The sequence below is a fragment of the Myotis yumanensis genome, unplaced genomic scaffold (assembly GCF_028538775.1).
Source record: "Myotis yumanensis isolate MYYU_CA2020_CCGP unplaced genomic scaffold, mMyoYum1.0.hap1 SCAF_3, whole genome shotgun sequence".
Classification (NCBI taxonomy): Eukaryota; Metazoa; Chordata; class Mammalia; order Chiroptera; family Vespertilionidae; genus Myotis; species Myotis yumanensis.
In genome coordinates, this window is record NW_027223754.1 from 126608814 (window position 1) to 126680902 (window position 72089).

The window sequence follows — 72089 nt, forward strand, 5'->3', positions numbered from 1 at the left end:
TCTGGGACCACTGGCTCCTAACCATTCATCTGCCTGCCTGCCTGATCGCCCCTAACTGCCTCTGCCTGCTGGTCTGATGCCCCTAACTGCGCCCGCCCCCCTGCCAGCCTGATCGTCCCTAACCGCCTCTGCCTCAGCCCCTGCCACTGTGACTTTGTCCAGAAGGACGTCCAGAAGGTGTCCGGTCTAATTAGCATATTACCTTTTTATTAGTACAGATTTAGTTTTCTAATTGTTTCATGTTCGCCTATTATTCCATTTTGACCAGACATAGAAACCCTGATTTATTTTTAAGATAATTTATGCTTGTATGTGAAAAATCTATTGGAGAGGACAAAAGTAAAAATTGGACGCCTAGATGAAACTTATTATTATGGTCATAGATGATGGTGGCCTAGACACAAGTGGTGTGATAAATGATGGCAAAAGGTGGAATAAGATGAGAAATAATTGAGAAATGTATTGATAAGGTCAGGTTCTAAAATAATTTTAAAAAGACTTTTTATAGACTGATTTTGATGATCCAAATAATTATGAATCCAGCTACAGTGTATGATCCAGCCTATGTGTGTCTCTTGCTTACAAAGATTCATGGATGAGATGCCCAGATGCAGGGCCCACATTCCCTTGGAAGAGATCTGGTAGTTGATGTGAAACTTGGAAGAATGGAGTGAGCAGTTCACAGAGGATGTGGAGGAAGCCATTGCATTTCAGGGCATAATGGCTGGATGTTTGGGTCTTTCCCTATAATGGAAATTTCCATGGAGCCTGCAGTGACTGGATGGGAAGAGGAAGTTATACGTGTCTAGGTCCAGTGGGCCATTTGCTTTTCACATCTGATAAGTCAACAGCCACTCAGGCACAAAGTCCCTGCTAATGCCCATTAAGCAGAAAGCTGGGCATCATCAGACTTCAGCAGGATCCAGGGGACATTTTCTTATTTGCTTTTCCCTATTTTCCTTCACACTATTGGTCAAGATTCAGATACCTTAGTTAACTGGATGCAGAGCTACTTGGGAAAAGAGAAGAGCCATAGCATAAGAAATACCCATATGAAAATATCCTTTCCCTACAAGGTAGAGAAATTTCTGTTGCTTAATACAAGCCTTTTACTCTATCTACAAGAAGACCTTGGATTTGGCCCTATTTTAAGAAAGAGACTGGGTGTGTTCATATATATGTGTGTGTGTGCACACACATGTGTACATACTGGTATGTGCATGTGTGTTAGATTGATGAAGATAAAAAAAGTTAAATGCCAAAATCTGTCCAGCAATTACCAACATATAACTGAAACCTTTGTGGAGACATCTCACAGGAAGTCCAGTCCACACAAATTTGAATGGCTCTGTCAGATCTGTTCTAAGTGAGCAGAGAAAGGAAAATGTGGAGGTGTGGTATCTTTTTCGGGGGAAGAAGTCACACCCAAGGGAGAAAGAGGCAGATGGCTTTGTGACTTTTTCAAGGATTTCCATCCTCAGCTCAAGTTGACAAGGTTAGAAAGGCAATCAACATATTTTTGTTACCCTTGTTTGTGAATGCTGGTGCTCACTATGTTTTATAAAAACACATCTCTCTTACAAGTACAGTTGTGTTAGCAAACAGCTTTTCAGTGGCAGAAATCTGGGAAAATGGCATGAAGTTCTTTCCAAAGAGAATTCTATAGAAAAAGGGACTGAGATAAACAACCCATTAAAATATAAAATCTTGCCCAGCTGGCGTGGCTCAGTGGTTGAGCGTTGACCTATGAACCAGGAGGTCATGTTTCAATTCCCAGTTAGAGCACATGCCCAGGTTGTGGGCTCAATCCCCAGTGTGGGGCATGCAGGAGGCAGTCGATCAATGATTCTCTCTCATCTATGATGTTTCTATCTCTCTCTTCCTTTCCCCCTCTGAAATTAATAAAAAATATAAATATAAAAATAATTAAAATATAAAGTCTTTCAGGGAAGGGACAATGTCTTATGTGGTCAATTAATCCCCAATACCCATGCCTATACACAGTAGGTGTTCAGAAAATATTTATTAAATAAAGGCCAGAAGTTTGGGGAATAACAACATTCCATGGACAAATGAGTTTGAAGATGCTATATACAGCATCCCCTTCTATAGATTTGCAACACATATTGAACTATTAGAGACTCTTAGAAAACCTATTTATTTATTTATTTTATTTAAAAATATATTTGTTATTGAATTCAGAGAGAGAAAGGGAGAGGGAGAGAGAAATAGAAACATCAATGCTGAGAGGGAATCATTGATCAACTGCCTCCTACAAGCCTCCCACTGGGGATTGAGCCCCTAACTCAGCATGTGCCCTTACCTGGAATTGAATCATGTTCTTCCGATTCATGGGTGGAAGCTCAACCATTGAGCCAAACAGGCCAGGCAAGACCTGTTTATTTTTTTAGTAGCTTAGCTTTTTACCAGTATATTTGACCATGGAAGTCTTTTCTGTAAAGGAATACCTATTAGCATCCTGCAGAAATGCTGCCATAACACAACATATCTTTGAGGCAGCAAAGCTGATCACAGAATGAGAATTTGGAAAGGTGAGAGTAACATCACATTGCTCTCTTATTAAATGGAATCTGCACCATAGAAACATTTTGTGTTTTCTAGCTAAACTGGTTAGTGTATAAGCTGGACCTGGAAGGTCAAATAAAAAGCAATTTTTATTTTGCTTCTGCCCCTTCAAATCTGATATTTTGACTATTCAACCCCAACCCTCAGGTTCCACTAACCAATAGAACTCTGGGAAGTTTGCTATTGGATTTTCTGAGTACCAACAGTATTAAATTTAAAAAAGGTAGTAAACAGTTTAGTACAATAGAAAATCTCATTCATGTAACCTTTATCCTTTTTCATCTTTATCACTTGGGTCCGAAACCCAGGAGCACGAGGTAGATAAGGTTGGTTTCCTCCCTATGTCTTTCCCTGTTCCTACCTGATTTCTGTCCTTTCCAGAGATAAGGGAAGGCTGGCAAGCAAGGGAATGGTGGGAAAGTGAAATAAACTTGACTGCTGTTGCTATTATAACCTGTCATTGCGATCCTCTCAGTGTAGTGGACATCCCAACTGACTCTTCTCTCATGGGCATCTTGGTGAGATTTTTTTTTTAAAGATACCTCTCTTTGTCTACTTTACAGGACATTTCTCAGTAAATGTTTCATGACTGCAGGTATGTCTTCTCAGACTAGCCACTTACGACTTCTTCATTCTCTTGGTTTCTAGTGGTCGATCCCCACTAATAGGGTCCTGTTTCCTTCCTAGGCAGTCTCTCCTAAGAGAACCCACTGCGTCTTTCTTGTGCAGGGTCCTATTTGTCCCTCCATATTCTGAGGGGCTGTTTAGTCCCCATAAAGCTCAGTCGCAGGCATCAGAAAAAGGTAGTCCAGGTGTCAGGCCCTATGTTTGAAGTATGAGTCAGACATCAGTTCCTTTGTCCTTTAAAGTCCAGAAGACATACATCAAGTTCTCCTATTGGTTCCATCGACTTGTCTCTTTTGCTTTGTGTTAAGGAAGAAGCACATTTATCTGGGTGGAAGGTGAGGGTGAGGACACTTACTAAATTGGTAACACCTTCCAAAGAGGTCGTCAGTGCCAGCTTCTTCAGTCACCTTGATAGGTTGGAGGTTGCCAATGTGATCACATGGGTAGAAACACTTCCAGAACCTCTTAGCAGGTCCCTTTATAGGTAAGCTTTAGAATGTGGGAAAGTTGGCAGCAGGTATATTGGGCCTCTTCAGAAACACTCAGACAACAGGAAATGCCCCATTTAACTCCCCATTGCACATGATCTAATATACTCAATCCACACAAATGCCTTTTATGAGAAATAGAGTAACAGGAACCAAAGCTGAAATAAGAACTAGCCAAGGATATAACCAGTAAGACTGAATCATGGTTTGGTCCTACAATATAAGACCTACAATATAAAGAAGAAAATTAAAAAAGAAAAGTATTGGTTTTATGCACCAATTATTAGCTTCATATGGTCAACTTTACAGCCATTGGAATGTGGACAGAGACTGAATTTCATTTGTAAAAGTCCCTCTTTGCTCTGTTGCCCAGTTCATAGCCAGCAGACAACAAATTAATCTCCCCTGTAAATATGTAACTATGCTTAGGCTTTGGTTGTATTTGACCTTTACAACAATACCCTTGTTTACCCAGCAATCTGTTGTCAGCCTTGGTTCCTAATGAGCCCAAAGACATTAAGGCCACCAGCAGTGAGGCTGGACTTGAATCCCAGTTTTAAAAAGAAAAGCAATTCATATTGAATGTCAATACTCTGACTCATATTCAGGGATTGTCTGTTCAAGTTAAAACTCACCCAACTTTCTGAACTTCTTAAACTTTTCCACAATACTCTAGGACTCTCTCTCAATTGCGATTGTGAGTTAGAGTCATCTGGGAAGTATTTAAAATGTCCAAAGCTCAGACGGCAGCTCTCTCTAATTAAGTGAGACTCTCTGTGATGGAACCTAGGTATCAATGCTTTTTAAACTCTCAGATATTCCATTGTACAGCTAAGGTTGAGTGTCACTGCCAACATCTGTGCCTTCTATCTGTAGCTTCTATCTATTCATAGCAGAACATATACAGTAATTAAAACGCTTATGAAACTCCATCCCATCTTCAGGTAGAAGACACATGAGAAGTGCATTGCCTACCAGTGGTCAGCAAACTGCAGGTCGCAAGCCACACATGGCTCTTTGGCCCCTTGAGTGTGGCTCTTCCACAAAATACCGACTTCTGCGCATGGGCCATGAAGTTTCAATCGCACTGTAGGTGCACGCCAGCATGTGGTATTTTGTGGAAGAGCCACACTCAAGGGGCCAAAGAGCCGCATGTGGCTCAAGGACTGTGGTTTGCTGACCACTGGGCTAAACTATGATATGTTTGGCTTTGCTTGCTCAGTAACTTTTTAAAAGTTGATTAGGCTTCATCACTAAAAAATCAAGAGTTTTAATGGCACATTCTAATTGTTTACTTTCTATTGAAAACTCAGCTATTCAGGCCACAGTGTCCACTCTGTGACAGGCTGGTACTGGGCAGCAGCAGACTGCTTTAGAGGGGCCTCTAGGTCCCAATGTCCACAAGCCTTGCCTACAGGCAGAGTTCCGGAGGCCTGCTATTGCCCAACCTTGGAGAAGTCTTTCAAACCTTAGCCCCTTCCGTGCGCACCAAAGAGGCGACTTTGACCTGAATGGTTTAAACAATCCCTTAACCCCTGGATTGTTTAAAAGGTTATTCGGTTTCTTTCTTTCATTCTCTGTCAACTCATTCTCTTTCCCGCCGCCCCCCCCCCCCCCTCCGAGAGTTTGTTCTGTTCTTTTGCTTTAAAAAGCAAACAAAGTGTGACTACATATCTATTCTCCAAAGACCACAGCTCCTCAAGGCTGAGAGCCAGATGCCTGATTTGTTTTCCATCTAGAGCTGTACATACAAAGTCGTGAGACGCAAGGCCATTCTGCTTCTGACCTTACTAGGGCTGCATGCACAGCTAGTCAACAGTGGAGCTGAAAATAGAACCCAGGACTTTCAAATCATTGTTCTGCTTGCTGGGCTGTGCTTCCTCCCATAAGGACTTGGTTAAACAATGTCCTGTTTTGCAAAAGCAGAAATCATAATATACGTATGAGAAACTGGACACAGGAGAAACACAGGCCCCACCCTGGGGAGAGACGGCACTGAGGCATTAAAAGGCTGTGGATTTGTTTCTGGCACTGCATCTTATAGTTGGAGGCACTGAAAAAAATGTGTGCTGAATCATCCACTTCATAATGTGCAGCATTTTGAACAAGGAGTTCCCACCGAACGCCAAGAATGTTTTTGCTTGACAATCCACAGAATGGAAATTTAGAACATTAAAAAGGTTATCATGAAAATGACACAACCTGTATATAAAGATTGCCAGAGACCTGGAATCTGGGTGTGACTTTTCAGCATAGGGAAGTGTGTTGTGGGGAGGATCAGAGGTTGGTTAATGCTGCGATTTTTAGCTCAGGGTACATGTGTGGCCAACAGAAAGGGCAGAAAGCAGGCCTGAACAATAGGGGGCTGGGAGTGACTGACACTTTTCCAAACTCCTGGAAGAGGTCAGAGCTCTCTTCTGTGCCACCATGTGACAGAGGGTTGACTTGTCCTGTAGGGACCATCACACTCAGTGGTTTTCTGTGAGCTCCCTGCGGGCGGGACCTGTGTGGTTCTCATTGTTATTGCCCCGTGCCTAGCACACAGCCATCCCAGGAGGTGGCAGGCAGAGCCTAGAACCAGACTGTCTGAGTTTGAGTCTGGGCTCTGCAATCCCCCAGCTGTTGAACAAGTGACTTTGCCTCTCCGTGTCTCAATTTTCTCATTTGTAATACAGAGATATTAATAATAATTCTTACTTCAAACTGTCATGAAAATTAGAGTTATGACTTGTGAAATTCTTAAAGTGGTACTTGGTAATAATAGCCATTCTTTAAGTGTTCGTTATTGGAGGCCATCATACATAATTTCAGAGTGGATAACCAGACTAGCTAACAATAAAGGACAGTTAGAATATGCCAGGTGACTCGGGAAGCATTTTGTATGCATTACCCCATTTAACTCTCAAAGTAGATGCATGAGATATCTACTCAAATTGCTCCATATTATAGGTGGGGCACCATGGCACAGGAGGCTTGAGAAACTCAACTCCCCACAGCGAGTCTGATACCACATTTTTCACCACTATTCTGTCAATGAAAGATATATTTCTTCAGAAGAATACGGAGATAAAAACTGCTTCATGATGTTTTTATGAGGCTCAAATATTATCATTTATTGACACTTTGAAAGTAGTAAGAAATATGTGAGATGAAGGTGATGACTAATAAACACATGAGAAATCCTATTCTTGCTGGCCTTATTTAGCATATCACAAGGTGTTCAAAATAATAATTAGCCTTGGGAACCTAAGAACAAGTAAAACTAGTCATGCTGACACACCCGAATGCAATTTGATACACAACTGTCAGCCACTACAGATAACAGCCATTGAATAAGTCGACAAATGAACAGGTTGAGAACTGGAGCACCATGATCTTTTGCTTGTTTCTTTACTGAAATATACTTAGTTATGATATATTCAATTTATTTACATGCTTTATCTCTGAACAGTTCCCCAGTCATCAATATGAGGAGGAATAAAGAGGTGTATTTTTTTTCTTCTCAGAAATTATTTGGAGTATTCTGGAAAGCAAATCAAACTCGAGGTGAGGAGATGAAGTTTCTAGCTCTGGTGTTTTTATCAAGTAATTCACCCTACAACTTGAAGCTAGTCTCCAGCCTTCCTGGGCCTCAGATTTCTCTTTTTAAATCAAAATAAATAGCTTCTGCACAGCAAAAGAAACAATCAACAACATGAAAAGGGAGCCCACTGTATGGGAGAACATATTTGCCAATGATAAATCTGATAAAGGGTTATTATCCAAAATATATAAGGAATGCATACAACTTAACAAAAGGAAGACAAAAAATCCAGTTAAAAATGGGCAAAGGACCTAATAGACACTTCTCCAAGGTGGACATACAGAAGGCCAAGAGACATATAAAAAAATAGTCAAAGTCACCAATAATCAGAGAGATGCAAATTAAAATGACAATAAGGTCATTTGAGTCTGTGCTCCACACCTGTCAGAATGACTACCATCAACAAATCAACAAAAGACAAGTGCTGGTGAGGATGTGATGGAAAGGGAACTCTAGTACACTGCTGGTGGGAATGCAGACTGGTGCAGCCATTATGAAAAACAGTATGGAGTTTCCTCAAAAAAATTAAATATAGAATTTCCATATGACCCGGTGATCCCACTTCTAGTAATATATCTTAAGAAACTCAATCAGAAAGGATATATGCACCCCTATGTTTATAGCAGTGTAATTTATAATAGTTAAGATCCAAAAACAGCCCAGGTGCCCACAGGGATTGGGCCTAAACCGGCAGTCAGACATCCCCCAAGGGGTCCCTGATTGGAGAGGGTGCAGGCTGGGCTGAGGGAACCCCCCTCCCATGCAAAAATTTCATTCACCAGGCCTCTAGTCTATATATATAAAAAGCCAGTGACTGGAACACCATAACGATCAGAGTGTCTGGTTGCTATGATGCCCACTGTAGCCAGCGAACCAGCCTGATCAGGGGTGGGGCCTGCAGGCCAACTTTCCGTGGCCCCTCCCCCCAGGCAGCCATGCCCCTGATCAGCCCCTCTACACCAACCTCCTGCAGACCCTCCCCCTGGCCGGCCCCACCTCCAATGGGACCCCACCACCCCAATCACCCCACAGCCCCTCCCCCTGACTGGCCCCACCCCTGATCACCCCCCCTACCTCAATAGGGGGTGGGGCCAGCTGGCCAACCTCCTGAAACCTCTCCCCCCACCTGGCCCCTCCCCAGATCAGCCCCCCCCACCCCGATCAGGGACAGGGCTGGCCAGCCAACCACCTGTGGCTCCTCCCCATGGCCAGCCCTGCCCCTGATGGGCCCCCACCACTCTGATAAGCCTGCAGCCCTTCCCCCCAGCCAGCTCCACTCCCAATTGCACCCCCCCACTCCGATCAGGGGCAGGGCCAGCTGGCCAACCTCCTAGGGCCCCTCCCCCCAGCTGGTCCCACCCCCGATCAGCCCCCCTTACACACCAATTAAGGCGGGGCCAGCTGGCCAACCACCCACAGCCACTCCCCTGGGTCACTGGCCACTTATCGACCCCCAACCCATTTAGGGGTAGGGCCAGCCGGCCCACTGCCCACAGCCCCTCCCCACCACCGGCTCCACTGCCAATCAGCCCTCACCACCCTGATCGACCCACAGCCTCTTCCCCCAACCAGCCCTGCCCCCAATTGTTGGGGTCCAGCCCCAGCAGGTCCAGGGGTCCCCAAAGGTGTGGACGGAGTTGGCGATGAAGGAATGACACAGAGACAGTCTTCAGTTGATCAGCAGCCTAGCCAGGATCTCTAGCCAGGATCTCCAGTGAAGTTCTGGTCAGGATCTCCAGTGAAGTTCTGGCTCTAGGTTCTCTTGCCAAGTTCTGTAGCCAGGTTCTGTGTCCATGTTCTCTCGCTAGGTTCTCCAGCCAGGTTCCAGCCCGGATCTCCAGACAGGTTCTGTCGCCAGGTTCTAGTCAGGTTCTCTTGCCATGTTTTCTTGCTAGGTTCTGTCTCTAGGTTCTGTTTTCTGTTGTCTTGTTACATCAGTATTTATACCAGTTGATTTTAATCCTATCAATTTCTATTCCAAAGGTTAGGGCGTTTCTTATCTCCATTCCAGGGAGTAAAGATTATGTAGCTTAAGCGTGATTGTTAGTAGTTAAAGTGATTAACTACCCTCCTGGCACTTAGTTAAGGGGTTTTATTCCCTCCCTAACTTCAGGGGAAAATCCCTACCTGGGGAAACCATCTTTCTCAGAGAGGTGACCTTGGTTAAAACACATAGCACCAAGAAGGTGAGCAAACATATTAAGAACAGTATGCCATATACGCCAGGTCCCTTGAAACATACGCTGTGCAGATGTTTCTTCCCTGCAGCAACTGTGTCAAGCAGCAAGGATGGACCGGCTCCAGCACCCAATCAGCCCCCCCCCCCCCCCACCAGGGGCAAGGCCAGCAGCTACTGCCCGTGGCTCCTCCATCTGGCTGGCCCCACCCCTGATCGGTCCCCTCTACATCAATTAGGGGTAGGGCTAGCCAGCCAACCTCCCACAGCCTCTCCTCTGGCCGCTGACCCCCAATGGGCCCCTCCCACCCCATTTGGGGGTGGGGCCAACTCCAATTGCCTACAGCCCCTTCCCCTGGCTGGCCAGTCCAACCCTGATCGGGCCCCAATCAGGAACGGTCCAGATGGCCAACCTCCTGCCATCTCCTCCTCCCAACAGGCCTGGCCCTGATCTGCCCTGATTGGGGCCAGGCCAATCAGACCCCACCTGTGCACACATTTGTGCGCTGGGCCTCTAGTTGATTATAAAATTTCTAACAGCTTTAAAAATCTTTGATTTCCATTCTTGGAGTTTTTACTAATAGAACATATATTTTCTCATCCCTACCACTATACATATATTTCAACATTTTTTGGAACTAGATTATTTCACAATTAAAACACACATTAACTTTAATCTTCTCCTTTTCTTCCTCTTCTTCCTCCTTCTTGCCTGAAATATTGTCATTAAATGTATAGTGTATTTTAGATTTAAGGCAAAAATCAACACCCAAACATAACCAATATAACATCTCCACCACACCAACATCTAAAGCTACCCCCAAAGACTTGGTTGATGTGTGAATGGACCCATGTACTGAAAATTAGGGAACAAGCACTTCAAGTGTCATTATTGCTTAATTCTTTAGAGTTCAGGCCATCTTCCATGGAATGAATTATATTTCCTCTGTATGATCCCTGGGTTTCCCCTGCCAATGGTAACAGTATCCTATCAGAGACAAAATACTTTTAAAATGAAAATATCTCAATACATTTGACTCTGCGATCACCTGCTTGTACTGTGACTAATCCAGGTGAAGCCACATCATTCTTTGCAGTCACCTCAGGATGCCAAGGGTCCTTCCTTATTCTAGGCACATCCAAATAGTAGAACAGCTGTTCATGGTTTCAGGAAAGGATAGGGCAAAGGTTAGCCCATGGGTAGAGTTTCCTGTTTGTAATGTCTGAAACCAAGGGAGGTGCCAACAGTTTTGAAAGTTTTATTGAAGGGGAGATAATTCTTAGTGGGATAAAGTTACAATAAAAGTAAAATTCCTTCCCCAGTCGATGTCCTGGTACTTCAAATGTGCATAAGACTAATTTCCTTGCTCATAGTACAATAGTGGCCCCCCTTTTCCTGCCAGATAAAACTCCAAAAACCTTAGCACTGTCTGAAGTCTACCCAGGATTATTTGCAGTTCTGTGAATTCACCTTACTCCTTTGTGCTTGGACAGCTTTCCCACATCTTCACCTGGACCACTCAGCTATTCAGATTGAGCTCAGGAGTCATCTCTCCTAGGCAGCCATTGTAGCTTATCAGTTAAGATGAGAGTCTCTTCTTTGTCGTATCAAAGCATTCCATGCTCTTCTCAATCTAAGGGATTCTCAAACACACCTGCACCATGGAGTCACCTGAAAAGCTATCAAAACACACCAATACTCAGGCCCTTCATAGGGTTATTTATTCCATTGATTTGGGTTGGTGTCAGGCTTCTCTAATTGTACCAAGGTGATTCTAATGTGCAGCCAATAACTTTGTATTTAAAAATTTATGTTTATCTTCCCCCAAATTAAGTTCCTTGAGGACTGGAATTACTTTATATTGATATGCATATCCTCTAAGATTTAAAAAATGCCAAGTACTAGGAGGCACTCAATAAGTAGTTTATGAATAATGCATTGATGAATAAGTGACTAACATATACACACCCAACCTTCCATCCACCTGTGTTTGGAAGCTCGCCCATGTTTATGCAGTTGTTTAGGGTAAATAATTGTGAAAAATAGAAGAATCCATGTGGATCCCAGGTGTTTGCAAACAAAGAATGCAGCCTAGGAGAAGTGTCTGAGAAAAAAAAATAAGGCCTGAAAGAAAATCTGAGACATTTTGAATTAATTATGAACAGATCCTGAACAATCAGAACCATGAATTTGATCTGGGCAGGTACTTTGGGGGAGAAATTCTGGGAGGGCTGGAGATCAGGAGAAGGAAACAACCAATTCAAAATGCAAGAGACTGGAAAGAGATTAACTTCTTCTTATGCAGAATAGAAATACCAGGTTGGTGGAGTCTGTCCAGAAGAGACTTCACTTTCCCTTAAGACCCAGGCTCCAGGGCCTCAAAGCAAAAGTGTCCTACTATCCAGAGGAGAAATCAACAGAATAGGAGTCAAGCTTGAGCATCGCTGTACTCTGTTCTATGAATTTGCGTTTTGTGGGTCACTCATATGCTAAGTGCTTTATCTATGTTATCCCACTTAATATCGATATAGGATTAGGCTTAAAAGCAGGCTTTATTATTTCCAGTTTTACAAATGAGGACACTGAGGTTTAGAGGAGTTGAGTACGAGTCCCAAATCAGCTGTGCTATAAATTGTAAATGCCACCTTCTAGATGGCCAGGGAGCATTACGGACTTGATGATCCCTATAGAAGAGAGAGACTGGAGAAAATGGAGAAATGGGGTGGAATTCCAGAGCCTCAATTCAAGAAGAGGGCTTTACCCTCAAGGATTGCCAGTGGACTAGGAGACAGAAGGTGAAGGCACCTTTTGTTGATGGTTGCCTCAAGTGTTTTCTTTTTTTAAAAGCTCCACTTGTCTGGACCCAGGACCACTACATGTGGCCTTGAACAGGGAGAACATGATGCTCCCACTTCTGAACTCCTAATGAACTCATTTCGTGGAGGCACATGCACTTTCTCAGAGGAGGAGAGAGAGACAAGAACACTCAGAGTTCAGTGAGTCTACAAGAGGGAGGAATGTTTGGGTATAAAGTTTGAACTGTCATTTTTTTTGTAAAAAATGAGTTATTTATTACTTTCATAATTTAGAAGTTGATTATACTCTGTATAACATGTAATCAAATTTTAGTCTGGAAACATTTGGTTTGCCATGTGAAAGGGAATTCCCACTCCCTGAATCTACCTCTTGGCCATTGACAGTCTGTGTCTGGGCAAGCTTCTCCTCTCTTATCTTAAACTTTTAGGTTCCCACACAAGGTCTGATCTTAACTCTTAGCCTAATGAATCAGTTTAATCTGTGTACGTTATGGTGTGATGCAAGTGCCTCAGATTTTGGTTCACAAAAATCAACTTCCCTACTGTGATGACTGGCTCATCCGGAGTAGTTCCTGCAATTTCAGCCTTCGTGTCAAGCATTGGAGCTACCGGCCTTCCCCTAGCCCTGCACACGATTCCTGGCGGTGGACTCTATAACCCCCGGGCTATAAGAGAAGCTTGCTTGTCAACATGCCAGGGGGAGGTTTGAGGTGGAAGATTTCTTTGGCTTATTGTAAAATAAACCCGGGTTTCAAATTTCATTGAATTTGGGTTCAAATCCCGACTGCCATTCTCAAACACTTCCGGGGCCCAGAAAAGCTAAACAAAAGTTGGTTTCTTTCCTGGTCTCCCTTTGTTGGGAAACAGTGCACCCTTCTTTCCAGCGGACCGTTTCTGAGATCCAGTCACAGGCACATTCCATCCAACACAGCGCTGCAGAAAGCACCCAGTTACGGATCTCACTCTCCACTGCCTTTGGTATGTTTTCAAGAAGCCAGGATTTCACAAGCAGCTCAGGAGCAGTCTGTCCTTCAGGACGATTTATGGCCTCATCTTCCTCCAGAAAGTGCATATTCTGTTACCCCTGGCTTCCTGACTTGGGAAAACACATACCCTTTTTCTCTCAGTCTGTCTCCTGATAACACGTTCAGAAGAGCATTTTCTAAACAATAAAAGAGAAGGTGGCTGCCACTGGCATTTATAACTGACCTTATTTCAGGGTTTGATTGGGCAACTCTTACCTCACTTTCCAGAAGATGCAGAGTGAGTAGTGAGCTCTCTGGAGGCAGTCCACACGCAGGGCAGTGCCTGACCGTGGGCATGTTTCCTCAGCCTCTCTGGGCTTGGGCTTGTTCCTCTCTGTGAAATGCAGATGGTGCCCCATGGAACTTAAGGTCCATTCCTCCTCTCAAATATCTGAGTCTACTTCTTCCTGGTTTATAAGAAAATACATTGACTTCCCCAAAGAGAACAATATACTAAATGGCAAATGTTTAACAGGAGAACTGGTCTTTCTTTACTCTGTCTCTTTCGTATCAAGGTTATAAAGTTACTATAACAATTCTTTTTTATCACCCACCAAATCCCATAAAACATCTCTCACTATATAAATGCACACGCCCTCCCCACCCACCTACCCCTGGCTGGTGTGGCTCAGTGGTTGAACATTGACTTTTAAACCAGGAGGTCAAGATTTGATTCCCAGTCAGGGCATATGCCAGAGTTGAGGGCTTGATCCCCAGTAGGGGGCGTATAAGAGGCAGCCCATTAATGATTCTCTCTCACCATTGATGTTTCTATCTCTCTCTCCCTCTCCCTTCTTTTGTGAAATCAATAAAAATATATTTAAAAATATAAAATAAAAACAAATAAATGCGTAGGGCCTGTTTTCCTGTAGCAATTACTCATTCTGCCCCTGGCATTCAGTTTAGCTGTTTCAAACACTGGCTACATGTGCCATGAGGGTGGGGGAGAGGGAAAGGGATATTTATTAGTTGTAATAAATGACACATAGTAGATTCTCCTTGTGCTTGTGCCTGTCTCTATTGTCAGTATTAAGCTAAAGTATTTTACACAGTGATCTCGCTTCTTTTACACTCATGACGACCTTTCAGAGCATGTCTTATACTCCATCACACTGAGAACATGGAGGCTCAGAGATGTTAATGAATTTCCCACAGTCGCCCAGGTCTCTGGCTACAAAACCTGTGTTCATTTTATTTAGTCAGCATGGCCCCTGCCAGAAATCCTAAATGTGTCTATAGTGGGTAAAGACAACATTGTCCTGGGATGTGGAAAAACCCTGAGAAGACCGGCACCACCAAGGCAAGCATGCCAAAATAGTGTGTTCCATATTTTTAAAGGTTCAAGGAGGGACCCCGTGAACTTGAAAACAAATACTGCAGTAGTTGGCATCCTTATGACAAGAAGGTTTTAAATCCCTTTTCCCAGTAGAAACACAGGAGACACACATTATTGAGCTGTAATAATAATGAATACTATTGATTGAACTGGCTCAGTGCTGAATACTTGAGAAGCATTTTCTTCTTTTTCTTTCTTTTTACATTTTATTTTCCCCATCACCATTTATTCCCTCTATGCCCCCTTTCACCTCCACCTACCCCCCTTTCCACACTGTTGTCCATATTCATAAGTTCCCTCTATTTTTTTCTTTTTTGCTTAAACCCTCCACCATCACCCCACCAGAGCTGTCTGTCTGCTCTCTATCTATAAGTCTGTCTCTATTTGCTTGGTAGTTCAGTTTGTTCAGAAGCATTTTCTCGCTTACCTAGACAATGCTCCTTCTATATAACAGCTTACCACTCTCCTGTGCAGAAGTGAGCATTGAGACTTATAAAGAGGTGTTACTTATCCAAATGGCGTGGCTTGGGAGCATTGGAATCCAGGTATACCTGTACCTAAAGCGAAGTGTTCCTGTTGACTGCTGGACAATGCGAGAGAATAGGACTCAGGGAGTCCTGTTGTCTCTCTCCACTGGGTCTGCACTTCCATGTGGTCACGTGAAGAACTTGTGCGAATCGCTATTGTGAATACAAAATGTCCACAATGGGCATTAACAAGCACAGGGAAGATCAGCACTGTACGTTTTCAGTGAACTTACATTTGTTAAAAATAGAAGTTAAAGTGGACGAAGGCAAAGGGGAAGATTCCTGTCCCAGATGAGGTCATTTGCACAAAAGAACAATCTGAGTAATTTAATTATTTAGAGGGAACAGAACTGATTAGATATCAGAAATAGAACTAGGGACCCTCTCCAGAAGCTGCCTCCCAGGCAGCATTTCCCTGAAAAGGTACTTATTGTTTAGTTTAATAGTTTTAAAAATAATAAGGAATAACGAGATCTGCCAAGCTAGATTGATTAGAAGATAAATGATTCCCAGCAACGGAATGTTTTCAGTTGATTGTAGCATGAAGAAGCCAAATCTAGCAGGCCATAATTACGGAAAAGTATGTAAATAGTGCCCTTGTATTCCACAGTGCCAACATTTAATCAGTCCTAGCCTATTCCAGTGTGCTTGCCATGGGATGCTAGACTTTCATACCATGGCTCTCACTCCTTAGCTGAGAGCTGGTATGACAGCAGATCTTTTCCTGAGTTTAAAATATATAGTGACCTAATATACGTCGATTAGAAAGACAGGGTCGGAGGTGAGAAATGAATCAGGGTTGGTAAAGAACCTGGCCATGTGTAGTACAGCCATGTGGAATGAAGGACAGCCACCAATGTACTCCTTGGAGTTCTGTAGAATGGACCGGCTGTGAAGCATCTGTCAGTCCCTTTCTCATCTCACCTCCAGCACTCACATAACTTCCTCAAAATGGCAGAAGCAAGAGGTTCTGTGTTTGTACCCAGTTTAGAAGCATCATCATCTCCAACTTCCAACTCTGGCTTAATGTAGATAGGCATTTTAGAAGGTGATGGAAAAACAAATTCATTCTTTTTTCATATATGTATTGAGTACCTACAAATATGCCAGGCATTGTGGAACATGGGGTATAGATAGAGGAGCAAGACCAAGCCACTAAAAAACAAACAGCAATGCAAAATGGTTCATGCTAAGTGCAGAAAGAGGCAGAGGCCCAAAGCGTAAACATATGAAACAAGCACTGACAGCAGAGGACTGATGCTCTCCAAGAGTTACAGACCAGATACACCCAGAGAAACAAAAACATCCTTAAAAGTGGGATGTGTCAGATACATGGCTTTGCTCAGATGAATCTAGATCTAATGATGGCTTAAACATAAAAAATTTAGACCTCTTGAATAAATGAATTACTGAAAGGAAGGAAGGAAGGAAGGAAGGAAGGAAGGAAGGAAGGAAGGAAGGGATCCACTACCTAATCTCACAACAAAAGCACCTTGAGTGGGATTTGAAGAGACATTAGTTCAAAGACATTTTATGTTTTCTACTCACTTCTCATTCCAAGACCTATACAGCATTGTTTATAGGAGTCCATTTAGTAGAAGTTAAGATCTACCAATCCTTATACACTTAAGAATAAAACAAGGCTCAGAGACAAGGTAGCCTAAGGGTAAAATAGCAAAATTCAAGTGTTGCTTCCCTAATTTTTGTCATGATTCTGAACTTGGCTGCTCCTGTACAAAAGGTATGAGATTCTCAGAGAAAAGAATAAATTAATGTTAAATTATAATAATAACAGAATCACTGGTTGGTTTCTATGAAGGACACAAATAAAGAGGACATAAAGAAATATCCCTGTACTTTTCTGAAAGGCCACAAGAATTGAGAGCAAGCTCCCTATTTGCATATGCAGAGCAGGGTATAAAGATATTGATCTCTGTGCAAAGGGAATTTCCTGCCTGCCTCCTATAGAGCATGTTCTGCAAGCCTGATATTCTTAGAACATACTGTACCTTGGAGTTTCCCTAAATTTGAAAAAAGAGTATCATTTCAACCTTCCTTGTTCTAAATAATATAGTCTAACTTTCCTAAAAAGATGGATTTATCTATGTGTTAAGAATTTGATATCTCTGCTTCCTTTAGATCCTCTCCATTTTTTCCTCCCAATCTACATTTTCAAGTGATTAATATCATCACTTTAGAAAAAGTCTATCTTTCCCTCCTAACCATCCACACAAATCAATAGCCTCACACATGGTATGTTCAACAGTGGTTCTCAACCTTCCTAATGCTGCGACCCTTTAATATAGTTCTTCATGTTCTGGTGACCCCCAATTTCATTGTTACAAATTGAACATAATTAAAGCACAGTGATTAATCACAAAACAATATGTAATTATATATGTGTTTTCCGATGGTCTTAGGCGACCCCTGTGAAAGGGTCATTCGACCCTCAAAGGGGTCACTACCCACAGGTTGAGAACCGCTGGTTTATAACATTATTGGCACAAATCTGCTCCATTATTAGAAGTTTGGACCACCTTTATGGCTAAAATTAATAGTCCTTAAAGCATTTCTGAGGTGGAGTTAATATGTTGTCAATTCTTTATCAGAGGGACAAGTCAAGTGGTGGAGTCCATGTCCTATCCCCTTCTTAAACTTGGAAAGTCTTTGTGACCGTCTTGACCAATAGAATGCTGGACATGAGACCCTGGGTGACTTCCAAGATTAGGTTGAAAAAGTCCATTGTAGCCTCTGCCTGTGTCTCCTGGGACATCCCTCTGGGAACTTTTGCTCCCGTGTAAGAGATTCACCTACCCTGTGTCCACCACATGGAATGACCATGGGAGATACCGAATTGAGAGAATGGTGCCTGAGTAACCCCAGCTCTCCCAACCCCCAGCTGTTTGAGTCCTCCCAGTACAGACATCAGCTGTGAGTGATGAGTCTCTGTGATAGTCAGTCCCAGCCACTGTCTGACTACAACCTCATATGAATGATCCTGAGTGAAAACTGCCTGCTCAAGTCCTGTCAATCCCCAGATTTGTGAGCAAAACAAGTGCTATTATTATTTTAAGCCACTGATTGAGCTGTTTTCCATGTGGTAATAGATAATAGAAATAGGTTCTGAAAACTGGCAGGTGGGTGCTGCTATAACAAACCTAAAACATGGGGCATTGACTCTGGGAGAGGGTGGTAGGGAAAAGTTGGGAGGGGTTTGAAGAAACTGTTAGTAGGAGCCTGATGGCCCTTGAGGAACCTATTAGAAGAGATAAAAGGAAGTGACATTGTTATGGAAGACTAGAGAAAAATGATTCCTATCAGCGGCAGAAAGTTTAGCAAAACTGTCACCTGTAGTGACATAGAAAATACAAAAGATACCTAATGACCTGGTGGATTTGGCTAAGAAGAATTCCAGGCAGAATGTTGAAAATGTCAAATGGCTTCTTTTAGTCACATATAAGTATGTAGAGAAACGAGTTAAAAAAGGAACTGGTTAATTTTCAAGCAAATTTTAACAAAATATATGAAAGATCCAGCACTTGATACATTTAAATATAAAATTATTTCTCATTCTCCGTCTCTTTGTACAGCAGAGGAGTCTCATAGTTAGAAGGGATGTCAGGCCAAAAATCAAGACCAAAATTCAGAGCCTTTGTTTAACACCTTAGGAAGATTTAGGGCAGAGGTCCTCAAACTACGGCCCGCGGGCCACATGCAAATACAAATATTGCATTTGTTCCCGTTTTGTTTTTTTACTTCAAAATAAGATATGTGCAGTGTGCATAGGAATTTGTTCATAGTTTTTTTTTTAACTATAGTCTGGCCTCCAACAGTCTGAGGGACAGTGAACTGGCCCCCTGTTTAAAAAGTTTGAGGACCCCTGATTTAGGGTAATGACTTATACATCCTTTGAAACAAGATTCCTCTGAGAATCTAAGGGCATCAGGTCAACTCAGCTAGAAAATGGGACTTCTGATAATCTTAAGATATGGTGCTATGGCCGCTTTCCAAGAATCCCATGGTAGAGAAAGGGTTATATCAAAGAGATTTGCAGATGGGGTTTTTGTCTAATGGCGTATATGCCAATAAGAACAACAAGATGCCCACAGAGTTGTGTGTTCTTTTGGGGGAGAGGAGTTATTGAGATATAATTGATACATAACATTATATTGGCATAATGATTCAATATTTGTGTATATTGTGAAATGATTACCACATTAAGTCTTGCTATCACCACACATAGTTACATTTTTTAACACAAAAAATACAATAAAAAGATCTTGTTTATTAATATTTTGACAGAGTGGACTAAAAGGGACAGAAATGATGTGAAATACAAAGAGGTCTTTTGGACTCCAGAATTTCCATGAGCAGGAAGCAGGATGATAAAGCTACTCAGCTTCAAATCCAGGGCACGTTTGATATAAAAGGAAAGAAGATTTAATAGGAGAAACCAAGAGCCTGGAGGGGAGACCCAAGAGCATCAGGGGACTTTTTCTAGATAGCAGGACTGAGACCTAAAAAGGAAACTGGAAATCTTTGCTTGGCTGGATTTCAGAATCCTATGAACTGACTGATATGTGTGCTCATTTTCCTTTATATTCAGCCACAATATCTATAGTGGTATTTGATGAATAGCACAGAATTGCATATTGGATATTTAGGTTTTATTTAGTCCACAGGTGTTCAGATTGAGAAGAAGGGTACACAAAATGCTTCATTTGTACCTGGATCTGAATTGATAAGATTCTGAGCCTTGAACCTAAAGTCTGATAAAGACATTGGAGAGTCCTGAAAGGGGTGAATGTATGGATGTTCTTTGCATGTGGGAGAATGTAAATAATTTGTGGCCAATAGGTACACTTTGGAATTTTAAAACACGTTCACATTTTTTAAAATTTATTTTTATTGATTTCAGAGAGGCAGGGAGAGGGAGAGAGAGATAAAAACATCAATGAGAGAGAATCATTGATTGACTGTCTCCTGCACACCCCACACTGGGGATTGAGCCCACAACCTAGACATGTGCCCTTAACTAGAATCGAACCTCGGACCCTTCAGCCCACAGGCTGACAATCCACTGAGCCAAACTGGCTAGGGCTATTCACATTTTTTGACACTCCTCCCATCAAGAGATAGAATCTAATTTATGTCCCTTTGAATATAAACTTGTCATATTAACTTGTTTCTAAAAAATAGAATGTGTGGAAATGAAGCTACATTAATTCCAAACCCAGGTCTTTTTTAAAAATATATATTTTATTGATTTTTTTTCAGAGAGGAAAGGAGATGGATAGAGAGTTAGAAACATCAATGAGAGAGAAACATTGATCAGCTGCCTCCTGCACACCCTCTACTGGGGATGTGCCCACAACCAAGGTACATGCCCTTGACCAGAATCGAACCTGGGACTCTTCAGTCTGCAGGCTGATGCTCTATCCACTGAACCAAACCAGTTAGGGCAAGCCCAGGTCTTAAAAAATAATACAGTTTCATCCTGGCTCTTTCTTAGAATACTCATCCTTGCAACCCCTCAACCTTGCCAAAAGAAAGTCCAGGCCAAATATAGAGTTCCACATGGAAATGAATCAATCCTCTGCCCCCAGAGAGCTCCTAGTCAACATCCAACTTCAACTTGTCAGTCACAAGAATCAGCCATATTGCTCCAGTCCTCTGTCAAACTGATGCCACGTATCTTTCCAGATAACCCATCCCAACTGCAGATTTGTTTGCAAAATAAACAACTATTGTTCCTTTAAGCCAGGGGTCCTCAAACTATGGCCCGCGGGCCACATACAAATACAAATATTGTATTTGTTCCCATTTTGTTTTTTTACTTCAAAATAAGATATGTGCAGTGTGCATAGGAATTTGTTCATAGTCTTTTTTAAAACTATAGTCCAGCCCTCCAACGGTCTGAGGGACAGTGAACTGGCCCCCTGTTTAAAAAGTTTGAGGACCCCTGCTTTAAGCCATTAAATTTAGGATGATTTGATATATACCAATTGTAGTAATAGAGTGATAGAAACAATTTCTCTTTGTATATGTAAAACATTAATCTCACTATTAATTTATAAAAATTAATGGCAGTGAATGAACATATATAGGTAACATATATACAGGGTGGGGTAAAAGTAAGTTTACAGTTGTTTGTATGAAAAGTAATACCATAATTAATCAAGAATAATACAAGAATAATACAATAATAGTACAAGAGTACATGCATACTCTGTAAACCTACTTTTGCCCACCCTGTATATATATATATATATATATATATATATATATATATACTAATAAAAGAGAAACATGCAAATTGGTGTCACTCCACTATGCCCACCAGCCAGTCAGGATGAGTATGCAAATTAACCCAACAAAGATGGTGGCACGGAGCAAAAACTGAAGACTGAAGATGACTGAAGAGGCTTACCTTCACCCCTGCAGCCAGAGCGGAGAAGCCTCCAGGCTTGGCTTCTCCACTGCGGCTGGAGCGAAGGCCTGGGTCCCCTGTGCCAGAGGAAAACTGGTGTCATCAGCCAGGGGAAGGAAGGCCTATTGCACGAATCTCTTCATACAACAGGCCTCTAGTATATATATATATATATATATATAGATCTATCTATCTATATATATATGTATGTATATGTATATGTGTATATATATATACACACTATATATCTATATCTATATAGATATATAGATATAGATATAGACATATAGTATATATGTATATATATAGATATATAGATATAGATATATAGTATATATACACACATATATACATATCTACACTAACAAAAGAGAAACATGGTAATTAGAGTACTACCGCTACCCTTTTCATTGGTTAATCAGTGAGTATATGCAAATTAACTGACAACCAAGATGGCGGCCGGCAGCCATGCACTGAAGCAAACAGGGAGGCTTGCTTGCTCCAGTGACTGGCGGACTCCAATGTTCCCCACCTGCCACTGCCAGCCTCTGACCTGGCAGTTTGAAACATTGTAACAAATATAGAAGCTAAACAAAACCCCAGAAACCAGCTTTCAGCCACCGGGATCTCAGAGCTGGAGTTATACATTGTTTCGATTATAGAACGCAAACAAACCAGATACCTGTTTTCAGCAGCGGAAGCCTCAGAGATAGAGCCAGAGCTAAAGCTGGCCCAGAATAAAAAAAAAGAAAAAGGAAAAAAGGAGCAGTTGGGAGCTTCAGTCAATCGCCAGCCTGAAAGCAGCCCTCAGCCCCTCACCCAGACTGCCCAGGCACCTCAGTGGGGACCCCCACCCTGAAGGGGGTGTGACCAGATGCAAACAGCCATCATCCCCTCATCCAGGCTGGCCAGGCACCCCAGTGGGGACCCCCACCCTGATCCAGGACACCCTTCAGGGCAAACCAGCCAGCCCCCAGGCCTCTATCCTATATGGTAAAAGGGTAATATGCCTCCCAGCACCGGGATCAGCGGAGCCACGAGGCCTCCTGGCACCAGATCAGCTTGACAGGGGGCAGTGCCCAAACCCCCTGATCGCCCTGTGACTCTGTGTGTGACAGGGTGCGGCGTCCCAACCCCCTGATCGTCCCTGCTCTGTGTGTGACAGGGGAAGGCGCCCCAACCACCCCCCCCCCCCACAGGCCCTGCTCTGTGTGTGACAGGGTAGAGCCATAACCTCCCCATTGGCCCTGCCCTGAGTGTGACAGTGGCGGCGCCCCAACCCCCTGATCCGCCCTGCTGTGTGTGTGACAGGGGGCGGTGCCCTAACTCCCCTATCGGCCCTACTCTGTGAGTGACAGGGGGGAGCTTCCCAACCCTCTGATGGGCCCTGCTCTGTGCATGACAGGGGGGAGCTCCCCAACCACCTGATGGGCTCTGCTCTGTGCATGAAAGGGGGCAGCGCCCAACCCCCTGATTGGCCCTGCTCTGTGCGTGACAGGGTTTGGAGCCCCAACCCCCCTGATGGGCCCTGCTCTGTGCATGACAGGGGGCAGCGCCCCAACCCCCGATTGGCCCTGCTCTGTGCGTGACAGGGGGTGGCGCCGCAACCTCCCCATCAACCCTGCCTTGAGTGTGACAGGGGGCGGTGCCCCAACCCCCCAATCGGCCCTACCCTGAGTGTGACTGAGGGTGGCATTGAAACCTCCTGATCCGCCCTGCTCTATGCATGACAGGGGGCGGTGCCCCAACTCCCCAATCAGCCCTGCTCTGAGCCCAACCAGGGGCTGCACCTAGGGATTGGGCCTGCCCTCTGCCACCCAGGAGCAGGCCTAAGCCAGCAGGTCGTTATCTCCTGAGGGGTCCCAGACTGTGAGAGGGCACAGGCCGGGCTGAGGGACCCTCCCTTTCCCCCCCGAGTGCACAAATTTTTTGTGTACCGGGCCTCTAGTACATACATATAGATATAGATATAGATATAGATATAGATATAGATATATACATATCTATATATATATCAAAGGCTAAGCAACCATCGGACCAGCTGGTAGGTATGATGCACATTGACCACCAGGGGAAAGACACTCAATGCAGGAGCTGCGGTGACTTGGCAGCAGTGGTTCTCAGGTGACGCACTCCGGAACCAGAGAGGAGGGAACCCAATTCCAGGGTGCATCACCCAAGAACTGCCCTCTCGCAATCTGGGACTCCTCGGGGGCTGTCAGAAGGAATCACTAAGGAGTGGTTTTAGAAACAGTCCCTGAAGCGGGTATTTTCACCTCTGTAAACCAGGGGGCTAAGGCTTAGAGAAGTGAAGTCACTGCCACACTCCCTTGAGAAAGGTTTCACCCTGTGTCCCCCTGCGGCCTGCTGGACTTCCATTACACGGTGATGCATAATCTTTTTGTTTTCCTCTTTTTAGTGAGAAAAAAATAATTGAATTTATTGGGGTGACACTGATTAATAAAAGTATGTAGGTTTCAAGTATACAACTCTATAGTACATGATTTGTATATTGTATTGTGTTTTAAGATGCTTAATATTTGATTTTAACAAACATTAGTAGCTGTAGAGAAAATAGTGGTGACATCTTCTGTTAGGGATAAAGATGCAGAATCATGGCCCATGAAAGTCCAGGTTGTGAATTCCCTCCTATAGTCCAGATTTTTAGAGAAATTCCTACAGGCAGAAATGGCTTCATAGGAAACAGTTTTCCAAAACCAATTTCTGATGGATTAAATGTCAAAGTATGAAGAAAGAACTCTTGGTTGCTTATTGAGCTAAAAGAATAATCATATTATCCCCACTATAACTGAACATTTTTCTTTGAGAATATAAGTAAATTTATAATCCCAAAGGCAGAATGGCTTGACCTGATTAAAAGTATTTTTTCCTATGTCTACAGATAGTCCAAGCAACTGTCAGCAAGTTAGTGATTTCATTGTTCCAGCCAAAATGATGTAATATTGTGGGGATTTGGGATTCTTTAAATTGATCTAAGTAGCTGAATTGACTGTTTCAGTTCCTTGGAGAAGTGAGCGGTCACATTCTGATTTCTTGGGAGAGAGTTCTAGGAGAGAGTTTTTGAGGGGCCTCTACTATCTTTTGGTCTTGTTGCTGGGAGATTTTTGTCCTCAGTGTGAGAGCTGAGGAATCAGAGCTCATCTCAGCTCCCAGGTGAGGCAGGTCAGCTTTGCAGGTATTGATTGCACAGCTGTCTAAGTGGCGGGTGACAACCAGAAGTGTGGGAGAGGCTCTGCCCTGAGAAAGGAATTGCAGGCCTGTCACCACATAAGGGGTGTGAGATGAGCAAAGAGATGAACGCTGGGGGCTTGATGAGGCAGGTTGAGTGGGAACCGGCTGAACAGCATCTTCCAAACTGCTGTGCAGATTCTGGTTTTCTTCACTCCAGTTGCTTTTCTTTCTCTGTTTTCACTTGTCAGACACATAAAGGGCAGTGAAATGCCAGCCTGACCCGACTGAAAGGCCTGGAGATGCGATACTGTAAAAGAAGATGATGCTTAGACACATGTGGAGATGACTGGAGACCCTAGATAGCATACTTTATGTTCCTGTGTAATCTTTTAACTAGAATAAAAGCACAAAAGCACTCATTTCATAGACACAATCAGAAAGAAAAAGGAAAGGAGAGAAGAAGGAAGAAAAAAAAAGTGGACATAATTTTGTCTCAAATTATTTGGATATACTTTTAGTACTGTACCATTCCAGTGCATTAGTTCATTAAGGAAATCACAGAACCTACAGGTGAAAATTCCTCAGAGGTCACTGTCTCCAAATTTGGACCCATACAAAACTCTTCTGTGCGACTACAAAGGAGGTTCTTTTATTCATTCAAGAATATTTTTGGAGTATGATCTACCCCAGGTGTTGATCTAGACAAAAGGCTAAAGAACAAACAAACATCCTTGCCTCCAGGGAGTCTGCTTATATTCCAGGACCTCTGCTGGAACATTGCCAGTGAGTCAGAGCTGTCAGTTTAGATCGGAGTGAATCAGTTCTTGATATTTTTATTTATTTAGTTATCTATCTATCTATCTATCTATCTATCTATCTATCTATCATCTATCTATTTATTATTTTTATTGATTTCAGAGATGAAGGGAGAGGGAAATAGAGATAGAAACATCAATGATGAGAGAGAATTATTGATTGGCTGCCTCATGCATGCCCCCTACTGGGAATCAAGTCCACAACCCAGGTATGTGCCCTTTACTGGAATCGAACCTGGGACCCTTCCGTCCACAGGCTGACTCTCTATCCATTGAGCAAAATAGGCTAGGGTGAGATTTTTATTTATTAACAATCTCTTATGGAGCATGGTTTTAAGCACTTTATGAACATTAACTCATTTAGTGCTCTTGATAAGCCTATAATCACCATCCCTCAAATTGAGGCACAAAGAGTTAAGGAATACCCAAAGCCCACACAGTTGGTGAGCAACAAGGGCCAGAATTTGAACCCAGCAGCCTGGGTTCTTAACTACTAGGCTATGCTTCCAACATTTTGCTAGCTTATACTTATGTCTTGGTTCTACTTTTCCTCATGTTGATCTCCCTTACCCTAAAATGTTTAGCGTATTTCTATTTGACCCTTGGGTCTTGTACTGTATACTGTAATCCACTTGATGCAACAAAACAAAAACAATGCCTGGTTCTCTTGAATAGTGTGATTATGTAGGTTAAACACCTCCATAAGAGGTGTAGGCCCTACTGGTACCACCATTCTCCTTGTCCACATAAAAGGACGGTGCCTGCACATGCTAGGTGGTCAGTAAGTGGTAACTCTTGATATTAATTCACTAGTTTCTGGCTCCCTGCTGACTGCAAGTCCCCAGACTAGCTTCCTTATTCTGGTGCAAACCTCCTCCCTAGAAGAGGAAGACAATCAGCCTTTATTGGACACATTTTCAAAGTTTTCCCTGGAAGCAGGTTTTATCAAATGAGAGGGGACTTCATCTGGCTGAAAGGAGAGACACTGTCATCACCAACAAATGAAAAAGGAGATAGGGAGGATGAGGAAGTTGGGAACATGGAAAAGCTCACTCATGTGGGGCCATCTTGAAAGCTGCTGTCCAGAGGAGCCCAAGCAATTAGCCAACCTCTGCACATCCTGTAGAAGTAAAACAACTCTGCTGAAACAGATTTCTTGCCTTGGGTCTGAAAAAAAATCATGTATTTGTTTTATCATGGAGAAAGAAGAGGAGTTAGATGAAAGTTTGACTAGAGCTAACACTTTTTTCTGAGTCAACTCAGACCTTGTTTTAATCCATTGTTGAAAGAATTTGAAGAATGTCAGATGCCTTCTCCTTTCAAATGCAATAGTCTCAAAATACCTTCTAACATTAAAACCCAATAATTTCTGGATTATTGCTCACAACTCTTTTTCCTGTCATTGATGAGATTATTCTAGTCAATCTTTTCTTACTAGTTACTGGTTTCAGAGTTCTCTGCCAATGAGTCTTGGCCAAGATGACTTCCTTTCTCTGAGCCAGTCCTCCTACCTGCGAATTTGGTCTATGGAAAGTATAATTCCTCTTGTGTCCCCTCTTCTGTTACCTGTCACTCCAAACAAGAGGTTCTGTCCTACATAGAATTACCTACCTCTTCTGTATATGCAAAGCCTACCTTAAAGTATGTCTTCTTTTGCATGACGCTTCTTGGGTGCTCCTCTAAACACAACTTTCAGCTGCTCCCTTATCTGCTGCTCCCTACTCAGTGAGTATTTCCATGCAGAGTGGGGGTCAGAGCTGTTTTAAAACCAATCTAGTTATGATAGCCAATGTGTAGGTATCTAGAAAGCAAAAACAATAGCTACTCAACATGAGCATTCCTAATGCTATTTGCATGAGCTTCTGAAAGAGGGTATCCTTTAAAATGTTTCACACTACATGGTACTTCTTTTTCTTTTTTCAATAAAACCTTGAGCGAGTCATACATATCTGAAGAAAGGTTTTTGAAATTAATAAATTTTAGAATCCTTGACATCCATCCATGAAACATTATTTTTCTAAGAGAAATTGGCAAAAATAATTTGAGATATTTGCCACAATCTCACAAAAAACCTGGCTCAGAATCTGAATACTGAAATCAAACACAGATACTGACAACCCAGGTGGGTTCCTATTTCATCCAAATGAGTTTGTTTTTCTTTTTCCTGACTGGATATGTTTAAGTGCCTGCTGATTATTAGTCAGGGACGAAGTGTATTGAAGCCATTAACTTAAATAAAAAATTAAAAAGCAGACATTTCTTCTCTTGAATTCCCCTCCAAATGCTTTGGATAGATTTCTAAAGCATTATTGCTTGAGTATATTCTTACCATGAAAAGCCGCTTTTAGTAGCTTCATTTACATTAGCTACCACTCTGGAGAGCCATAGTAACAGTCTGATGAATTACCTGAGAGAAATTACTCTTGAAAGTAATCATTGTGAATGAATTTTCATCAGTTGGTCTCATCATTTCATGCTATTTTCTTTCTTCCCTTTTTGTCCCCAACAAAAGTTAGGCATGAAGAGGACTTTTGTTATTCTCTCATTTTCTTTAGAAAACTTAGTCTAAATCATGATAGTCATTTTATACAGATAACTAAATGATATCACACACACACACACACACACACACACACAGATATTCACAAACACAGAGTTTTTGAAATGCATTTTATTTTCTTGCAGTGAACTCTGTTTTATTTTATTTTATTATTTTATTTTACTTTATTTTATTTTATTTTACTTTATTCTACAACTAGAGGCCCAGTGCACGAATTCGAGCAGGGGTTGGGTCCGGCTAGCCTGCCCTGATGGAGGATGACTGGGGCCCGGCCGGCTGGGGGAGGGCTGTGGGAGGTCGGCTGGCCCTGCCCCTGATGGTGGGGCCAATCAGGGGTGGGGCTGGCTGTGGGTGGGGTAATCAGGGGCGGGGCTGGCTGGGGTGAGGGGCTGCCCCCAGATAAGGCCAGTTGGCCGGCTGCAGCGCACATCATAGCCACTGGTCATTCTGGTCGTTCCAGCTGTTCTGGCATTCTGGTCACTTGGCTTTTATATATATACTAGAGGCCCAGTGCACAAAAATTTGTACACTCGGGGGGAAGGGGGGGTCCCTCAGCCCGGCCTGTGCCCTCTCGCAGTCTGGAACCCCTCGGGAGATAACAACCTGCTGGCTTAGGTCTGCTCCCGGGTGGCAGAGGACAGGCCCAATCCCTAGGTGCAGCCCCTGGTCGGGCACAGAGCAGGGCCGATTGGGGAATTGGGGCACCGCCCCCTGTCATACACAGAGCAGGGCAGATCGGGAGGTTGCGATGCCACCCTTAGTCACGCTCAGGGTAGGGCGGATTAGGGGGTTGGGGCACTGCCCCCTGTCACACTCAAGGCAGGGTCGATGGGGAGGTTGCGGCGCCACCCCCTGTTCACGCACAGAGCAGGGCCAATCGGGGGATTGGGGCGCTGCCCCCTGTCACTCACAGAGCAGGGCTCATCAGGGGGTTGGGGCGCCTTCCCCTGTCACGAACAGAGCAGGGTGGATAGGGAGGTTGTGGCCCTGCCCCCTGTCACACACAGAGCCACAGGGTGATCAGGGGGTTTGGGCACTGCCCCCTGTCACACTGATCCCGGTGCTGGGAGGCATATTACCCTTTTACTATATAGGATAGAGCCCTGGTGCACGGGTGGGGGCTGGCTGGTTTGCCCTGAAGGGTGTCCTGGATCAGGGTGGGGGTCCGCTTGGGTGCCTGGCCAGCCTGAATGAGGGGCTGATGGCTGTTTGCAGCTGGTCACACCCCCTTCAGGGTGGGGGTCCCCACTGGGGTGCCTGGCCAGTCTGGGTGAGGGGCTGAGGGCTGTTTTCAGGCTGGCAGGTAACTGAAGCTCCCAACCGCTCCTTTTTTTATTTTTTATTTTTATTTTGGGCCAGCTTTAGCTCTGAGGCTTGGCTCCAGCTCTGAGGCCTCGGCTGCTGAAACACTGTTTCAACTCCAGCTCTTAGATCCCAGCTGGCTGAAAGCAGGTTTCTGGGGTTTCATTTAGCTTCTATATTTGTAACAATGTTTCAAACTGCAACCTCAGAGGCCGGCAAGGCAGGCGGGGAACGTTGGCTTTCTCCGTCACTGAAGCAAGCAAGCCTCATGTTCGCTTCAAGCTGCCTGGGTGCTGGCCGCCATCTTGGCTGGCAGTTAATTTGCATATCGCCCTGAGTAGTCAATGGGAAGGGTAGCAGAGGTACGGCTAATTACCATGTTTCTCTTTTATTAGATAGGATAGACTAGAGGCCCAGCACACAAAATCTTGCACGGTTATGATCCCTAGGCCTAGCCTATGATCAGGGCCACCTTTCCTAGCCCCATCCCCCACCATCACCCACCCCATTTCCTCATTCGCCATAGGGCAATGGGAGCCTGCTGGCCAGGGGAGGGACCAAGATGTTGGCCGTTCCCACCGAGGGTCACCCTCTGTGTGTGGGGCGACTGACAGGGCAAGGGCCTTGGCCTGGCACGACCTGTATCCCCCGCCACCCACTCTGGTTCCCCATTCACCATTGGCAATTGGAGCCTGCGGGCCAGGGGGAGGGACCAAAAGGTCAGCCCATTCTGCCTGCTCGCCAATTCCCGCCCCCCTCCCTCTGCTACCCACCCCAGTTCCCAGCTTGCCATTGGCAATCGGAGCTTGCTGGCCAGGGAAAGGGACCAAAAGATGGTCAGTGCTCCTCATAGTGACTGGTTGAGTGGTCGTTCTGCCATTATGGTCACTGGGCTTTTATTATATAGGATATCTTATGTAAATTTGGTTTTCATGTAACATAATTAGTGCAAGGCTTATATTTTAGGTACAGGGGATTGGATTTTTTAAGTAAACTGTTGAATTTGTTTCAAATTACCAATGCACAAAAAAGTTAAAATTTTAAACTCTTGAGCAAAAGGAACCCTAGGATAAATAAAGAAGTGATCTTAATAACTACTTAGCAAATACTTACTCAATGCCAGGCCCTATTTTAAAAGATTCTAAAAGGGACTTTTTGTTCTTGTTTGTTTTAAATCATTTGCCTCCATGAGTTTGATGATATAATTTTTGTTATTTTCTCAATTTTTCTGATGAGGAAACAGGATTTCAGAAGATAGGTAACTTGCCCAAACTCACACAGTAGATCAAACAGTGGATCCAGATTTATAACCTGAAAGTCTGATTTGTTCATCTTTCCACTGTGCTCCATTATATTATATGGTGTCTGTTAAAAAATACTAGAGTGAATGGGAAAAAAGTTAAAATTTATTTAGTTACTTCTTTATATGGGATTATGAAGCAACAGATACTGACTGACCTAGTTGTTAAACTATTAAAAAGATTTCTCCCCAAATATAATTTGCCATCTAGTCAACAATGAAATTAGGTTTTCACATGGTGCCTAAAAGTTAGGATGTTTGGATTTTTTGTAGTTGTTTTTCTTTTAAAGTATCTAAAAATGGGCCAACAATGAGATAACCACTGAGGAAAACAGACAACAACAGCTGTTTCTTCCCCCGAAATCATTTGTGTTCAGGGTCATATTCAGCAGCATGAAGTCAGAGTTTTTTGTTTTAAATATATTTTTATTGATTTCAGGAGGAAGGGAGAGGGAGAGAGAGATAGAAACATCAGTGATGAGAGAGAATCATTGATCGGCACACCCCACACTAGGCATCAAGCCTGCAACCGGGGCATGTGCCCTGACCAGGAATTGAACTATGTGTGACCTCCTGGTTCATAGGTCGACGCTCAAACACTGAGCCACCCTGGCCGAACCAGAGTTTTGTAGGTTGAGAAACTGGTAGAAATTTCCACCAGGTTCTATTTTTAAAATTTAAACTTAAAGTAATTTTAAAAAAATCATTACAAATGTTATCCTTTTTATTGTGAAATTTGGCTATCAGTGCTGTTTTCAGATATTCATTCTACAATTAGTACTTTCAACAGATGGCTGTTGACACCTGCTCGGTGCCAAGCTCTGCTGAGGCCCCGAAAATATAGTGGTAAACAGAACAGACAACTGGCTCTTAGATCCTAGTCCACCAAGAAAAGCAGACACTTGAGCAAAATAAAAAATAAATATGTAATATAACAACAGGAAGTGATAAATTAAATGAAGAAAGCAATAAATCTGAATGACCAGGAAGGGCCTGGGCAATCAGTGAAGGCTTCTCAGATATAGTGACATTTGAGGGCCTTCCCTGAGGGAGGTACAGAATCAGTGTAAAAGTGTGGGGGACACTTAACAGCATGAGGCATGAGAGAGGCCTTTCTGCACATTTTTCAGGTTGGAATGTGGGCATCTTATTTTTTACCCTCTGCCATACCAGCCCCTCCCCCACCTAAATACTGTTCTTTTAAAAACTCCACTCAGAGTGTAAGTTAATGTTTGCTGTGGTAACCTTTCTTTTTTTTACTAGTAATGTATAGTTGTGTCAGCCTTTAAAAAAATGTACAGTTATTTTATTTTTTACATCTGGAAAACAAAATATAATTTAACCAAACATTTGTGAATGTGAATTCTTTTTTATTTTACAAATATTGTTAAAATTCCAATGTGCTTTAATGTAACATTTGAAATTTTTTACTTTTCCAAGCACTTGTTAATAATCCATTCTCTGGGAGGAGACAGGATTTTTCTTTCATGATTTTCAGGAAGAGGAGGCTTTGCAAATGTCTTGCTGTTCAATACAAATAAACTTAGTTTAACTTCAACATTAATGACAAAAATATTCTCTAGCCTATATTTACAAACACCCACCTTAAAAACTAGTCACTTATAAAAGGTTGGATAGAGTCCTAACCTTTTCTTCCACCCAGTCCTCCTTTCTTTAGCCCGTATGGCATCAGCTGTTCTTTTCCCGGGATTTTTGGCTCTGACTGAACTACTCTCCCCAATAACCAGTTGGGAAAATTTAAAAAGCAGCAATGTGTTTTGTCATAGATCTCATGGAGCTTCTGCAGCCTCCTTTCCGAGTAAAATGGTTGGGAAGCTCTGAGGGCCTTTCCCGCTCTGCTTTTCAAGGATTTTCTGCGTCACACGGTGGCTGCTGGTAACGGTGGATAAGGTCAGTGCTGGGACCAGAGGTGCATCCAGAGATTTAACTAAGATTGAAGGTGAAAGAATTTCAGCCCCAATAGGCCATTAGCCCCATGGAGTCATGACAGAAATCAGGGACACTGTATATCTAAGTAGGTCTGTGTAAAGAAACCTATTACTTTTGTCTGTTTAGTATTCATTTCTTTTCTGTTGATGGTGTCTTGATTTTTCCCTTGGGGAACATCCCTTTTCCTCTGTGACTTCGCAAATTGAGTGGGACTGGTATCCTTCCCTGTGGCGCTGGACCAGGTCAGTGCAATGAAACATAATGGCTGGACCATGGAAGAGAGAAGTTCTCCTTTCTATGAAAAGTACCATGGTATTATTTGAGTCTGGGGTTGACAACACTTGTTTTACCACCTCACTAGGGAGGAAGTAGGGGAGAAGGGACCATTGCCTGGTTCTTGGATCCACATAATTCTGAAGCCAGTTTTCTTCATGGACTTAGTTCTCTGAGCTCATACTTCCTTGCAGTTTGACCTGGGTTCATGTCACTCACAGCTGAAAGACTCCTGATTAGACTCCAAGGGATGCCTTTGGGCCTGGTAGGCAAGAACCCACTCAAAGCAGAAAGGAACAGAAAGATCTAGGTAACCAATGCCTTGGGATGCACTCAGCTGCATATTCTGAGACAATCATACCAGGAAACAAAAGAGACAGAGCTAATCCTGATGCTAGGGTAGGGGCTGCTTGCCCTCTGGCCTCATTTTTCCCCGTGGCACTCTGAGGTTACAGACACCTGGGATTCAGCAGTAGCTGAAGTTAAAATCTACAGAGGTAGTCATAACCTAGTCCTGGCTGGAGCAAGTAGGAAAAATTAGGATTATTGGAAGGCTCTTCCCAATCCTGAGCAGCTACATGGTGAGTAAAAAGATTTGAGGGCAAGACGAATTTCTGCTACATACTACATGTGATCCCAATCAAGCACTTCATGCTTTCTGGGTTGTTTTCCTCCTTGATGAAATGGTGGAAAGTTCTAATGTTATCCAAACTGGGCATTTCTGAGTATAAAGGGGCATGTCCATAACCAGGGTGGCTACTCAGCCCCAATTAGGCTCTTTCCAGGCAGATCAAGGCCTGTGGGCACCCCCTTCCTGAGACAGTCCTCCTGGGTTCTTCACACATACCTTCTGCCTTCAACCATCTTTAGAATGAGAGAGCACTGTAAAGGGCCTCTCCTTCTTGCTGTGTATACAGCTGGCGATGTCATGGTGCTCCTCTGAGCTGGGCACTGCTCTTTATTCACCTTGTCTCAGTGCACCTTCCCCACGACCCTGTGAGGTAAGAAGGATTTAGGGGTGAGGAACAGACTTAGAGTGCTCAGAATTTTGCACGTCCAGGCAGCAGCGGCCTGCCATACACATTAGGGCGTCAGAAGCCAGGACCTCTCTCCTCTCCTCACAGGGCCCTGCTGCCTCTCGGTCTTTCAGATCTCGAGGGGGGACCTGCCAGCCTCATTTTCCCCTGCATCATTTAAAATCTGGGAGCATAATTTCCAAAGATAGAGATAATGTTTTCAAATCAGAGATTTATCTCAAAGACGTTCCACGGTGGCTTCTGAAGGTTGTGCTAATAAAAACCCTTTAAGTGTCAATGGAGCCTGGGTCTCTGTGCTCAGGGTGGCATCCTCTCCCGGGTCCTCCGTGGCCTGAGCCCTGCCACCTGTCACAGAGCCTCCTAGGAGGGTGAAAATGAAGGTGAGCTCCCAGCACCAGCTCAAGCATTCCCTGGAAGCAGTGAAGGACTCGTGTGTTTGACACCCAGGCGAGCATTTCATCACCCTCCTCCTCTATTCCACAAATTTATATTTGGTACTAATCCTGCAATAATCAGCAATAATTATTCTTTTCTTGTTTTGTTCTTTAATTTTGAAGCAAACACCAATATTAAAAAGAAAAAAAAAATACACTTTTAGTGATACTATTTAAGCTTGGGAAAATACTTCATGTCTTAAAAATTTGTGGTTAAAAAAAAACCAAAAAACTATTACAACTTGCAATTCACACTCGTTTCACTTTTTAAAAATTTAACCACAAATAAAAATTCCAAGCCATCCCATAGAATGATAGAATTGAAGCAACTCCAGTTCTGTTTCTTTCTCTTTACAATTGCTGTATTATTTCCATTGATATAAATCTGTGATTCCAAAGCAGGAATATGTGGTACCATGGTACCACACAGACTAGGTTCATGAACTTGCTCCAAGCATTTACCTGGGGTCCATGTGACTTGGGTCCATGTGACCTGGATTTTTTCCAAAATAATTTTTAGATTATATTGAATGTTTGTGAAAGGATAAGTAATAAAAATGTGCTAATTTGTAACTTACCCATGTATTATACAACTCAGTGGTAACCACAACAATTACTTAGAATGTAGATCAAGAAAAGATTGTTTTTAGGGATGAGTATTCTGCCATTGATATTGTTTAGAAATGTGATGCATGGCAATAGTGATAACAGTCTAGATTGTTATTATTTTCAGATTCTTTACAGACAATGTGGTCTCACATTACCTAGACCAGAGCTTCCCATGGCCCTGAACCTGGAGTCCCACTGCCTAGAGAAAATGAAGGTCAGTGTTCAAAAAGGATTTAAATAAATAATCCTGCTTACCCCAAATTTATCCATTGAATGTCATGTCATAAAGAAATGGCTATTGGAATATTTTTTCATAACTCCTGAGGAATCTTGAGAGAGCTTTGCCATAAAGTGTTCTTGTTGAGCCCTTGACAATTAAAGGCCAATGGCCTGGGTCTGTCCCAAACCATGCTCCATCCTTCACCAGCAGGACAATAATCTCATTTACACACCCAACTCCCATCTTCACGTGTGTTTGATCAAAACCCTGAATTTTGAACTATAGTTGATAGGATATATAACATGTAGACTATCTGATTAGTGACTCCTCATTTCTTTATGTAATTGACAGTGAAGACTTGTGATGGTCTGTCTGCTTGATTTATAGCTACCCAAAGGTTTAATCAGCACTCAGAAGTTGTTTGCTTCCCCCAGCTCAGCCTGAACTTGAACTTCAGCTAACAATGCTGAGGCAATGAATTCTTTGGATCTTGTTTCTCAAAACTAGGAAATGAGAGATAGTGACTTTGTTTCCCTTTTGGGGGAATTCTCTTCTCAGTGGCATTGCTAAAAAGTTTGCCTCCCAAGCTATGAGACTTCAGGAGGGAAATAAATCGCCACCTTTGTGTAGTTGACAGAAGGCAAAGGAAATGTGCTGAGAAAAAAAGAGAAGCTCTTTCGGGCAGCATTTACAGGAGCAAATACTAGAAATGTACGGCTAAGAGATAGTAGGAGAAAGATATGAAATGTGGGAAAGCAGCAGTAAAAATAACAGCAAACATGCTAATTTAGAAAGTAGGACCAGTGTATAAAGTATATGGATAAAGACAGTGACGTGTCAAGAATGAAAACCACCCCAACAAGAGAAAGCGAAGCCACAACCAATGTTTCATGTGACCACTCAGAACATAATACCTGACCAAGTCAGCAGAACAAGTGAGAGCTGGACAAACAGCAGACCTGGACCTCTGAGCTCCTGAACTTGAGTCCTCACCTTGTTCAGAACAATTAGGGACCAAAGGAAACTATCTTTTAATTAAGCAAGAAGTAGGAATATACCTAATTTTATATTTAGCTGCATATGTTTAAGATATTAATATTCCTATAATCAAAATTATGAGGTATTGGTTTCAATCATTTGAAATTGCTAATATGCACTCATTTTTTAACCTATAAAAACTGCAACTTAACATGGTTCAAACTAATAGGTAGATATGCAAATATTCTTAAGCAAACTTTTTGGTTTTGTTTTAAAGTCCACATTGGAGATCAAGGCGAACTTTAGCCTTTAATTAAGTTTCCTATGTTTTCCTGGAGTTCGTGATTTACAAGTTTGGTGCCATATAAGGAAGTGACAATCTGCTGAAGTGTTCAGCCTGCCCCTGAGTGTGAGAAGATGGAAAGAAAGAGAAGTTCCAGAACTACCATAGACGGAGGGAGGCGGTAGTAGCTTCTATACATGTTTATTTCTTTTTATTGCTTTGCTTTTTATTTCAAGCTCATTTGACTTTGGGTTCCAGATTTGTTTTTCTCTTTGTAAACTACATTTTGAAATAATTATCTGGCCCATCTGTTTGCTTCTCTTAAATGAAATGTAAATTGGCTTTTGTTTTCAATTTCAGGTGCTTTTGGTTTGACTCCACTCTTCATCTCCGGAGGCAGGTTAGCCAGAGTGGTTAATTTTTATTATCAAGAACAGAGAAGACTTGCTTTTGAGAATCTTTTTCTTTAAATGAATGTGCATTTTAGTACCCCCCAAAATTCTTAGTTTTTAATAGGTTCTATTTGCTTTTCTCTGTAGTTTATGCTGTCTTTTTTCTCTCATTCTTTCATGTCCTATGGTTCCGTACTTATTTTACTATTCTATTCCTTTTCATACCCCACCCTCCACAACAAGGAACCCAAGACAAGCCACTATCTGCTTCTTTCTCAAAGAAAAAAAAAAGACATGTATGAAATCCCACTGATTGCTGTGGGCCCCTTGCATAAATGATCATGGTGCATTAGGTAATGACCCTCATTGGCCAATCAATAATTATTGAGTGCCTAGTTTGTGCAGAATACTATACATACAATTACATGGGTAATGATGGGAATGCATTTCATGGAAGACATTAAAATATTTATGGACATAGACTTTCTTGGCAATTATGCTTTTGAGATCCATTCATAATGGACACATATTTGGAATGGAAGGAAGTCGGAGACCCTCACAAAGGTCTGATGTATGTCTTTTTTTATGAATCTAACTAATGTGAAGCTTGCCACTTATCTGTATATCTATCCGCTGTGTAGCATTGGTGGTGCCATGCTATGTAAAGTATACAGGTAGCAGGTTGACACTATTTCTGAGGGTGGTGAAAGTCCTGTCTTACTGAATATTCTCTCCTTTTCTCACTTCTATCAGACTAAAATATTTTCTTCTTAAGGGTTACCTTAAACTTTAAGGTACCTTTTTTTGCATGGAGTATTTTGTGACCTAGGAGAGGTGTTTCTTATCTAACAGCACATTATGAAGAGCAGCTGATCGGCAGGAAACAAGGCTGTGAGCAACTGGGACACAGGACTATTTACGTTGACATAATAGAAGTGGTTTGGCAAAGAGCTTAAAGAAAAGAATAGCTCTAGGGAAGGATAAGAATGGTGGGTCTCTCAACAAACAGCAGGACTGACAAGAAGGAACAGATGCCAAAGAAGGGAACTGAAGAAACATCAACAAAGCATTCACTCTTGTTACAATTTAGCTTTTGCACAACCTGAGTAGGGAAGTTCCAATGAGCAATGGAGCAACTCGGAGAGCTTTGGAAAGCATTTATCAACCACAGGGAGCCCATCTCATTCAGATTTGCCTGGGACTTTCCTGATTTTAATACTGAATGTCCCACATCTCAGGAATCCCCTCAATCAGGCATAGCAGGATGATTGGTCTTCTTAGCTCACACCTCAAATACTGAGAACACTGAGATCTTATTCACAAATAATTCTGTGAAGAAATCTGTGTAAAATTTATCATTCTATGTGCTAGGTCAAATAGTGTGGTTCAAACACAAATCATATATTTCTTCCTGCATTTCCTGAAGTTTCTTGGCCATCTTGTAGAAGGTTATACTGTCTCTTGTTTTTCATTAGCATTAATTAGCCTTTCCTTTCTGTTGTCACCTCACCCTTTTCCACTTCCCATAATTGTTTTCCTTTTTAATTTTAGAAACCAATTCATTCTAGAAGCATCACCTCCTAAATATATTGTTTGGCACTATGCAAGAGATTCTCTAAGGGCTTTAGTAGGAGTTGTGAAGCTGAGAGATTTCAGAGGTGTCATTCTCACTAGAATTCAACAATGGCCACCTATTTCCACATGGAGATAAGTGTGAAGTGTGATGGTAATTCCAGGAACACCAGGTCCTTGGTCCTAAGAGATAAACAGTTACTGATTTTTCTTTTCATGGGAAGCCTGAAAAGGCACTTATAAAATGTGTTTGGCTTTGTCTGGTTAGGTCTTTGCTTAAACTATAGTTTATGGAAAGATATCAAGACATGGTTATAACCCTATATATTGGTGAGAATCTGTAGCAATACCATAAAATCATTTATAAACTTCATAACTAAAGGATATTTTTAAACAGTTTAAAAACCAGATTAAATAATTCACTTAAAAAGGTGTCTAGGTGAAATGAATTACATTCCATTACCTGACTATATTTGTAATAAAGTTTTATCTCATGCTAATTCTTTGCTACGAGAAAATCAAGTTTCTACATTCTTAGTAAGGAAAACAACAAAAACATTCATACATTAGGATTTTGTTTATAAAGTCAACTTTCCACTGACTTGAAGAACAGTGGAGAGAAAATGTATTGTTTTATTTTGTTTTCAGCTGAATCATAGTTAAAACAAAAGTTGACAAAAAGTTAACAAAACTCAGTGAGCTAAAAATACACCCAATGTATAGAAACACAATTACTATTGAGTTGAGATAATCCAAAAGTGGAAAATTAATATAAGGACATTAGCTGAGGAACATTAAACATTATACAAATTGTTAGTAGGGACAGGGGGAGGGACTAGCTGGACCATTTTGATCTGTCAAAATAATCTACTATTATTGGATGACTCTTTTATTCAAATATTTGGTTACAAAGAATCTTAATAACTAAACCTTACTGGTTTATTTACATGTAAAATTTCATTAAATCACCCAAGAATTGTATGAGGTAGGTACAGCTATAATCCCCTCATAATTACATCTTAAAGTCTAAATGGTACATATGAGAGTATGTATCATGTGGCTCACACCCTCTGAATTAGTGTCTCTGCAAGTAGACCCAGGAATGCTCATATTTAACAAATCCCCAGATAATTTTTATGCCTTCAAGTTAAAATACACATATAATAATTAATGGTCTATTTTTACCCTCTATGAGTGCTCCCTTAGCGACTTTGCAGAAATAGCCAGTACCCTGCTCTCACTTTTAGCCAAAGCAGATACACTAATCTCCCAAATTAGTCTATGGTGTATAAGAGTTTCTGAACATGAGAGGAAACTTATCTTAATAGAACTCAAATAGGAAGCAAGTTAAAATTTCCATAAATTGATACAGGTACCTTGAAAGTTGCAGTGATCATTAAGAAAATAATGTATTTTGTCCATGTTCTTCATATGTTTTGTATAGTTGAAGTGCCACAGTCAAGAGCCATCAGGAGCTGGGGAGAGAGACAAAGTCCTTGTGATTCATAGTCTCCTTACAGAAATGCCATTCCTGGTAAAGTTTATGAAGAATTGGAGATGGAATTACATGCATATCTTTGTAAAAATATCATCCAGGTGGTTTATTTAAAGATGAGAAACACATGGTACTAAAGAGAACATAAGAGTAGACACAGTGGAGAAACTGGTTGTAAGGTCAGAGAGTTTGGGCAGAAAAAAAGTGTTCCTTCATGTGGCTTGGAGAAATTAAGCAAGTATTTTGAAACCAGGGTTCTGACAAATATGTTAAGTGCTGAATAGATTTCTCTTCAAAAAGACTGAAGTAAATGCTTATTGGTCATCCTCCCACCCCCCCCCCCCACATCTATCTATATAAAACCCTAATTATGCAAAGAGACTGAAAGGCAGAACAACCAAATGTGCGCTGATCACCAGAGGGTGCGCTCAGAAATTGGCGGACGTTGGCCACAGTGAGATGGTGGAGCAGGTGAGTGGGGTCGCTAGACCAAGGCGGGACACCAGTCACTGTCATCAGGGTGAGCCTCTAGTGGTTACTGAAAATTATTTGCTACTGCGCTGCAGTCTGACCTGGCCCTCGCGCCTGCTGCCGGCACCGGCCCTGCTCACCTGCTGCTGGCACCAGAGCCACTGCTTCATCCACTGCTGTTGCTTGGTGCTGGCCCCGATCACTTGGTGCCTTCAGTGGGTGCAAGCGGCAGTTGCAGGCCCTGATCACCCCTGAGGGCTTCTCCATCTCCCTCTGCTCCTGAGAGGTAATTGGGGCAGCAGCTGCCACTCACATCTACTGACAGCACCAGCCCCACTCACACCCAGGGCTGGTGCTAGATCCAATTTCTCCGCACTGTCAGTGGGTGTGAGCAGGGCCAGTGCCATCAGTGCATGGGAGCAGTAGTTGTGGGAGCAGGGCTGCTGGCAGACAGGGGACCGGGGCCTCGGTGAGAGGGGCTGGGTGGGGGCACAGAGGATGGGCCGAGACCCACCCCTGTGCCCACCACAGACTCTCGGCCCACAGTTCCTTTCAAGGTGCACAAATTCGTGCACTGGGCCCCTAGTACATTTATAATCATATAGCCTGAACTTCCAAACCTGAATTTCTGGACATACCAGTGAAGGCATTTCCTTCAGCATGCCTGCTAAGAATTGCCTCCTCTGCTTATATTGCTTTCCCTAGAGCAGTGGTTCTCAACCTTGGCTGTACATTAGAATCACCTGGGAATCTTTTTTAAATCCTGATTTCTGGGCCTCATCCTCCAGAAATTCTGTTTCTTTGTTATGGGGTAGGCCACAACATTAGTAACAAAGAAACAGAATTTCCGGAGGATGAGGCCCAGAAATTAGGATTGCTTATCTGCTTCTATCCTTTCTTGTTTTTCCCAGCAACCTCTCTTTCTCTCTGTTTTCCTGGTTCAACTCTGAATCTCACCCTTTTTCCAGTCACATGTCAACTTCCCATTTCATGCTCCCAATCCACTCCAGTCTGCAACAATTTCTTTTCCTAACTTCTCATCTTACCAATGTCTCTGCCAAAGACTTTGGCTCATAGATAAATCTAACTCATAGTGTTGTCCAATTGTATTTTATGTATAAGTCCAGTTTCCTCAGCTAATATCTAAAGGTTTGAGATCCAGAAAGAGAACATACATTACTTTTTAATTTCTTTTTTAAAAACATTTTTATTGATTTCAGAGAGAGGAAGAGAGAGGGAGAGAAACATCAATGATGAGAGAGAAGCATTGATCGGCTGCCTCCTGCATGCCCCCTACTGGGGATCAAGTCCGCAACCCATGTGCCTTGACTGGGAATTGAACGGTGACCTCCTGGTTCATGGGTCAAAGCTTAACCACTGAGCCACACCGGCCTGGATGCTTTTAAATTTCCAACAAGTACATAAGCAGTGTTCAATAACTACAAGGGGTTTTGAATCACATTGAATATTTTTCCTCTTTCCTAGTCAAATGCATTTCCTTCACTGTTCTTGTCCAGACATGCTGGTTTTCATCTGTGACTCATTAATAGGATAAGGGAGAAAAAAGAGCAATCACATCAAGCTATTCACTTGTGGAAGGCATAGTGTTAAAGAATATTATTATTAACTCCACCAAAGAATTAAAAAATAACAAATTAACTGAATCTAGTCTAAAAATTTATTGATCATACAAGAAAAGTTGAAGATGGTTATATTTCAACTACTGTTGACCAGTTGAGTGGTAATAGCCATCAATCAGCAGATAGATCCCAAATGCTACCTAGAGAAGGTATCTAATAGTCAATATAAATTTCAACTCTAAGAAATAGCCATTAGAAATGTGGCTATGTAGAAATAACTTCAATTTATAAAAATGCCTTTTCTAGTTAGTTTGATTATTGCTTAGGTTTAACACAAAGACTTTTTACATAATTGTTAGACATTGCATACTGGCATTAGCCATTCCGCTGAATATGAGCTGCAGAAATTTCCACTTATAACCAAATAATTATTTTTAATAACAATGAAACTTTACCAAAGGAAAGTAAAATCCTACAGACACTGATAATGGCCAAAGGACACGTGATCAGCAGACTTTAGGTGACCTTACTGAGTGAGTACAAGACCATAGTAGAAAATAGGTATTTGATAAACGTTTGAAATATCTGAAAGCGGGCTTGTTCATGCATTCATTCACCAGTGTAATGAAAAGAGCATGAGCTGTGGAGCAGGGGAGCCTTAATTTACATCCCATTTCTCGATTTTCTGGCTGTGAGGCCTTGGAAAAGATGCTTAATGCATTTGAATATTAATTTCCTCATCTGCAAAATATATGCAACAATATTTCAATAAGTTTTTGAAAGTAACTAGAAAAGCCTGGCTCTACCCTGTTTGTCTCGGTGGATAGAGCATCGGCCTGCAGACTGTAAGGTCCCAGGTTCAATTCCGGTCAAGGGCATGTACCTTGGTTGTGGGCACATCCTCAGTAGGAGGTGTGCAGGAAGCAGCTGATCAATGTTTCTCTCTCATCGATGTTTCTAACTCTCTATCCCTCTCTCTTTAATCTGTAAAAAAATAAATAAAATATATCTTTTTTTAAAAAAGAAAAGCCTGTAAGTGCTTAGAAAAAAAAATTGGAAGTGTTCTTTGAATGATATCATTTGTACCTCAGTGTCTCCATATTACACAGGATAGGACTGGCATGGACATTATAGAACAAAGAATCTCACTTTTATAAAGTGAGACTCAGAGATCAAGAGTTGGGACTTACAGGTTAAAATCTAATTTATGAATTAATCTGAGAAATTGTTTTTCTCAATGTGTGCCTGTCATGAAGGCAACTTTAGTACTTTCCTCTCTGAGAAGCAGCCACAGTTATTGCACAGGCCGGCAATGAGGCAGGCTGAGAGCCATCTCATGGGTGGTAGTTCTTAATGGAAAGCTTGGTACCCACAGTGTGCGGCAGCGGTACAGACCAGCTCCAAAGCAGCTACAGGGAGGCACCTGCAGCTCTGAAGTCGGGATTGTCCTAGTGAGGTGGGCTGGTCAGTGAAGAGACTCGAATTTCTAACAGATGATATCCAGATACAGCCCACCATTTCGAGCACTTACTGTGTGCATGCTCTGCATTTTGCAAGCATTATCTCATTTAATCCTCCCAAGAACCCCATGAGGTAAGCATTACAAGTATCTTCAATTTACAGATGAGCAAACGGAGGTACAGAAAAGTTGTATAGAGCTAGCAGGTTTTGCTCAGTGGTTAGAGTGTCAGCCCACAGACTGAAGGGTCTTGGGTTAGATTCCAGTCAAGGGCACGTACCTCAGTTTCAGTCTTGATCCCCAGCTCCAGTTGGGATGTGTGTGGGAGGCAACCAATCCATATGTCTATCTCATATCGATGCTTCTGTCTGTCTCTCGCCCTCTCTCCCTCCCTTCCACTCTCTCTAAAAAAAATCAATGGAAAAGTATGTTCAGGTGAGGATGAACAAAACAAAAAGAAAAAGAAAGCTTGTATAGCTGGTCCTCAGGCACACACCTAGGAAACTACTGATAAGTATTGAACCCAGGCTATCTGAATCCACAGGCTGTTCTCTTTAATCCTCTGAAGGCAAAACATATTACACATACTTACACAAGCACCAATGGAGGTGACTCCTGGATCTGGGATGGAGCGATGGATGCATGAAGGGAAGAGTAGTTTGGTCAGACTGCCTTGTATGATTTTGTCAGTCTGGCATGTTGTCTAAATGTCATGGAATCTGCTCCCAGGGGAATGCTTATGAGAACGTCTGCTGGGAAGAATGGCTGTAGGTGCTATGTGTCTCAGGGACAAGGTGGGTTGTCTATTTTTAGGGCCTGGGGGCTACTCTCCCCAACTTGACCCAGATAAGTGCCAGAAGTGGGAGTACAGGTACAAGATCAACTGGTCTGTTTCTTGGGTGGAATTTTCCTGCTTTAAAAAAAAAAAAACAAAAAAAGCAGGAAAACAACAGCTTCCTATGACTTCATTCTGCTTAAAATTCCTGGATATGTCTCTATTTCCTCTCTGGTTCCAGACTTTTTCTTACTTACTTTTAGAGTAAATTCAGCTTCTTTAACAGGAAACAAGTGTCAACTTCATAAAGAAGTGGTGTTGATTTTTTTTCTTCCCAGGACATGTTGAACTACAAAAAGAAAGCAACTTATTTAATGATCCCTGATTCAGATTTTTCCCAGATGGTCAACTTTCCCTGTGAAGGTAGCTCATAGACTCTTTGCATTAGAAATTCCTGGGATGTTCCTTAAACTCGGTCATTGATTTATCCAAGCTATTTGCTAAGTGTATGCTATGTGATAGACATTATATTAGATGTTGATTTGTGGTGCTCTTCCCACACATTCTGAAAGGGTCTCTGGAGGTGAGGCCAGAAATCCTCATTTTAAACAAGTTCTTAAATAATTTTTATGTTCTCAAAACTTTGAAGACCACTGACCTATAATACGAATTCTTCATATACTGAGCATGGGGTTTTATGTAACTTTGGTTTTAGCCCCCAGCAAATTGCCTGTCATGATGGTATTGATGTGTGTTCAGTTGCAGTTCAATGAGGAAATGACTTTCCGAATTCACTGCTTGTAATGACTTATGAAGATCAAACCTATCACTTATTTTTTTTCACATTTTTATAAGTTTCAATTTGCTTATCTTTTTTTTAATTAAATATTTATTGTTCAGATTATTACATTGGTTCCTCTTTTTTCCCACCATAACTCCCCTCCACCCAGTTCCCACCCCTCCCTCCGCCTTCACTCCCCACCTACTGTCCTCATCCATAGGTGCACGATTATTGTCCAATCTCTTCCCGAATCCCCCACACCCCCTTCACCCCCCAAGAATAGTCAGTCCATTCCCTTTCTATGTCCCTGATTCTATTATAATCACCAGTTCATACTGTTCATCAGATTATTTATTCCCTTGATTTTTAGATCCACTTGTTGATAGATGTGTATTTGTTGTTCATAATTTGTATCTTTACCTTTTTCTTCTTCTCCCTCTTCTTAAAGGATACCTTTCAGCATTTCATATAATACTGGTTTGGTGGTGATGAACTCCTTTAGCTTTTCCTTATCTGTGAAGCTCTTTATCTGACCTTCAATTCTGAATGATAGCTTTGCTGGATAAAGTAATCTTGGTTGTAGGTTCTTGCTGTTCATCACTTTGAATATTTCTTGCCACTCCCTTCTGGCCTGCAAAGTTTCTGTTGAGAAATCAGCTGACAGTCGTATGAGTACTCCCTTGTAGGTAACTGACTTTCTTTCTCTTGCTGCTTTTAGGATACTCTCTTTGTCTTTTGCTCTTGGCATTTTAATTATGATGTGTCTTGGTGTGGTCCTCTTTGGATTCCTTTTGTTTGGGGTTCTCTGCACTTCCTGGACTTGTAAGTCTATTTCTTTCACCAGGTAGGGGAAGTTTTCTGTCATTATTTCTTCAAATAGATTTTCCATATCTTGCTCTCTCTCTTCTTCTGGCACCCTATAATTCAGATGTTGGTACGCTTGAAGCTGTCCCAGAGGCTCCTTACACTATCTTCGTATTTTTGGGTTCTTTTTTCATTTTGCTTTTCCGGTTGGGTGTTTTTTGCTTCTTCGTATTTCAAATCTTTGACTTGATTCTTGTGATCCTCTGGTCTGCTTTTGGGAGTCTGTATAATATTCTTTATTTCAGTCAGTGTATGCTTAATTTCTAGTTGATTATCACAACATCGAGAGTCTCACTAGATTTCTTGAGGATCTCACTATATTTATCGGCGGCTCCTAGACAGTTCTTTAAAAACCTTAAAAGTGTGGTTTTGAATTCTATATTCAGCAGTTTGCTTTCCTCCATTTCTTTCATTTGTGTCCTGTTTCTTTGTCTCGGCATTTTTTATGCTTCCCTGTGTTGAAAAAGTGGTTTTCTGTGCTGAGTGTCCTCTAGGGTCCAGTGGTTCAGCCTCCCCAATTACCTGAGGAGGACACTCTTGGTGAACTCCCTTGTGGGCTTTATGCACAGTCTTGTTGTAGTTAAGCCTTGATTGTTGTAGGTATCACTGGGAGGAATTGACCTCCAGGCCAATTGGCTGTGAGAATCAGCTGTGTCTGCAGTGAGAGAACTTCTGTGCTGGAGACACCCCTCTGGGGCAAGACTTGCTTCAATGGTGCTTTGGTGCTCACTGAGTCTGCCCCCTGAGTGTGTCCTTTATGTTTCCAGGGAGCTGCAAACTGGATGGTCCCACTCTAACCTCTGGGCTTCCTGGCTCCTGGATCTCTAGGGAGGTGCTAATCTAGCCTTTGCCTGAGGCTATCCAGCAAAAGCCTCCCTGCATGGCTTGGGTGGGGCGGGTCCCATGGGCTCAACAGGGCAGCACTAGCAGTTATGGCTGCTCTCAGTCTTGCCCTCAGAGGCTCTGCTTCTCAGTGTCTGGGTAATCACTGCAAGCCGCTCAGAGAGAAAGCTGCCCTCAGGTTCTGACCCATGCCAGACAGTCCCACTTCTCCCATATGAGTCTGGGTCCCTAGAGACTCGCCCAGAACTGGAGCTCAGAGCCTGAGACTCCCTCCTGATTGAAAACAACAACCACTCCCTCAGCCGCCAGCCCGCTCCACATGCACCTCCCCACCTCAGTATTTTACTTCCGCACTGCGCCTCCTCTGAGTCTCGGTATGCTTTTCTCTTTCCTTCTAGTTGTAGAATTTCCACTCAGCCAGCCTTCCTGTGGTTCTGGATGATGTCTGTTCCGTCTTTTAGTTGTATTTTTGAAGTGGTTGTTCAAGGCAGCAAACTCCCGTGTTTACCTATGCCGCCATCTTGGTTTCTCTAGGCTTATCTTGAGCCTAGTTATTCAGATACTTGTAAACCAAGAATTTGTTTATTTCATAATTCTGATTTTTTCCTCTTGTCCAAGAGTTACTAATCATTGTCCTTTTACTGGGATGTTCTGAAAATCCAGTTTGCTTTTTTATTAAAAAAAATCAAAGTATGCCGAGTTTGAGTAGATTTTAAAAGATAGATATGTCAACCATTGATCAATTATTTAAATCCTTCTCTAGTATACTCTGTATTAGTCAGAGCCAGATAACTTTTAAAAAAGGACCTCAAAATTTCATTGGCTTAATCACAATAAAGTGTATTTCTTATTCATGTTTTATTCCAATGCAGATTAGGAGGCAGGGGTTATGTCTTTCAAAGACCCAGGTTTCTTCCATCTTGTGGCTCTGTTTTCCTTTAGATATCTAAAGGCTTCCCCTTTCAGCAGCAGATGGGGCAAGAAGGTGAGTATCAAACATAGAGGGTGAAATGAAGCCTGGATGTGGCATGTACCACTTTCATTCACATTTCATCAGCCAAAACTCATCCCCTGATCCACACCTACCAGCAATTAGGCTGGCACATGTAGTTGAAGTGTATGACTTGACTATATTTTCTTCAGCTTAGCTGCCAAGCAGTAATATGGCCTCCCTATAATTCTTCCAGTGACAGAGTATGCATTATTTTTTTGAGTAAGATAACATATAATCTTTAAACATTCCAGACAGTTAGAGAGGTCTTTTTTATTGAGTTGAAACATATGTTGCTGCATTGGTAAAACAGCACAGTACTTAAAGAATGTGGGTCCTGGAGTCAGACTGTATGAGTTTGTATCCCAACTTCATAAACTTTGGGTAGTTATTCATTTCTCAGAGTCTATTTTCCATGAGTGAATCTATGTATTGCCTGTCTTGTGCCTAACATGTAATACATTATTAACAATGTTAGTTGTTAATATGTGGCATATTGGTCCTTGTTCCACCCCTTGTCACCAGAGATACATCCTGGTCCTTGAATATTTCTAGATATTTCTGTCCCTATTCTAAGTGTCTTCCAAAATCTCCAATTTGTTCCTCACATGACAACATTTAGCACTCCTTTTCTATACTGGGCACCCTTCTTAGATTATGGTCCAGTGTGTCTGTAGCCCTTTGAAGAGTGTAGTTCTCTTATCCTATATAATAAAAGAGAAACATGGTAATTAGCCGTACCTCCGCTACCCTTCCCATTGGCTAATCAGCATATCCTTATGCAAATTAACTGCCAGCCAAGATGGCGGCCGGCAGCCAGGCAGCTGATGCGAACAGGGAGGCTTGCTTGCTCCAGTGACAGAGGAAGCCAGGTTCCCTGCCTGCTGCTGCCGACCTCTGAGCTGCTCTCTAAGAAACATTGTAACAAATATAGAAGCTTAACAAAACCCCAGAAACCTGCTTTAGTCAGCCGGGCTTCAGCCAGCAGGATCGCAACATTGTTTCAAATACAGAAGGTAAACAAAGGCCAGAAACCTGCTTTCAGCAGCGGAGGCCTCATAGCTGGAGCCAAGCCTCAGAGCTAAAGCTGGCCCAGAATAAAAAAAAAAAGAAAAAAAGGAGCGGTTGGGAGCTTCAGTCACCCTCCAGCCTGAAAACGGCCCTCAGCCCCTCACCCAGACTGGCCAGGCACCCCACTGGGGACCCCCACCCTGAAGGGGGTGTGACCAGCTGCAAACAGCCATCATCCCCTCATCCAGGCTGGCCAGGCACCCCAGTGGGGACCCCCACCCTGATCCAGGACACCCTTCAGGGCAAGCCAGCCAGCCCCCACCCATGCACCAGGGCTCTATCCTATATAGTAAAAGGGTAATATGCCTCCTGGCACCAGGATCAGCATGACAGGGGGCAGCGCCCAAACCCCCTGATCGCCCTGCAGCTCTGTGTGTGACAGGGGGCGGGGCCACAACCTCCCTATCCGCCCTGCTCTGTTCGTGACAGGGGAAGGCAACCCAACCCCCTGATCAGCCCTGCTCTGTGCCTGATAGAAGGGAGCTCCCCAACCCCCTGATCGGCCCTGCTCTGTGAGTGACAGGGGATGGCACTGCAACCTCCCCATCGACCCTGCCTTGAGTGTGACAGGGGGCAGTGCCCCAACCCCCCAATCGGCCCTACCCTGAGCATGACTAAGGGTGGCATCACAACCTCCCGATCTGCCCTGCTCTGTGCATGACAGGGGGTGGCGCCCCAACTCCCCAATCGGCCCTGCTCTGAGCCTGACCAGGGGCTGCACCTAGGGATTGGGCCTGCCCTCTGCCACCCAGGAGCGGGCCTAAGCCAGAAGGTCGTTATCTCCCGAGAGGTCCCAGACTGCGAGAGGGCACAGGCCGGGCTAAGAGCCCCCCCGAGTGCACAAATTTTTGTGCACCGGGCCTCTAGTCCTATATAATAAAAGGGTAATATGCAAATTGACCAAACAGTGGGACGACTGGTCGCTATGATACACACTGACCACCCGGGGGCAGACGCTCAATGCAGGAGTTTCCCCTCTGTGGTCAGTACACTCCCACAGGTGAAACACTGCTCAGCACAAGCCAGACTGACAGCTGGCAAGCTCAGCAGTCTGCCTTTGTGGCAGCACTAAGGATGTCCTACTGGGGCTTAAGCCCTCCTCAGAAGGCCTAAGCCATCAGTCAGACATCCTTTGAGGGCTCCCTGACTGCAAAAGGGCACAGGCTGGGCTGAGTGACACCCCCCTCCCTGACAGTGCATGAATGTCGTGCACTCGCCTCTAGTCAGAATATAAGTTTCTAGTATGCTCTGATCGTAACAGAGAACAGCAACACTATAAATTCCTTATATTTAGCTACTATACATCTATTTATGTAGCCTAAGATCACATTAGCTTTTTCAGCCACTACTTCAGCTACCTCATGCATACTGATCTTATTTTCTACTAAAATTAATAACATTTTGTATAAATGTAATCTATTTGCTGTAGAATTTATTTTTTATTTTAGGAGTAGATTCTTTTATTTACTTCTACAAATTTTAGTATATTCTATTTCATCTCGCATTTTCAATCTAAAAGGAAGCATTCCTGCACCCTCAGGGCTCTCCTACAACCAAACAGTGGTTAATGCAGTTTACTTGATACACAAGGAGAGTGACTAAGATTCATCTGCTGGTGTAAATTTTTTTTAGCCAAGAGTACACAGAAAAAAACAACTAACTTCAGGGATATTTACTAAGCTGGTACTTAGGCTTTTTTTTTTTCTTCTATTTTTAAAAAGTTGTGTTTTGCTTTTTTTAAAGAAAAACACCAATACATTCTTTCTTGACATGGAAACACACTACTTTCTCAACCCTAATTTCTTTGGTCATTTCTTCTTTGTGGGCAGGAGTTTCTGTGTGTGTTGCCACGCCATGTGGGTTTGGGGAAGGATAAAAAGGAAGAGAAAAGATGTGGTGGAATAAGCAGGCAGATACTGTAGATACCACTTCAGTCAGGAGTTGGACACAGCACTGGCTGAACCAGATGACCCTGAAGGCTCCTAGCAAACCTATAATTCTAAGATTCTGTGTCATAAATAAATGGATTTCAGCTCCAGACGTCTCAGTGTACTGGCCTGGGAAATGGGAACATTCTGATGTTTAAAATACTTATTCTAACTACTCTCTCTTCATATTAAGAATTACATTATTTCTTCTTTTTAGCTCCTCTGTGATCACTACTCCCACAGTGGTAGTTCTTAATGGAAAGCTTATGTAGCATTTTAACATGATGTCTTAAAAAGAATTCTTACAAAGCCAAGGCCACTAATCCCTTTAATTCACCTGGGCTGGGGTGGGGAAACCCCAAGAAACAGAGCAATCCAATGACCTCTGACAGCCCACATGCACAGCTGATTTCTGAGAAATAAAGTAAACTTTTAGAAGTTTCATGATCACTGCTGGATGACATCCTGCACCAACCTAACCACTAAGCTCAGACCGCATAGCAACACAGATCGCCTGGAACCCAAAATAGGCCTGCCTAGAGCTCTTTTCACTTCTTATCATTTGAGCAAGAGCATGTGTAGGAAAGGTGTCTGTCAGCCAACAGCTGCTGATTTTCAGGGAAATGAGTGGATGTGTGGTTGCTTCCTTTTAATCAGTCACCATCTATCTCAGCAGTATTAACACGCATTTACCAGCCACCCGAATCTATGCATATTTCCTTTTATCCAAGAGTCCACTGGATGAGGGGTGGGGAGGGGGGACAACGGAGGGATAAGGACACATATGTAATACCTTAATCAATAAAGAAAAAAAGAGTATACTGGACTTTTTCAAATTCACTTGCACATGTGATGTTTTCTCAGGACTTAACATTGAATAAAATTCCCTTTAATCCTAAGCCTTCTCCACTTTATTTTGTTTCTGAATATTTTCATTTTATAGAAACACATTGGAGGTTAATCCTCAAGACCTTGAGAGAGAGACATACAAGAAAGCCTCTTTTTTTTGTTTGTTTACTTTGTTAGATCTTTAACCTGTCTCAGGCTTGGATACCATCTGATCACAGCTCTTCATTTCTTCATCCCTTGGCCTCCATTAGAAACTCTGCTGCCATAAAGTGGATTACCCTTGAATGAGAGCATAGTGTCCACTGTGATATCATTGCTTCCATCCATGACAGACCCCGGACTCGTAGCCTGAGAACACTTGGCTTGCATGTAGGTACAATGTGGTTTTGACTGAATTTTTATCTAAAGAAATTTCTCTTGGCTTGCCCAAGAACAATTTATATCAGCAGAAAAAAATCATATACGCATATACTAATGGAGTCTATTGTGAAAATTTATTACAACAAAGGTGTACTGTATTTTTTTATAACGATACACCAATAATGATTTTTAATTGCATATTTGTAGACCACCTAAATGGTTTGCTCCCGCAGTAAATTTAGTATGAGGAGACAACATGAAAAAATCCTAATTCTTCCTCTAGCCTCTGTCAAATCCCTCTTGAGTGTTTACATGTAGCCTTTGTGTACCCTGTCATTGAAAGAAGTTGGGTAGCTATATTTATTCTCTACAGTTCCCATATGTTCTTGCTTCATGGTAAAACAAACAAACAAACAAAAAAAAAAAACACACTAAGGGCGCCCATTCTTTTTGCTTTGTAGAAACCAAAGTTTAGAGTTGACTTAAAATTATACCAAAAGAAATCTTCAAACTCTGAAGAAATCCTAGCATATCAGAATTTGCTATAAAGACCAAGTAGAACTACTATATTGCAGAGGAACCAAGGGTTTCATGGAATTCAATTCAATTTACAAACAATCCTTAATTATTTATTATGGCTAAGCCATTTGTTTCAGTTAAGAGTAATCTATCATGTCTTTAAAACAAATTTTAAGAAGAGGGAGGAGAAGGAAGAGAAAATGAAGGAGAAGGAGAAAGGAAAGGAAGAGGAGGAAGAGAGGGGCAGAGGGAGTGAGAAGGAGAAGATGATAATGATAACATCACCTGTTAAGGAACAAAAAGTGGATATATTAGTCCCCATTGTCCCCCAATCTCAGGTGCTGCCCCATTTAGATACTCACCATCTCATGAAATCCTCCTATCTGCCTCACCAGTAATATTCCCAAGTGCCATGCCTCTGTGAAGTATTAGAAGGGAAGTAACATTTACTGAGATCTTAGGCACTGTACATGCCTTGGATCAGTGCTTCTCAACCTTCCTAATGCCGTGACCCTTTAATACAGTTCCTCATGTTGTGACCCAACCATAAAATTATTTTCGTTGCTACTTCATAACTGTAATTTTGCTACTGTTATGAGTCATAATGTAAATATCTGATATGCAGGATGTATTTTCATTGTTACAAGTTGAAAATAATTAAAGCATAGTGATTAATCACAAAAACAATATGTAATTATATATGTGTTTTCTGATGGTCGTAGGCGACCCCTGTGAAAGGGTCGTTCGACCCCCAAAGGGGTCGTGACCCACAGGTTGAGAACAGCTGCCTTGGATGTATAGTTTCATTTAATTGTCAGACAAGTTTATGAGGTAGGCAATTTTATTCCCATTTGTAGAGATTAAGCTCAAGAAGTTGAGACACTTGCCCATGGTCACATAGCCAACAAGTGAGGAGCTGGCATTTGAATCTGCATATCTGAAATACATGCCTAGGTTTTTCCCATCTTCTCATATCTGCCTCACCTCTGCTCTGTCAGGAGATTGATCGAGTTACTAGATTCTAGTATCTGCTAGAATGTTATGACACCTTTCCTACACATGCTCTTGCTCAAATGATAAGAAGTGAAAAGAGCTCTAGGCAGGCCTATTTTGGGTTCCAGGCGATCTGTGTTGCTATGCGGTCTGAGCTTAGTGGTTAGGTTGGTGCAGGATGTCATCCAGCAGTGATCATGAAACTTCTAAAAGTTTACTTTATTTCTCAGAAATCAGCTGTGCATGTGGGCTGTCATCATGTTAAGTCATAACATTAGAAATGTTATGACTTAACATTAGAAATGACCAATGTTATCACAGTGGACACTATGCCCTCATTCAAGAGTAATCTGCTTTCCAATCTAGTGGGTCTGGCTTTCTGGCATAGGTTGGCCCAGATGGAGTTTCCTATACTAATCCATACCTCCATATCTCATTGGCAAAACCCTACTCACTCCTGTGAATTTTGCTTTTGCAGGTCACTCTTCCCAATGTGGCCCACTATACCTAACATAAGACACACCATCCCTCAGATGTGAAAACCAACCTCAGAGAGCACTAGATACACTGACAGCCACCACACAGATCAAAGGACTCTCACTGAGAATGCAAATACTGGGGGGAAAGTGGGAATCTGAGGAAGATAGCTTTCATGTAATTTGACAACACTGGCTTAATACTATTCTGTTTCTGATCAGATCAAAAGATGCTACCATGCATGTTGCTATTTTGAACTGTGAGTTTGAGGAGCCTTTCTTATGAAATAAAGAACTGTCTCCCTGGGTATCCAGGGACCCTTTACTGAAATGGAAGAAAAGCTCCCCAGATTGTTCAATATGACATTAAATTTTTCAAGGGTAGAGTGTCAGGGAGAGGAAATATCATCAAAATCCATATTAAGGAGAAGAAAAAGGGTTTGGAGGTAGAGGACTTAAATGTATCAAATGCTGACTCTGCTAGGCACTTGGTTTGACACTGGGTTAATTTTATTTTCTTCATTCTTCTCAATAATCCTGTGAAGCATAAACATTCCACACATACCACCACCACCGCCACCGCCACCGCCACCGCTAAGACTCAAGGTGCAGCGCTTTGTCTAGGCTCCAACAGCTATTGAGTGGTAGAGCTGGGATGTGAACCCATGTCTCCCTGGGCTGTTTTCATTACGCTGCGCAGTCTCCTAATGAGCAGGGCTCTATCTTAGGCCTGGGGAATTAGAAAGCGACAAAACATGCACCCTGTACTCAAGAGGTTTACAGTCTAATTGGGAGACAGATTTAAAAGGTCAATGGCAACATATACTTGCAAAAGGCTAAGTAGCAACAAAACTATAGGAGCTCAAGGAGCCATTGATCACAGGGTCTCCATGAAGGACAGAGATTTGAATGAGGCTGAGAGGGAACCTGAAAACTTAAAAACATGGAGAAGAGGCCCCAGCTATCCAAGAGGAGATCATTCTGAGCTAAGAATGCTGGATTCAGGGAAGAAGGTGGTGGTGGTGGTTGCCATTGTTTCCAGAAGTGAGCATATACTAGTAGGGGGAGCTGAGCAATATCCCGTTGGTAGGTACACAAGACCCTTGCTCCTCTAAGTGTGGCCTAAGCACTAGTGCCATCACTATCATCTGGGAGAATGTTAGAAATACAGAATCCTGCGCCTGTGCTGGAGCCATTAAAATCAGAATGCACATTTTAATAAGGTTCCCCACGTGATTCAGAGGCCTAGGAAAGTTTGAGAAAGGCTACTTTAGAGAAAGGTACACTCCCCTTATTTTCCTTCTTTTAGATCCTGAAATAAGACTGAAGAGGACAAAATTTCTTTTTTTCTTTTTCTTTTTTCTTTCTGCCCTTTGTGCCCTTGTTTTCTTTCTCTTTCTATAGAGGCCCAGACTGCTGGTGAACTCAGTGACTTGAGTGATGCTTCCTTTCTGCTGCTTTGCCTAAAAGCCAACATCCTCTTTCTGTGACTTCTGTGCGTCACTCTCTTCTTCCTTTTCACTGGCATTCACTGATCTGTGAATGTCACACTCAGAAATTAGAGCAAAAGCATTTTGTACACAAATATCTACAAAATGGGACAACTCAATTGCCTTCCCAGGAGGCAGCCATAAACAACTGCCCTATTTGTAGAACCGGTTGACCTGAACATAATAGAATGCTCTGTGTTAGCATTGCCCATTTTAAGCAATGGAGTTTGAAAGGTCAGAGCTACTCTCAATGGGATGGTTTGGAAATAGAACACCTCAAGAAGAGAGAGGCCGTTTTTATGTTTGGACCCTGCCTTGTGGTTCACTCAATTTGTTCAATTCAGACTCTTCATTCCCATTGATTTTTTTGATCATCAGACTTGGGTCCATCAGATTTGGGAAGATTCCAGGTTTGGGGAAGCTGGGAACAAAAAAAAAATTGTATATATAATTGGGGGGCACTCTGGTTTCTTTTCTAACATGTAAAGAACTTGGAGGTCATCGCTCCCAGTCAACAAGAACAAAAGTGAACAAACTAAAAAAGAACAACTTTCTTAGCTTCTTCAGAGAATGTAGATCACAGGGCAAATCTCTGAGCCCAACACTGCAGACAGATGGATACAGCGAATGACAACTTCCCAGGAGCAGAAACCTCTGCTGACACCAGTGCCTGAGTAGGAAAACCTGAACTCTAATCGACAATCTGCTGGGGGCTGTATGTGGACAAGTTTGAGAATTGAAAACTCCTAATGGGCCCAATCTTAGGGGTTTGGTTCCTCACAATTTTGTGAATTTTTCTTCCAGGAGCCATCTCAGGTTCCAACTGTGAGGATGGGGGCGAGGGGATCCTTTCCTGCTCCCTGCAGAGGAGGGGGGAATTAAGCACTTTGATGTCCTCCCAGAGTTCTCCATTCTCCCCTACAAGACCTGCCCTGAAGGGACACCATGTTACTAGAGACTGACCCACTGTCGTTACCAAGGGCCTAGCCAACTTGGAGAAGGGAAACACCCAACTCAGGTTCAATAAAAGACTGAGACCTAATCATAGTACTTTAGAATGCTTCCCAAACCCACACCATACCAACATGTTAATAATGCTCCTGTATTGCCACTAAAAGACCTGGAAGCCTCGGACTCTAGTTGAGAAGTCTCTAGGAAAACCCAAAGGCAACAAAGGTGACAAGAACAAGGACATGAGAAGTTTCTACTTCTGATTTTGCCATATACACATTGCAAAATCAAAGGGAACTCAGATATTCTTTCTGGGACTTAGTTTTCCCATCTATGAAAAAGATAATAATAGCTGCCTAGTTCAGCCTCAGAGTAAGGATCAAATAAAGTATAAGATGTAATATCAAAGCACCGTCATTAATGGCTGTACCTTTGTAAGGGTATCTGAATATAACATAGAAGGAGTAAAAAGAAATCACAGGAATTAAACGTAATTCATTTAACTTAAAAGTCAGTCTTCAGAAAGTATGAATATTTTAGTAGAAATCATAAGTTTCTCTAGGTTCACTTTATTTTTCTGATTTCTGCATCTTCTCCTGAGATTCCCCATACTATCTCCTCTACAGAGCTCCACTTATGTTCTGAAAGTGTTTGGGAGAAAGAGTTCTGAGTTTTCAAACATCTTTGGGGCTCTCCAGTCAGCTGACAATTGGCTGTATGTGGATTTTTTTCTAAAAGAAAACCAAATAAAACATTCTTGACATGGCAAGCAAAAAGCCATCCTGAGGGCAATATTTTTAGGAGCTAAGTGTAAATAAATCAAAAACATCAATGGTGATCCCCCACCCCCACCCCCCACAAACACAAAAGAAGCTAAAAAATAAATTTCTCATCACAAATGCAATTTAGATCTTACCAAATTGAAAACAATTGTGCAAAATATGGGGGCCATTTGAGGATCACATCAACCAGTTGGATTCCACATCTGCCTAAAAATCTTACCACTTATATGTAACACACAATTATGGTTCACCAAGCAAGAATAAATCATTCCAGTGATCCAGGAGAGGACAAAATTGGAAAAACACAGCATTAGTCACCTCTCCCCAGGCATGTGTCATGAAGGCAGACTGGTAAGAGGGAAGACACCCAGGTTAGGAGTGGCTCCTGCTGTTCATGTGTTAGCGGGATATGGGAAATGTACCAGGTCTGTGGGCCCTGTGTACCGGCCCGGGTCTAGGACTTGAGGCAAGTTCCATGCACAACTGACTGACTTGGTTAAAATAAAGGAAATGGATCTATGCCAGGACTATCCATATCTTCAAAATAACATGGACTGAAATATACTTTTTAACGGGGCTATGAACTAGGAATCAAGTGTTAATAAATTTGCCAACAGGCTTTGTCTCTTTTCCCACACTCTGGTGGGCAGGTGAGAACAGATGTTAAGAAATGGTTGCTGGAGTCAGACAGTAAATCCCTATGCCTCTCGTCTATAAAACAGTAGCCATGATAATGATAATACCCAATTCACTGGGTTGTTGTAAACATTGAAAGAGACAATCTAAGCAAAACAAAGCATCTAGGCTTGTGTCCTGCCCATCGTAGTGATGGTTGCACATTCCCCTCTCTTTCTCCATTCTTTCTCAAGACTTCCAGGGGCTTCTCTTCCCCCTCTGCAACCTCATCTGCCTTAGGATAATATTCAATAGACTATGCTCTGTGTATATCTCAACTAATGCTGTTGTGGCCTAGTAGTATTCCATTGTGAATATATACCTCGGATTTTTCTCCCACTCACCTGTTGATAGGCACTTGTATTGCTTTCATGAAGGGCTTAATAAGTACAAATTCTTAGGAAACTAGTAAACATCTATGAAGGGCCAAGGTCAGCCCAGTTGCCAACTGAGTCCCTGGAGATCCATGTTCAAAGGTCCTCTGTCCTTTTTTATCTCTGGCAGCTGATCTGCTGATAGAGAAGCTGGTGGATATATGAGGATGCTGCCACGGTGGGCCTCGTGGCCTCCTCTGCTCTCTTAGATCACTAGTGACAGGGAGGAGAAGGGGAAACCTATCCTCTTTGGTTCAAAGACTAATACCATCAGAGTTAAGACAATTTAATGGTCCCAAAAGAGGATTCAATCAGTTGCTCAAATTTCACATCTGGCCAAATTGCCCAAATGCACACCCCTTCATGTGGCTAGGTCTATGGTGAGGCAGGTAGCGAAGGGCATCCAGTGATGAAGGAAGCACTGAATGAAGCCTCCTGGGGATTATGTCCTTGAACATGACCTAACGGAGGGTGATGAGAGATGTTCAGGCAGCGAGGGAGGATGAGGGTAGTGAACGGAATGGAAGCGGTCCAAGCCGTCAGTGCTATTTTAACCTCCTTGTAAGCACTTTGGCTCGGTGCTTCTTGTCTCTGCATGGGCTTGCCTCCTAGGCTTTCACAACCTCAGACAACTTGGAAACTTTTGCTTTGATTGGTGAGAAGCCTGAGATCCACATTTATCTCAAGAAAACATGCTCAATTAAGGAAAACATACTCCCCACCCATGATTATTCTATATTAAGTAACACTGGTTAAACATAGGCCTCCTGCCAAAAAGACTCTTCAGTCTGTTTCAACAGAATGAGGGGAATGCCTAAAATTATTCTTTTCCCATTTCCAGCCCAGTGCATTCATATCTTCTTTATTTCACTGCATGGTTTGGTGTAGTACGTACAGTGCAGCAGAAAGCACCTTTTATCTACAGAATTAAAATATCCTATTGAGGTGCTCTAAACACACTTCTAATCTGCTAAGGTTGGATGAATATTATATCACCAGTGCTTGAGGGGATTTTCAAGATGAATATGTGCATCAGAAGGCATTCAAGTCCTATTCTCTATCCAGCCTCAACAATAGCTCCAGATTTGGAATTGAAAGAACTTTTTGAGTTCAAGATCTACCAGTTACTAGAAACCTTGAGAATATTTTTTTAAGTTGCTGGGCCTCAGTGTTTTATACATAAATAAATCACTGAGTTTGCAGAGAAGTCTCTATAACTCATTTATAAGTCATATAATAGGTTGGCTAAGCAACAAATCATGCAGATTCATTGTCTGAGAATGCACATGAAGAGAGATGCTGAAGAGAGAACTTCACTTTGAGCAGTTTCATAATTTTCACCTTTTATTAAACTATCCTCCTTTCTGTAGGATGTTCCTCTTTCTCTGACTTTTTTATGGGCCTGCACAATATTTATCATGGCACCAGCCCTTTTTACCAAATATGGGCTGACTCACAACATACTCTATATCTGGGTTCTCTAGAGTTCTCTGCACACCTTTGTTTCTAACCATAGACAATCATAAAGCATGACTTGTAGGTCTAGAAGCTTCTGGTGTTACTGATGTTGGGACCGAAGCCTCAGCCTTCCCTGGTGACTCAAATGCACCAGCCTCTGCCGTCATCCACCAGGTGAATCATTACTCAACAATATGATGCAGAACAACAAAAATAAAATATGTTGATTGTTATATAGACAAAATAAGATACTACATTTGAATATCCATTTAAAAAATTCCAGAGCTCTAAATAATATATTAAAAACTAAATGCTTTTTTTGTTTTGTTTTGTTTTGTTTTTGTTTAATGAGAACTATTCCAGCAACCAAACCTAGCCAGGCTCTCCTTTTCAGCCTTCTAGACTTATCTCTAGCACTCAGTTGTATGGGAGACTCAGGATCCTGGGGGCACTAAGGATATCTACTAGTGTATTCATTCCTTCAACAAATTTTTTTTGAGTGTCTATTATACAACTAGTGCTCTTCTAAGCTCTGGATGTAGCACAAAGATAAGCAAGTAAAATCCCTGGGCCCTTGGAACCTATATTCTAGTAATGGAAGCCAATGATAACAAGAAAACAAACTAATATTATCACTCCAAATCAGTTTTATATTATGAAGAAAATAAGAAATAGAAACAAATGAACAGGGGCAGAGTAATTTTAGATGGTCAGTCTGAGAAGATCTCTGCAGAGGTACATTTAAGCTGAGACCAAAGGATGAGAAGGAGACCTGTGTGAGTAAGGCCTGAGAGAAAGAATGTTCTAGAGAGAGTTGCCTGTGGCGTGACATAGCAACTGAAAGGAGAGATGTACAGTGATGATGTGAGATGAGAGATGAGGTGAGTGGGGGAAAGAGGCTAATGGTGAAGTTGGAGAAGGTCAGATCCTACAGGATCCTGCAGGGCTGCATGTCTGTGGTCTGTAATTTATTCCCAAATTGATAGCAACCTGTTGAAGGAAGTTGCACAGTGTGACGTGATTTGATTCCTATGTCAAGAGGATCTCTCAGAGTTCTGTGAGGAAAATGAGTTGGAGCAGGGCAAAAACAAAAACAGGGAAACAGTTATGGAACAGCTTCAGTACTCCATGCAAAAGGTGATGTCAACCTATGTTCACCCGGCAGAAGAAGAAAATGGAGGGAAGCGGGTACAATTGAAATATTTTGGAATTGCACTGAACAGGACTCACTAAGGGATTAAATGGTGGTGGAAGTGGGGATGAAAGGCAATAAATAAATAAATAAATAAATAAATAAATAAATAAATAAGACTTGTTTATTTCTGTGTCCCAGCCCTTAGCACAATGCCTAGCCTATAGTAAACCCTCAATTAATATGTTTAGACTTGGTATGATTTCCCCCTATAGGTCTCCCAAACTGATGATTAGGGAAAGAACAAAGGAGTATAGAAAATAAGTAAGTAAGTAAATAAGTAAATAAATAAATAAATAAATAAGGGAGAATCTATTCTAGAGGGTGAATAAAGGGGGAAAGACAGAGACAAAGATTTCCCTTCAGGGAAGCTGGTAACGACTTTACTGTTAGCGATTCAAGGTTAAAGTCTTCCTTTATGTCTCTCCCTCCAGGCAGCTTTCCAATAAATGTCTAAAGATGTCCCAGGCCAGCAGAGACAGAATTGCATGGTGAATAAGGAATGGGGCTGTGCGCAGAAAGGACATTTTTAAAGTTGTCCTGTGATTTAGGAAATAATTTTTTATCATTTCCTTGGCTGACTTTGAAGGTAAAGCTAAAGAATAAAGAAAAAGACTATGAAGCATATAGTCTGAAAATGATAGAACCAAGCAATTCTGTCTTGGTACACTGATTCAGATGTTACAGAGAGCATTTTGTTAGCACTCTGTTCTAGCGTTAAAGTCACATATACGCACAGACACATTTTTTTCAACAAGACCAGTAAAAAAAAAACCACAAAAACCTGAGATAGACAACATAATCCTTGCAAAGATTTAATTAGGAAGCACATATATTCCCACACTTCCGACTGTCTGGGTTAGGTAAAAATAGAGGCGGGTGATACATATTAAATACTAATATAAGTGATTGCAAACACCTATAATTTCATTGGCACCCATGGTTTAGTTCAGAGACTTTTAGAAATGCTGACAATTTTATAAAGGGGTTTCAGGATCCATATTTGTCCTCAGTCTTTTTTTCAAGATTCAATTTATAGACCATTTTTTTTAATCCTGCTGGCTCCTCATGCAGTTTTGAGTGGTGCCTTCTAAATTCCCTCTAAGTGAACTTAAAAATAAAATGCACTTGCCTTTATGCTAATACCATTTGGAGTCTAAAAATGGTGTTCACGGCTTTAGTCTTGTTCTTCCCACTCTGGCTGCAGTACTTAGTCTCTCATATGTGACTGATGGGTAGGCTTTGCTCAGGGAAGCGGCCACATCATATGCATCTCCAGTCGACTCAATTAGAACAGTGATGCTCCTGGGTTCTGTTTATTCTCCATCTCTAACTACAGACCCTTCACCACTCTTTCAGCAGGGTTACATTAAATATTGATAACTTTGGAAAAAATACGTTTATTAAAGGATCATGCAGCTATTAGAGGACTGAAAGGAAATAAAAATGGCTTTTGAAAGGAAAGGAAGAATATTTCAAAAGCATTGGCAAGCGGCATCAATAAACAGTGACTTAGAGGCTGAAAGGTCTTTGGGAGGGTCGCCCAAATCTGGTGTCTCACTTCCTGTTCTCTGTACACTATGGGCAGCTCTGAAACTAGGGTTGTCTCCGAAGGAACACGGAGTTCACAGATAAAGGCAGTGTGGGAACAGTTTCCTCTGTTGGACACATAAAAGGCCACCTGCCTTTACTTGTGGCAACATTTATAAAAATGCACTGAGCACTCTTATTTCAGTTGCAACTATCCTCTCTCCCTCAACCTGGAGTGGTAGGACTGAAGATTTTATATAGCCCATTTATTTGATGGGCAGTCATAGTACAGATTTCATTTCCTTTTAAAGTATTTTCTGACCCCCCACTCCTTTCTCAGGTGTAATCAATGGCTCTTTCCTTCGGGTCACTTGGCACTGTACCTTCCTACACACTATACTTTACTGTACTCAATCATATACTGTATTGAGTGTTTTCCCCACTAGTCTGCTTAACAGAAGGGATTGACCTTTATTTGTGTTTTTATTCCCAAATGCGTGATGTAGGTGCTATTTTAATGTCCCACTCAAATGGAAAGGTTGTGTTTTTTTAAAAAAAACAACAATAACAACAACAAACATTTATTGAGTACCTATTCAATTGACAATTTTTTTTTAATCTTCACCTGAGGATATTTTTTCCACCGATTTTTAGAGAGAGTGGAAGGGTGAGGTAGAGACAGAGAGAAACACCAATGTGTGAGAGACACATCAATTGGTTGCCTCCCACATGCCCCCTACGAGGGCCAGGAGCCTGCAACCAAGGTACACACCCTTGACCAGAATCGAACCCGGGACCCTTCAGTCCACAGGCCAACTGAGCCAAAACACTGAGACAAACCAGCTAAGACAGGAAAGATTTTTCACTGTATTAAACCCTGTTAAATCCTGCTTCCTCGGGGCCTTGTGAAGTAGGGATTCACAAAACAAAAAGAGACACTCAAACACACTGGTCCTTCACTGTCCAGACTATCAAGACACATGTAGGGGGCGTTATGGAACCTCCCATATGCACAACACTTTTATACATCTCACATTGTCCCAGCAGTGAAGTGAACAAGCGAGATGTAGAGGTCCTGAGACACCTCCGTGCTGAGTTGTGGCCATCTGCTTCTGGGCTTGGGAAAGAGCCACTATTGAAATTCCACAAGGTCCGAGACCCTGACCACAACTGAAGGCACTATGCGAGTGCCTGCTTGTCTCTTGCTATTGTTATTGTCAGGTAGCTCCTTATATTAGCATTCTACCTGTAGCTACAGAAGATTTATTTATCTTAAATGAATGTTCTTAAGTTCAACCAATACTGTTCATGAATTTTAAGCAGTAAACTCAGAAACCCAGAAGCCCATGCCATCTTTCTGAAAAACAACCTTAGTCAACTTAACTCATTACCTTTGAATGTCCATTCCTTAAAAATATAGCATTTCAACCTTCACTTCAGAATAATGTATTGGATTACCAGAGCTACTAACATAAATTTCTAATCTAATCAGCCTTACAGTCTCTGGTCAGGATCAAAGTGGCTCATTTAAAATGAAATTTCTGGTATTGCTGTGGATGATGCCCAATGAATCGTTGGTGAGTGGATAAATAAATGGATGAATTAATGAATGACATTGAAACTGGTTAAATGTTCCCTCTTCCATAGTCACTTCCTTTGACATCATGTACTAAGTACCCAACACCAAGAAAATGCAAATTAAACCCACAATGAGGTACCATTTCACTTCCAGTAATTGACTAAAATCAAGAAGGTTGGCAATACCAAATGCTGGAAAGGATGGAAGTAACTGGAACTCTCAGACATTGTTGGCGGGGCTAGAAAATAAAACAAATTCTTTGTCAGTTTCTCATAAAGCTAATTGTACATCTATATTATTAACAAGCATTTCCATTCCTAGGTATTTACCTAAGTGATGTGAAAATACTACAAAAAGACTTGTATATGGATAATACCCTTATTCATAACAGCTAAAAACTAGAAAGAAGCCAAATGTCCATTAGTTTGAAAAAACTAATTGTGGTATATTCATTTGTGAAGTTCAAAAATTAGACTAAGTTAATCTATGATAACAGAAAACAAAATGGTGGTTCATGCTGATAGAAGATTAGTGGGAATTAATTGGAAAAGGGCAAGTGGGAACTTTTGGGGTGATGGAAATGTCTATCATATTTGAGTAGTGGTTATGATTACATACAATAGAGCTCATTGAACTGATCGCTTCAGATCTGTGCATTTCATCTTATGTGAATTATACCTCAAAATGGTAAAGCAATAGAGGGTGTGACAAAAGCAGGTTTACAGTTGTGAGTACATGAAACAGTTTATTCTTGCATTATAATTTATTAATTATTGTATTATTTGCCATATGAACAACTGTAAACCTACTTTTGCCCCACCCTGTAAATACATACATAGTATATCAGTTGTCTATTGCTGCATAACAGATTACTCCAATACTTAAAGATTAAAGAAGCAAGTATTTATCATCTGACAGTTTCCTAGGGTCAGGAATCTGGGACTAGGTTAGCTGGATGGTTCTGACTCATGAAGTTGCAGTCGAGCTGTTGGCCAGGACCACAGTCTTGGAAGATTTGATGGGAGCCGAAGGATTTGCTTCTATGCTCACTCACAAGGCACTTGACAGGAGGCTTCCTCTCCTCACCACTGGGTCTTTCCATAGGGCTACTCTCCACATGACCTTCTCCAGGTGGATGATCCCAGAGAAAAAGCACTCAAGACAGAGCTGAAGTCTTTTATAACTCATCCCAGAAGTGCCATACCATCCACTGGTCTCACAAACCAGCCCCAGTGTAATTTGGAAGGGGAGTACACAGGGTATGAATGCCAGGAGCTGAGGGTAATTGAAGGCCACTGGGTCCCACACTTGCATACCTTATGAAGCATGTAAGCAGTGCCTGGCCCATAGCAGCAGTTCCACCAATATTATGGTTGTTATTCGGTCTCCCAGGCACACTGGGATGGAGGTCAACTCTCATGGATAAATCTTGAGCATCGGCAGGTCTCAGTGAAATTAATTTTAGCTGAAATGGGAAAGGAAAACAGGAAATAACATGCCCTTCAATAAACCTAAAGGGGCTCGGGACTCAGTTTGTCAAGAATGAAAGAATGCAATGAGATCTCTGGCCATGCAGGGCAGGGAAGAATCAGACAAACAATTGGAGGAAGTGGGGTCCAGGAACGCCATATTGGGGTATAAGATACTTGAGCACACTTGTTGACTGTCATGACGCCACCCTCTGTTTATTCTCTTCTTTCTTCTCTGATTGAAACTTTTTGAACTTTTTTGCTGGTTTATTCTCCTTTCATTCTGAAATGACCTTCTTCCTGGCCTTCAAGACTGATGACACTCTCTTCTCTCAGCAATGGTTCTTTTCTCTGCTTTCACAGTGCATTCTTTGTAACCGTGTCCTAACTCTTATTCCATTCTGTTTGACTTGATTGCTAGTTGTTCACTTCTGTCTCTGACACTATATTTTGAGCTCCCTGGGCACAAGAACTGTATCTTATCTGTATTGATACTTTCTGAAGTGTCTTGCATGTAGTAGATGTTTGTTGAACATGCGACTGAGTGTTAAATTCCATGTCCTCTCACCCGAAATGTACAAAGAAAGCCTCATGTTCTTTCTATTAACTGCCATTAATCCATCTCCAATAGAAAAAAAAAATGACTTCTCCTACTCACACACACATTTCATTTTGTTGGAGCTCTTGACTGTGCAGGCAAAAGTCAGGGAGTATTCATGACTTTAGCTATCACTGTGGTAATTGATGTTAAAATTGAAAATAGCACAGAGGGGCAGATTATCTCTCTAGAGAAAGAAAAAACCCAGTTCAAAAAGAGACTCTCTCAGGCAACCATAGGCCCCTCAGGAGCGGAATCAAACATTTCATGGATTTTTGCTTACAGATTCCAGTTCTTGCACTTCTATTTATGTACCCAAAGTTATATGCCTATAGTACTCCCTAAGCATTCTTCATCACTGCTTCTGGTCATATATCAAATAAAAATCCATCATAACCCTCCAATTTTTCCTATAAAGGAGTTTTTCCTGCAGTAAATGGATTTTTATTTCACCGTGTAATATGCTATTTTGGTAATGTGATGTCCTTATTTTCTCCCAAGGACCTTCTATTAGGTATGCGTCTGATCATGGACAGTATTATAGGGCATAGCTTCAAGGAATTCAAGGGTTTTCCAGGTTGGAATGATCTTATTCTTAGAAGAAGAAATAGGCTAAGTGTCTCAGGAAGGTCCCTGTAAACTGGATAGAATTCAGTGCGCATTGTTCCTAGGCTGCACCATCGCCGAGGTCCTTGTCAAGAGACTTAAATGCAGCACAATTTTTATTGATTTCAGAGAGGAAGGGAGAGGGGAAGAGGGATAGAAACGTCAATGATGAGAGAGAATCATCAATTGGCTGCCTCCTGCATGCCCCACACTGGGGATGGAGCCTGCAACCCAGGCATGTGCCCTGACCAGGAATCTAACTGTGACCTCATGGTTTATATGTCGACGCTCAACCACAGAGCCATGCTGGCCAGGCATTTGTGAATCAATTTTAAGGCAGACTGCAAGTACAGCACTGTGAGGCCCACTCATGGAGGACTCCAGAATTAATTAGTCCTGGCTGCCAGTCCTGCCATACCCATATATGCCCTGTCAAGGCCTTTTCCCATAACCTGCAGGGCATTTCATAGGCATCATTCAATATGATTAAGGGGCTAAATCTGAGAATGGGACTTTGTGCTTCTATTTTCCCACGTAGTCTTTTAGTTGGGTCCAAGGAAATGTGTAGGATGCAATGTAATATATTTAATAGAAATAGCTTCAAATCTGGAGTCAAGCTCATCTAGATTCTTCTTCCCACTTCCATCTCTTACTAGCTCTTAGTCTGGGAGAAATTACATAACCTCTTTTTTTGTTTGTTTGGGAAATGGGAGGAATAATACTTGCATAGCAGTTCATTTAGATAATTAAATGAGCAGAAGTGTGGGAAGGCCCTAGCATGTAGTAGATGCCCATTGATGTTATTTCTGTTTCTGAATTCCCTTGTCCTGGATTCCTGTTCTTCCAGCCCAAAGTCATTGCTTCCCTTTGGACTTGTTATACTGGATTGGTGGTTGCTTCCCTTGGGGTACAATTTGGCAGTTTTCCTTGTCTTGACCTTACCTAGTCCCAGATCCTCTAAACCTCGGCCAATGCCAGTAAGACACGGACAAGCATGATGGAATAGACCTTGGGATTGCACAGCCTGAGTTTAAATTCCATTGCCATTACTTCCACACGGTGTGACTTCAGGCATGCCACTTAACTTCTCTGAAATCTCAGCGCCTCCATCTTTAAAAGGAGCGTCCCAATAGTACCTAGCTCCAGGACACTGGGGAGAAGCACATGAGATAATACATTTAAAGCTGTTAGCAAACTGCCTGGCACATAATGAATGCTCAATTAATATTGGCTATTGTTTTATGTTTCTCTGCTGAGCCCAGCTATGCAATGATGATAAGCAGTAATCATGAAACAATATACTTTTTTAATCTTAAATACTACTCACTTATCAGGAGTTGGATTCAAGCCACTCCTTCTGCCAAACTAGGCAGTTCTCATTCTGGCACGATGAATTTTGGGTGAAAAAATAAGAGTGGTTCATTAGGCACACGTACATTTGAGTAAGTATATTTTATTTATTTGCTTTATCTCACCTATTCATAAGTGACCTAAAAATACAGGTTTTAAATAAGGAAAACGTGATGTCAGGAGTCTTAGCTCACATACACCAGTAAAGTATATTCATGAGCCACAAAGAAAAATTTGAGTCAAGATGAAAGGTGATCTGCAAGCAGTTTACTGCAAGAATCTTGGTGAAAAACTCCAAAAGCCTGAACCAAGAGAGGCACATAAGAATGAAAGACTTCAGGAATTCTGGTCTTTAGAATTGTCAAAGCACAGTGAAACTAGACAGTCCCCAGCTCATAATGGTTCAACTTAGATTTTTTTTTTTTTTTTTTTTTTTTACTTTTGGTGGTGGTGCAAGAATGATATGCATTCAATGGAAACCATACTTAGAATTTTGAACGTTGCTCTTTTCCTAGGCTGGCGATATGCAGTAGGTATGATACTCTCTCGTGATGATGGGCAGCAGCAGCTGAGGACAGCCCACAGTCAGCTACATGGTCATGAGGACACTCTGCTGTGAACTGTGCTGCCAGTGTTTTGCGAATATTGTGTTTTGTATCTTCACATCCCATCTTGTCTACAAAATGCCCATCCTGTGTCTCCTACTTGTAGTGAGAAGAAGAAGGCAATTACACTTTAAATGAAACTCAAGATAATTGCCCAACTGTGGACTAATATACATGTTCTGAGCATACTAGTATTTATGATTGGCTGGGTGAAGCCAGGATGTCCCTGGGTTATGTGTATTAAAATGCATTTTCAACTTACAATATTTTCAACCTCCAATGGGTTTACTGGGATGCAACCTCATTGTAAGTCAAGGAGCATCTGTTCATTTATTAGAGATCACATGGAGACCTCTGGGACTTGGAATCCTGCACTCTGAGCCAGCACAGCATGACTTAAACCCTAAGATACCCAGTCCCCTGGCTAACACCAGTCAGGCCCCAGGCAGCAGACCTTAATCAGCTGACCTATGTCTTCAGATGAAAGACAATTGCATCCATATACTGTGAAGGTTATTGGGTTATGCTGCTTAGAAAATAAGGGAGCATTTGAGTAGTAACAGGATTTGGATAAAGAAAATAAAAACAAATTACTTAACTTGTCAAAATTTTCCTGTATGAAGGAGGCATGTGTGAAGCAAGATGTTGTTTCTTTACATTAACAACTAAATTCGGAGTGGAGAATAGTTTAAGTTTTATAAAAGCATTTTATAATATTTAATTGCATTTTAGAAGACAAAATATAAGATTTATTTAATTATTTTGACATATTTTTGGTACTTAATTATTATTTTTATTTTAATAAATAATTTGAATTTTTGAAAAGAAAACTAACTTTTGAAAGCACATGAAAAATAATTTTTTTATGCTTTAGCTGGCTTTATTTTATATTAAAATATATTCAAATTTTGTATACTTTGGACATAATTGCATTTTAATTTTGTAATCCCTTAGATCATCATTGCTAATATAACCAAACTTTATGAAAATCTTGATAGAATAATATGATAATATAATTAGTAATTTTGGTCAATTGAACACAAAAAATAAACTTTATGAAAAATATGTAACAATTTTTGAATTAAGTATGTTTTTACTTAATTCCTCACCCATACTTTGGCAGTCCAACAGCTGCATATCTAGACATGTGTCAGATATCAAATCCACTCTCATTGATAATTTACACTTTTTTTAATCAAATATTTATTGTTCAGATTATTACATTTGTTCCTCTTTTTTTTCCCCCATAACTCCCCTCCTTCCAGCTTCCACCCCACCCTCCACCCTCACTCTCCACCCACTGTCCTCATCCATAGGTGCACAATTTTTGTCCAGTCTCTTCCCGCATCTCCCACACCCCTTTTCCCCCCAAGAATAGTCAGTCCATTCCCTTTCTATGTCCCTGATTCTATTATAATCACCAGTTCATTCTGTACATCAGGTTATTTATTCACTTGATTCTTAGATTCACTTGTTGATAGATGCATATTTGTTGTTCATAATTTGTATCTTTACCTTTTTCTTCTTCTTCCTCTTCTGAAAGGATACCTTTCAGCATTTCATATAATACTGGTTTGGTGGTGATGAACTCCTTTAGCTTTTCCTTATCTGTGAAGCTCTTTATCTGACCTTCAATTCTGAATGATAGCTTTGCTGGATAAAGTAATCTTGGTTGTAGGTTCTTACTATTCATCACTTTGAATATTTCTTGCCACTCCCTTCTGGCCTGCAAAGTTTCTGTTGAGAAATCAGCTGACAGTCGTATGGGTATTCCCTTGTATGTAACTGAGTTTCTTTCTCTTGCTGCTTTTAAGATTCTCTCTTTGTCTTTTGCTCTTGGCATTTTAATGATGATGTGTCTTGGTGTGGTCCTCTTTGGATTCCTTTTGTTTGGGGTTCTCTGTGCTTCCTGGACCTGTAAGTCTATTTCTTTCACCAGGTGGGGGAAGTTTTCTGTCATTATTTCTTCAAATAGGTTTTCAATATCTTGCTCTCTCTCATCTTCTGGTACCCCTATAATTCTGATGTTGGTACGTTTGAAGCTGTCCCAGAGGCTCCTTACACTATCTTCGTATTTTTGGGTTCTTTTTTCATTTTGCTTTTCTGGTTGGGTGTTTCTCGCTTCTTCGCATTTCAAATCTTTGACTTGATTCTTGCGCTCCTCTGGTCTGCTGTTGGGAGTCTGTATAATATTCTTTATTTCAGTTAGTGTATGCTTACTTTCTAGATGGTCCTTTATCACACCATCGAGGGTCTCATTAGATTTCCTGTACATCTCATCAAGTTTATCGACAGACTCTAGAAGCCTCTTGAGAGACCTCAAAAGTGTGGCTCTGAACTCAATATCCTCCCTTGATAGTTTTGTCCTGTTTCTTTGTCTCTGCATTTTTTACGCTTTCTTGGTACACCCCCTAGTGGTCTTTGTGCGCAGTCTTGTTGTAGTTAAACCTTGATTGTTGTAGTTAATACTAGAGGGATTTGACCTCCAGGCCGACTGGCTGTGATAATCAGCTGTGTCTGCAGTGGAAGAACTTGTGTCCTCTAGGGAGGTGCTAATCTAGCCTTTGCCTGAGGCTATCTGGAAAATGCTTCTGTGCAGGGCTTGGGCGGGGCGGGTCCCACGGGATCAACAGTGCAGAGGAGGGAGCAGTTATGGCTGCTCTCAGTCCGTCCCCAGGGGCTCTGCCTCTCTGTCCCAGCAACCGCTGCAAACCTCGGAGGGACCGTAGCCAGACAGTCCTGCTTCTCCTGTTTGAGTCTGGGTCCCTAGAGACTCGCCCAGATTTGGAGCTCAGAGTCTGAGGCTCCCTCCGGATTGAAACAGACAACCGAGCCCTCAGCCACCAGCCCGCACCGCGCGCACTCCGCACCTTAGTATTTTACTTCAGCACTGCGCCTCTTCTGATTCTCGGTTCCTCCTAGTTGTACAACTTCTACTCAGCCAGCCTTCCTGTGGTTCTGGATGATGTCCGTTCCGTCTTTTAGTTGTATTTTTGAAGTGGTTGTTCAAGGCAGCAAACTCCGGCGTTAACCTATGCTGCCATCTTGGTTTTTTTTTTTTGGTCGATAATTTACACTTTTGATCATGTAACAAATAGCTTTACATATTTCATATTTTAAAAACGTTTGTTGCTCTAGCCAGTTTGACTCACTGGATAGAGCATTGGCCTGCAGACCAAAAGGTCCTGGGTTTGATTCCAGTCAAGGGCATGTACCTTGGTTGTAGGCTTCTCCCCAGCCTGGGCGCTGGTGGGGGTGCATGCAGGAGGCAACCAATCCATGTGTTTTTCTCTCATGGATGTTTCTCTCTGTCTTTTCCTCTCTCTTCCACTCTCTCAATGGAAAAATATCCTCAGGTGAGGATTAACAAAAAAAAGAAAAACAAACAAAATGTTTGTCATTAGGAAGTCATGCTTGTTAAGGTAGGGGATAGAATGTATTTTATTAAACAGTCTGTAAGCTT

At 42.0% G+C, this 72089-nt stretch overlaps 1 long non-coding RNA gene across 1 annotated transcript; it reads right to left on the reverse strand.

Annotated features, from left to right (window-relative positions):
• Positions 1–9824: 9824 nt before the first annotated feature.
• Positions 9825–13681, reverse strand: LOC139005302 (uncharacterized). The gene is made up of 3 exons (XR_011470667.1): positions 13519–13681; positions 10932–11140; positions 9825–10172 (listed from the first exon to the last, which is right to left on the reverse strand). It is a non-coding gene; the product is annotated as an uncharacterized lncRNA (long non-coding RNA).
• Between the last annotated feature and the right edge of the window lie 58408 nt (positions 13682–72089).